This window comes from Anomaloglossus baeobatrachus, chromosome 11 (genome assembly GCF_048569485.1).
Source record: "Anomaloglossus baeobatrachus isolate aAnoBae1 chromosome 11, aAnoBae1.hap1, whole genome shotgun sequence".
Taxonomy (NCBI): domain Eukaryota; kingdom Metazoa; phylum Chordata; class Amphibia; order Anura; family Aromobatidae; genus Anomaloglossus; species Anomaloglossus baeobatrachus.
In genome coordinates, this window is record NC_134363.1 from 78,979,973 (window position 1) to 79,052,061 (window position 72,089).

Here is a 72,089-nt window from a genome sequence, read left to right on the forward strand (position 1 = left end):
CACTCATGTTGGAGAAGGTGATGGTGGAGAGGTGTAAAGAAAGGATGACAGCAACATTTTTCAGTAAATGGAGAAAGTTCATAAGCGTTATATGTTCTAGAGAAGAAATAATACAAATAATGTCCACATTTGTGTCTACGGAATGGTACATTAAGGAAGACCTGTCAGGGTCCCTGTGCGAGCTGAAAGTATAGTTGGCCAAATTCTGGGTTGTGTCGCATGGAGAGGGGAGGGGGGGATGGGAGGGATAGTGTTTATAAGTAATGTTTGTAACAAGTTATCAAGGAATGCTGAAGGGGGGTAGCGGAGCCTGAATAATGGAAATATACATTGATGAAGAAGGGGAAGGAGCAAATTTGATGACCGTGTCAAATATTTTATTGATAAATTGTAGAGACTATGTTATTTGATATTTTGATTTGTTGACTCTTATTTTCTTCATTCTGTACCATATTTTACCATTACAAGAAAAGAAATAAAAATTTGGTTTAAAAAAAAATAAAAAATAAAAAACTAAAAAAAATAAATAAATTAAATTCTTTACTGGGACTGGGACTAGAACTCGTGAAGTTATGCTTCTTAGGTGAGCGCGCTATCCACTGAGCTACTGCCTCTAATGATAAAGATAGGCAGATTTGGTAATCTTGACGTCTATGGTGACAGCGCGATTCACTTCATTGCTACGTGGAGAGGACACAGCACGATCGTGTTCTACGGTGCTGCTGCATATTCATGTAGCAGAGCTGACAGTGTCGTGTGGGTTACGTCGGACCTGGATGTGTATTTGGGGATTAATAAACTGGAAAAGAGGGTGTTTTTTTGTCTTTTATTCCAAATAAAGGATTTTTCGCTGTGTGTATTTCTTTACTTTCACTTTCAGGTTGATCATGGAAGGTGTCTCGGGGAGACGCCTGGCATTATTAACCTCTTATTACCCCGATTGCCACCGCGCCAGGGCAATTCGGGATGAGCTGGGGGAAGTCCTGGGACTGTCGCATCTAATGGATGTGGCAATTCCGGGCAGCTGCTGGGTGATATTGTTAGGGTGGTGGGCTCCCGATAACGTGGTGCTCTCCATCCTAACAATACCAGCCTCCAGCCGTGCGGCTTTATCCTGGCTGGTATCAAATATGGGGGAAACCGCATTTTTTTTTTTATTATTTATTTATTTTACTGCACGATATAGACCAGCCCGCCGGCGGCTGAGATTAGTTGCAGTGAGACAGCTGTCACTCATTGTGGGGGCGTGTCTGACTGCAACCAATCATGGGCGCCGGTGGGCAGGGAAAGCACGGAATACCTGATTGAATAATGAAGCGGCAGCCATTTTCTAAAGAGGAAAAGACGCCGCAGATTTCTGACAGCCGTGCAGCGAGACGCCCGAGATTGGTGAGTAGGAAAGAGAGAGGGATTGTGCTGGGGACGCAGGACGCATGCAGATAGCAACTTGTGCAGATATCCTTACTGTGAAAAGCCACGTTTTTGTTGATCGAACCATTCTCGAATGTAACTTGAACTGTCGAGCTTTTAGCAAAAAGCTTGAGTTCGAGCTCGAGCACCCCCCAAAATCACTCGAACATGAAATTGGCGAACCTTAAACCTCGAACATCGCTCATTTCTACTAAGGACTAGTGATGAGCGAGTACTAAAAAGCTCGGGTGCTCGAGGCTCAGGCCGAGCATCCCAAGATACTCGTGTACTCGGCCCGAGCACCGAGCCCAATGTTATCCTATGGGAGACCCGAGTATTTTTGTGAAATGACCCCCGGCAGCATGTAGAAACCCTAAAAATGGCACAAAAGTCTCAGAAGAGTGCTCAAATGACATGGCAACAGCATGGGGAAGACCCCTTGAAGCATTTATCACTCAAAAGTCACAGCTGTGAACAATTTTGTCCGCGTTTTACGCCATTTTTACGGACTCACCAGAAAACCTTCCAAAATGACACCAAAATGAATTTTCATGGCGGAAATGTTAAGGGCACATACCCAATAGTGAGATAGAGCTAATGTCTGTTACTTTTTGAGATTAATACATGAAAGATTTTACGTAAAACATTGTGTGGCACTCCGATGTCCCTGAGAAGAGACATACATAAAGGCCTCTGAGTCTAATGTGCCCATTTTGAGGAAGTGAGTCTTTGTAGTATTTTCCTTTGCCAGGGCAGTCCAAAATTGTGAGGTTCACCAATGCCCCTGCATACAGACGTGCACGAGGGCCTGTAAACCTGAAGTGCCCATTGTAAGGAAGTGGGTCTATTATAGTATAGCCCTTAGGCAGGGCAGCCAAAAATTGGGAGGCTCCACGTTGTCCCTGGATAGAGACGTGCATGAGGGCCTCAAAACATTAAGTGTCCATTGTCAGGAAGTGGGTGTATTATAGTATAGCCCTTAGGCAGGGCAGCCAAAAATTGTGAGTCTCCACGTTGTCCCTGGATAGAGACGTGCATCAGGGCCTCAAAACATTAAGTGTCCATTGTCAGGAAGTGGGTGTATTATAGTATAGCCCTTAGGCAGGGCAGCCAAAAATTGGGAGGCTCCACGTTGTCCCTGGATAGAGACGTGCATGAGGGCCTCAAAACATTAAGTGTCCATTGTCAGGAAGTGGGTGTATTATAGTATAGCCCTTAGGCAGGGCAGCCAAAAATTGGGAGGCTCCACATTGTCCCTGGATAGAGACGTGCATGAGGGCCTCAAAACATTAAGTGTCCATTGTCAGGAAGTGGGTGTATTATAGTATAGCCCTTAGGCAGGGCAGCCAAAAATTGGGAGGCTCCACGTTGTCCCTGGATAGAGACGTGCATGAGGGCCTCAAAACATTGTTCCCATTGCAAAGGAGCGGGTCTCCTGTCGTTGTAATGTCCATTCTGCAAAGAATGGGCAAAAAAAATTACCACTGGGGGTATACCTGAAACAAAGGCCTAACTATTGTAACGGTCATCATGGTGGCGCATGAGGAGAAGGAGGAGCAGTCCAGCGATTATCCAAAGTCCAGAAGTGTGTACCCATGGGTGAGTGGAGGTACATGGCAAATTCCCGTTACAAACTTTAAATTCCGCTCTCATTTTCTGGTGGTGTGGTAAAGTCTGGCCCAATCCAACCCTTGTTCATCTTGATCAGAGTCAGCCTGTCAGCATTTTCAGTTGACAGACAGGTGCATTTATCTGTAATGATTCCACCTGCGGCACTAAAAACACGCTCTGACAAAACGCTAGCGGCAGGGCAGGCCAGGACTTCCAAGGCGTAGAGAGCCAATTCATGCCACGTGTCCACCTTGGATACCCAATAATTGTAAGGCACAGAGGAATGTCGGAGTACAGTTGTTCGATCTGCAAGGTACTCCTTGAGCATCTGGGCAAACTTAGGATTTCTTGTGGCACTACCCCGCACCTCAGGGGCTGTGGTACGTGAGGGGCTGAGAAAACTGTCCCACATCTTAAAGACTGTTCCCCTACCTCTGGCGGATTGGACTTGTGCCTCTCTCGGCTGTACGCCTTGGTTGTCCACTGATTCCTGACCTATGCCGCTAGCGTTTTGTGAGGGGAATTCTTTGCCTACTTCCGTGACTATGGCCTTCCGGAACTGCTGCATTTTGGTTGACCTCTCCGCCTCGGGAATAAGAGACATAAAGTTCTCCTTGTAGCGTGGGTCTAACAGTGTTACCAACCAGTAATGATTGTCGGCCAAGATGTTCGTAACGCGAGGTTCACGAGACAGGCAGCTTACCATAAAGTCAGCCATGTGCGCCAGACTCTTAACAGCCAGGACTTCAGTAGCCTGACCAACACGATGACTGAACATACTGTCCTCCTCCTCCTCCTCCTCCTCATCTACCCTGTCCTCTGGCCAGCCACGCTGAACCGAGGATATGACTGGTGTGCATGTCATATCCTCAATTTGGCCGGAGAGTTGCTCCATGTCTTCATCCTCCTCCTCGTCATAGTCCTCCACTGCACGTTGTGATGAGACGAGGCTGGGCTGTGTGTTATCACCCACACCCACTACTGTTTCTTGCTGCAACTCATCGCGCTCCTCCTGCAATGCATCATGTTTGTTTTTGAGCAGAGACCGTTTTAGAAGGCAGAGTAGCGGTATGGTGACGCTAATAATGGCGTCATCACCACTCACCATCTTGGTGGAGTCCTCAAAGTTTTGGAGGATGGTACATAGGTCGGACATCCATCTCCACTCCTCAGGTGTTATGTGTGGAGTTTGACCCATTTCCCGACGGCTTAGGTGATGCAGGTACTCAACAACTGCCCTCTTCTGCTCACATATCCTGACCAACATGTGCAGAGTTGAATTCCAACGCGTGGGGACATCACACACCAGTCTGTGAGCCGCAAGATGCAAACGGCGCTGAAAGCCGGCATGGCCGGCTGAAGCAGTAGGTGACTTTCGAAAATGTGCAGACAGGCGGCGAACTTTTACCAGCAGATCAGACAGCTCTGGGTATGACTTTAGAAACCGCTGAACCACGAGGTTGAGCACATGGGCCACGCATGGAACATGTGTCAGCTGGCCTCGCCTCAAAGCCGCCACCAGGTTCTGGCCATTGTCACACACGACCTTTCCTGGCTTTAGGTTCAGAGGTGTGAGCCAGTGATCTGCCTGCTGTTTCAGAGCTGTCCACACCTCTTCTGCATTGTGGGGTTTGTCACCTATGCAGATTAGCTTCAGCACAGCCTGTTGCCGCTTCGCCGAGGCAGTGCTGCAGTGCTTCCAGCTTGGGACTGGTGTGGAGGGTAAAGTGGATGAGGATGCGCAGGAGGAGGAGGTGGCTGAAGAGCATGACATTCCGGAGCTGTAGAGTGTGGGTGAAACCCTGACTGAGGTAGGGCCTGCAAACCTTGGTGTGGGAAGGACGTGTTCCGTCCCTCGCTCAGACTGGGTCCCAGCTTCCACAATATTAACCCAGTGTCCCGTCAACGAGATGTAGCGGCCTTGCCCACAAGCACTTGTCCACGTGTCTGTGGTTAGGTGGACTTTGGGTGAAACAGCGTTGTTCATGGCACGTGTGATGTTTTGTGACACGTGGTTATGCAACGCGGGGACGGCACACCGGGAGAAATAGTGGCGGCTGGGGACCGAGTAACATGGGACAGCTGCCGCCATCAGGTCACGGAATGCTTCTGTCTGCACCAGCCTAAAAGGCAACATTTCCAGCGCAAGCAGTCGGGAAATGTTAGCATTTAGAACTGTGGCATGTGGGGCGTTGGCAGTGTATTTACGCCTGCGTTCAAAGGTTTGCTGAATGGATAACTGAATGCTGCGCTGGGACAAGGACGTGCTTGATGATGGTGTTATTTCTGCGTAGGCAACTGCAGGTGCAGGACCGGAGGAGGCTTGTTCGCAGGCAGCATGGACAGGGGATTGGCTCGCATGCACAACCAGCGAAGACGTAGCAGTGACATCAGCAAGCACTGCTCCTCGACTCTGTTGTATTTCCCACAAAGTCGGGTGCTTGGCTGACATGTGCCTGATCATGCTGGTGGTGGTCAGGCTGCTAGTTTTGGTACCCCTGCTGATGCTGGCACGGCAGGTGTTGCAAATGGCCTTTTTAGAATCATCTGGAGCCAACTTAAAAAACTGCCAGACTTGGGAAGACCTAACATTTGTACAGGCACCTTGTGTCGTGTTGTTGTTCCGGGGAACGGTTGCCTGACTTCTGCCTGGAGCCACCACCCTGCTTCTTACTGCCTGTTGGGATGCTACGCCTCCCTCCCCCTGTGCACTGCTGTCCTCGCTCTGCATATCCTCCTGCAAGGTTGGGTCAGTTACTGGATCATCCACCACGTCGTCTTCCTCTTCCGCACCCTGCTCCTCCTCCTGACTTCCTGACAATTGTGTCTCGTCATCGTCCACCCCTTGTTGAGACACGTTGCCAACTTCGTGAGAACGTGGCTGCTCAAATATTTGGGCATCTGTACATACGATCTCCTCATGACCCACTTCAACATGAGCTGGCGAGAGGCCAGAATGTGCGAATGGAAACGTGAACAGCTCTTCCGAGTGTCCAAGTGTGGGATCAGTAATGTCTGAGGACGTGTACTCAGCCTTGTGGTAGGAAGGAGGATCAGGTTCTGAAATGTGCGGTGCAGTATCACGGCTACTGACACTTGACCGTGTGGAAGACAGAGTGTTTGTGGTGGTGCCAATCTGACTGGAAGCATTATCCGCTATCCAACTAACAACCTGTTGACACTGGTCTTGGTTCAAGAGCGGTGTACTGCTGCGGTCCCCAAGAATTTGGGACAGGACGTGCGAGCGACTAGATGTGGCCCTTTGTTGTGGCGAAATTAGAGCTTGCCCACGACCTCGGCCTCTGCCTGCACCACCATCACGTCCACTTCCTTGTTCCTTGCCAACGCCCTTGCGCATTTTGCAATGCTGTGCTGATGTGTATTCACTAGACTTGTGCGTTATATCCAAGTTTGTGCAAATCGTGCACCTGTACGTTGCCACCGACAGGCACACACGTGCGGTTTTTAAATGCAAGTACGGACGCACTAAGAACCTAACAGGTTTTTAGGAGCGACAATTACTGAGAAGTCTGACACTATCAGCCACTGTTGACTGACGTGTATTATACACTACACTTGTGCGTTATATAATAGATAGTTTGTGAAAAACGCACACAAGTGCACCTGTATGCTGCCACCGACAGGCACACACGTGCGGTTTTTAAATGCAAGCACGGACGCACTAAGAACCTAACAGGTTTTTAGGAGCGACAATTACTGAGAAGTCTGACACTATCAGCCACTGCTGACTGACGTGTATTATACACTACACTTGTGCGTTATATAATAGATAGTTTGTGAAAAACGCACACAAGTGCACCTGTACGCTGCCACCGACAGGCACACACGTGCGGTTTTTAAATGCAAGCACGGACGCACTAAGAACCTAACAGGTTTTTAGGAGCGACAATTACTGAGAAGTCTGACACTATCTGGACTGTTTTAGACTGTGTACACCAGCCCCAGATATGATGAAGGCTGGTATACGGTCACCACTAGGAATGGCTATATACCCTGCCTGCCTGCCTGCCTGTATACTGCTACAATAGTCCTGACAAGGACTCTTCTGGTCACTAGCCTGTATTCTGACCTGGCTATACCCTGCCTGTATATAGCAACAATAGTCCTGAGAAGGACTCTGCTACTGTACTCCGACCTGGCTATTCCCTGCCTGCCTGTATACAACTTATTGTATGTCCTGAGAAGGACTTCTGGTCACACTGTTTGCAGCCCTGCTACGGAACTAACTATAAAGGCCGCAAACCTTTCCCTGAAGCAACAACCCTCTCCCTGCATTGACTGTCTGGATGGCTGTGAGCAGAGCACAGCGCGCCCGCCGGTATAAAGGCTCGGTCACGCTGTGCGGGCCGGCCAATCACTGCATTTCCACAACTAACAGGGCTGTGGCATTGCAGTGGTCTGCCAGCCAATCCCTGCATGAGGGCTGGCTCTCAAAAGAGCGCCAACATGCAGGGATGAAGACCACGAGTACAGCACGAGTATCGCGAGATTACTCGGTCCCTGCCGAGTAGCCCGAGTACAGTGATACTCGTGCGAATATTGAGTAGTAACAAGCATACTCGCTCATCACTACTAAGGACCAAACTTTGGTGTGGAATGTGGCCTTACCCTCTTTCCCATTCACCAACTGGATATATTCACTATGATTAAAGATGTTTACTTATTTTGTTGCAAAACTGATCTTTCAAACCATCTATAGACAACCAAGAATTGTGGACTTGGCATCAGATGTGGATCAACATGTACTACAAGATCTAATGGACTTGCTAAAGGAAGTGGAACCAAGTTCAGGTAGGCAACATTCCCTTTAAAAAGAAAATCTACAGCTGTACTAACCCTCTCCTCCATATATTATCCAACTATATTTTGAGTTAGCTCAAAAAGGATATTCTTCAAATACCCAAGCACTTTGGTTGGAGACAGAATCTCAGTCTCCAAGAAAAAACAGGCTCTCATCGAACTTAAAAATACAAGTCCTTGATTATCAAAGAAGCTGACAACCAAAGGAATGTGGTGTTGTGGCCTTTTGATATGTATATGGAGGAGGCTGGTGGATCCCCATTTTATTTGAAATTGCTCTCAAATCCTACAGAAACCTTTCAGAGGAGATTTGCTATTCTCCTGGATTCTGCCTCCAAATATGAGGTCACACTAGAGATGAGCAAACGTGTTTGAGAAAAGTTCGCCAATCTCAATTCAGCACAAACCTTGTCCATTTGATTTGTGTTCAGAAGACAAAGCAGTTTTCTCGAAAATTGTCAGTGTTCGGCTTTGTTTGGTAACTATGTTGCACTAATGCTTTTCTTCTACTGTATTATGGCTAGGAAAATGGTGCTGTATGATGAGTGGGGGGAAGTGTACCGCCCCGTGCTCGGCGGCAGCCGAGCCGCTCGGATCCGGACCTTCTGTGGGTGGCTCGAGGGTCTCCGGACCCGGGGGTCCTGCGGTCGCTCAAACTGAAAAAAGGAGGATTTGTGGTATGGGATGTAGGTGTATGGCCGGAGACGTGTTTTAAGTTCGTGACGCACCCACGGGATGTGGTGAAGGTGGACAACACCGGCTGCAGTTACGGGGCACCCGGGGAGATGGTATGCAGCAAGTTGTTAACCCTTCCGTGGGCAGAGATGGTGGCCCTGGACCCGTTGGGGGGTGTTTGGTGGTGCAGGAGATGGTCAGCCAGAGAGCACTGGTGTACTCACTATTAAAATGAAACACTCGAGTCTCTGGTAAACGAAGATGATAGTGGTCGGTGGCTGCAGTCTGGTCCCCCACCCGGTTGGTGGTCTCCGCCTCTCTCCTCCACCTGTTTGTGATGTTGGACTACCTGCGCCTGGACTACAGGAGTCCGCTCCCCGGCTTGTGATTGTCGAAGGAGCCCTTTGCCCACAGATGCTGGCCCGTGGGATCTCTGAGCCTTGCGGTGTCTGCTTATCCCCGTCGTTGGGCTGTTGTCTTCTATGAGGGACTTTGGGTGGGAAAGGACCTCAGTCCAGACCGCAATCAGTTAATTAACTTAGTCCAGTAGCTTCTGGACCTCGTTTTAGCGTCTGAGTACCCCCCTTTGTGCTCCGGTTTCCGAGTTGGTTCCCCGGGTCGGTACCGGTCGGCCACTACCCCTGTCCCGGTCACCAGTGTTCCACTGAGCGTCTTCTGCAGACAGAGGCCTCCGTATGCCTCCTAGCCAGAGGTACCTGGGCTCCTACCCTGGCACCTGTCAGACAGTTGCAGACCTGACACACAGGCCCGCTTCCACTCAACTCTACCTCCAGACTGACTGTTTGTCAAACTGCACTCAAACTGAACTGTTTTCCTGCCTCAGGCTCTCTGAACTCTTAGGTGGTAAACCACAGACCGTCCGCGGGCTGTCCGACCACCACCAGTTTATTTTTCTTTGAACTGAAAAAGGAGAAAACAACATATTACAAGTATAATAACATATTTACATTATATGAAAGCTTGGTTTCTTCTCTTACGGGAGGCAGTTTGCTTTAACGTTGCATTAAAACATTTTATTAACTGGGAACGGGACGGGAACGGGTCCTTTCCATTTTGCCCACCCAAGCAAAACTAAACCTTGATGCTGCCTCTAAAAACAGGTCGGCACCCCTTTTCCCCAGTCCAGGAATTGAGTTCGGGTCCGGGTGTTGCCCATACGGGCCGGGTGATAAGTTCCTTATTCGCCAGTCTCTCAGAGGCCCCACGTCCAGGGGATCCCTGACCCAGAGGGTTGTCACCAGTCTGCATAGTGATGGGACCTCGGCCTACAACATCCCACAGGCCCTTCCTCCAACCAGCCTCTCTGGAGACTGCAGGACAATGAAAAGGGGGGTCCAGGGACTATTTACAAGGCCGAATAGTTTTTGGGTGGCCTGCTAGTTCTCGGCCTTGTCTCTATTTTTAACTCTTTGAAACGGGAACTTTAACTTAATCCCAACGGGGACAGCCAGTAAGGTAGCCGGGAACCGCTACCTTTTTTTTTAACATTCTTAATCTGGTGAGAATTCGGTTAATTGGCATACATTCAAACAATCAACATACAACATCCCTAGATTGCGGTCTCCCTGTATCTGAGTGGGGGCTGACCGAAGTTAGGGTGTGTTGACCTTCTGACTCCACTATTCTCATGTGGGGCAGGTGGAGGAAAGGGGACGGCAGGTACCTCTTCTCGAGTGGATGTCGGTACTGCTTCTGTTGTTTGGCATCCCAGTTTGCCATGAGAGGAAGGGTTTCAGGCACCTCTATGTCCAATTCTAGGTCCACTGGCAGCCGTCCTGGGCGAGCTCTCATCAGGTACGCAGGGGTGCACTTGGTGGAGCTCCTAGGGATATTATTGTACATGTCCACCAAGTTGGGCAACTTCTCGGGCCACAAATTCCGCTCTTCCAGGGGCAGTATCTTGAGGAGATTAAGGACCAGATGGTTCATTTTCTCGCACATCCCATTAGTTTGGGCATGGTAAGGCATGGTCCGGATCTTCTTACACCTGTACAAGTGGCAGAACTCCTGGAACACCTCTGCTTCAAAGGCTGGGCCCTGATCCGTGATCACCTTCTTCGGGTAGCCATATGAATGGCAGAAGTAGGCCTGGAAGGCCCTGGCTGCAGTGCGGCCTGTTAAATCTTTAACAGGGATGATCACCATGAACCTTGAGTAGTGGTCTACAATGGTCAAGGCTCCGACTGGGCGTGAGCTTGACATGGTCCAAAGTGACCAACTCCAGCAGCTGGTGGGTGACGATCGGCTGTAGCGTGGCCTTCTGACTGGTTTCGTCCCGTCTCCTCAGCGTAAAGGGACCACACACTCGGCACCAGGCTTCCACGGACTCCCGCATCCCACTCCAGTAGAAGCGTTCCCTCAGCAGCATCTCCAGCTTCTTCCAGCCGAAGTGCCCTGCACCGTCATGGTAGGCCTGCAGGACCTTGGGCACACATGCCTGGGGTACCACCAGTAGGCAAACTTTTTCGTGTGTTTTCGAGTTAATCAACCCCCTATACAGCTTGCCTTGATGCAGGTAGAGGCAGTCCCTCTCTTTCCACAACTGCTGAGCTTCAGAGGGAGCGGTAGGGTCCAGCCTGGAAGCACCTTGGGCAATCATCATTTTGACGAGTTGCACTGCGGGCTCCTGATCCTAGGCTTCCTGCCACCCCTGGCTGGGCATCGGGTCGAGGTTCGCTTGCTGCTGGCCAACACAGGGTTTTTCGTACGTTGGCTGATGAAATGCGGGCAGTTCGATCTCCTCCAGACCATCTTCCTCCATCCCTTCATCGGGCAGGTGTGGCATCCGACATAGGGCGTCTGCGTTTGTGTTCTTACGGCCAGCCCTGTACCTAATGGTGAAGTTGTAGTTGGATAGTCGGGAAACCCCTTGCTGCTCCAAGGTACCCAGTTTGGCCGTGTCTAAATGGGTCAACGGGTTTTTGTCCGTGTAAGCCATAAACTTCGCTGACGCCAGGTAATGTTTAAACCTTTCCGTTATTGCCCAGACGAGGGCCAGGAACTCCAGCCTGAAGGAGCTGTAATTATCGGGATTCCTCTCTGTCAGTCGGAGCTTCCTACTTGCATAGGCGATCACCTTTTCCCTGCCATCTTGCATCTGGGACAGGACCGTGCCTAAGCCCACATTGTTGGCGTCAGTGTAAAGAATGAACGGGAGGCCATAATCGGGATAAGTCAAGATTTATTCCTCTGTCAAGGCTGACTTCAGCTGCTGGAAGGACTCTTCATGCTTCTCACCCCAGACAAATGGGGGTCAGGGAGCTATGCCATTCTTGGTCTGTCCCACGAGGTGGTCCTGCATGGGTGCGGCTATCTTCGTGTATCCCTTGATAAAGCGACGGTAATAGCCTACCAGGCCCAGGATCTGTCTCACCTCTCTTACAGTGGTAGGCTGCGGCCAACTCTGGATAGCGGTGATTTTCTCAGGATCCGGGGCCACGCCCTCCGCGCTCACCACATACCCAAGGTACTGCACTTTGGGTTTTAACAGGTGGCACTTACAGGGCTTCAACTTCATCCCATACTTGGAGAGGGCCGCGAACACTTCTGCCAGGTGCTCCAGGTGGGCTTCATATGTCTTAGAATAAACAATCACATCATCCAAATACAGCAGAACCGTCTCGAAGTTTAGATGCCCCAAGCAACATTCCATGAGCCTCTGGATGGTTCCTGGGGCATTGCACAGCCCAAATGGCATACTGTTTAACTCGCAGCGTCCCATCGGAGTAGCGAAGGCGGTCTTCTCGCGGTCCTCTTTTGCAACCGCCACCTGCCAGTAACCACTAATAAGGTCAAGGGTGGAGAAATAATTAGCAGTCTTCAGCGCAGCCAGCGACTCTTCAATGCGTGGGAGAGGGTATGCATCTTTATGCATTATCTGATTGATATTCCGGTAATCCACACACATTCTCATGGTACCATCTTTCTTCTTCACCAGCACCAACGGAGCTGCCCAGGGACTACAACTATCCCGGATGACCCCGGCCTCTTTCATGTTCCTCAACATATCTTTGGCGCATTGGTAGTGTGCAGGTGGGATCAGTCTATACCTTTCTTTAATGGGTGGATGTGTGCCTGTGGGGATATGGTGCTGAATCCCCTTAATTCTCCCAAAATCTAATGGGTGCTTGCTGAAAACGTGCCTGTAGTCTTGCACTACCCGATATACCCCTTCTTTGTGATGCATGGGGGTGGATTTGGTGCCGACATGTAACTCCTGACACCACTCTTTAAACTGTGTGGGTGGAGGGTCGCTGTCTGAATGTGGTGTGGTGGTTGTGGCTGCTGTTTCATGGATAGCGTGTGCGTCTACAGTGAACAATTTGGCTATAGTGGCGTAGCGGGGTAGCCTGACCTCTTCCTCTCCACAGTTCATCACTCTCACGGGCACTCTCCCCTTCTTGACATCAATCACCCCCCCCTGGCTGCCATCACCATGGGCCAATGCTCCGAAGGCAGCGGTTCCACCACTGCTGGGTAATCCTGTCCCTGGGGGCCTACTGCTGCCCTGCACAAAATCATCATCTCACTCCTCGGCAGCACCACCAAAGGCGCTGCGTCCATCACTTTCACACCATCGACCTCTCCACCTGTCCTATTCACCTGTTGCCGCTGCAAAAGGGCCCGGATTTCACGTTGCAGAGCCCTCTGCTGGCCCCCTCCCACAGTGGCAGACAATTGCTGCAACAGGCTCAACACCTCCCCCATGCAGTTCTCAATTACATTGGTCCCTAGGACCACTTTTGGGTTACGGTCACTGGAATCATTCAGCACCACAATCATCCCCTGACATTTCAGCACTGATCGAACTAAGGTCAGAGTCACTTCCTTGAACCCCACTTGGGTCATAGGGAGCCCATTGGCCGCAATGATGGTTAGACTATCATCCAGTGGGGCAAGTTTGCTATCAGACCAATACCATTGGTACAACGTATAGGGTATAGTCGATATCTGCGATCCGGTGTCGAGGAGAGCCATGGTTGGGACACCGTTCACCGCCAGGGAGATGATGGGGCGACCTCCAAAGTACCGGTCCCGCCAGTCAGCTGGGCCTTGAGGATCTACTCCTGAGGATTGGCCCTTGGCCTCATGAGTTGCTCGTTTAACGGACGTCTGGAGTAGTGCCCGGTCTTGTTACACTTGTAGCAGACAGGTGGTCCATACCGGGTATCGTTGTTCCTCCTCCGCTGCATCCAGGAGATGTCCTCCGGGCTGTCGGCAAGCTGTATCTTCTCCGCTGGCTTGGCTTTCGTCTGCAGCTGCAGGGTGGCGAGGATCCTAGCGACGTCCTCATGCAGGTGCCGAGCTTGCGACAACAGGTCTTCCGAAGCCCCGATGGCTGCAGCAGGGGCCAGTAGGGCAAACATGGGGGCTGCTACTGAGACGGGAGCGGTCCAGCAGCATCCGGCGCCTGGAGTGCTTTGATGGCCCGGTCTTTTAGGACTGTAAAGTTCAGATCGGTGTGCTCCAGAGACCACAGCCGTAGTTGTTTGCGATCTTCAGCGGACCCCAGCCCCTGCAGGAACTTCTCTACCAGCATCTTGTTACTGTCAGCCTCATTGATGGGGTCCACCCACCTCAGCGTACGCAGGGCCATCTGTAGCCGCAAGACATAGTCTCAGATACTGTCCTGTGGCCACTGCCTGCAATGGTAAAACTGCATGCTCAACTCCGCTTCAGTGCGGGTTTCAAAAGAAATCTGGAGTTTGTCAAAAATGGCGGTCACCGAGGCCCGGTCCGCATCTGCCCGTCTCCACCTCCTGCTCAGCGGCGCCGGTCAGCTGCCCCAAGACTACCGCTGAACGCTGTTTGCCAGTCATGGCGTAAAAATCAAGGATCGTGCATATTTTCTTCCGGAATACCTGCAAGGCGTCAGGCTTCCCATCGTACTGGGGTAACCAGGCAGCACCGGGCACGTAGGGCAAGGAGATTGGCATTACCTGGGTGACCGTCGGAGCCGCGGCCTGTGCTGCTCCTGCGACCAGAGCGAACGCCGCCACATACCCGTCATCAGGCGCACCTGCAGGCGCCACCGCTCCAGCGGCTGGCGCCACCCCACCATCAGAGTTCGGTGCGGACATCTTCCCTCTTTTCCCCCTTGGTTTTTTTGCGGCCCTCCTCCTTTCAGCCGGCTAGTTTCGTTTTCCGACTTCCGGCCTTGCTTTACGGCCATGTTCCCAGGGGGCGGGGCTTCAGTTTTCGCACTCTTTTCGCAGGGAAGAAGACTCTGGCGGGAATCTTTGCGCCAAACAATGGCGGCAAGATGGCGGATTTTGAAAATTTTGCAACGGGTCACCGCTGACTTCTCTACAACGCGCACTTCCACAAGGTAAGTGGATGGGTAAGTATCCTGTTCCTGATGCCAGAAATCGGAGGGTGTACCGCCCCGTGCTCGGCGGCAGCCGAGCCACTCGAATCCGGACGTTCTGTGGGTGGCTCGAGGGTCTCTGGACCCGGGGGTCCTGCGGTCGCTGCAACTGGAAAAAAGGGGATTTGTGGTATGGGGACGTAGGTGTTTTAAGTTCATGATGCCACCCACGGGATGTGGTGAAGGTGGATACCACCGCTGCAGTTACGGGGCACACGGGGGAGATGGTATGCAGCAAGTTGTTAACACCTCCGTGGGCAGGGATGTTAGCCGGGACCCGTTGGGGGTGTTTTGGCGGTGCAGGTAGATGGGTGGCTGGAGGGCACTGGTGTACTCACTATTAGAATGAAACACTCGAGTCTCTGGTAAACCAAGATGATGGTGGTCGGTGCCCGCAGCTGGCTGCAGTCTGGTCCCCCACCCGGTTGGTGATCTCTGCCTCTCTCCTGCACCTGTTTGTGATGTTGGACTACCTGCGCCTGCAACTACAGGAGTCTGCTCCCCGGCTTGTGATTGTTGAAGGAGCCCTTTGCCCGCAGACGCTGGCCCGTGGGATCTTTGAGCCTTGGCGGTGGCTGCTTATCCCCCTCGTTGGGCTGTTGTCTTCTATGAGGGACTTTGGGTGGGAAACGACCTCAAGTCAAGACCGCAATCAGTTAACTAACTTAGTCCAGTAGCTTCTGGACCTCGTTTCAGGGTCTGAGTACCCCCCTTTGTGTTCCGGTTTCCGATTTGGTTTGCTGGGTCGGTACCGGCGGGCCTCTACCCTGTCCCGGTCCACCACGGTTCCACCGAGCCATCTTCCCGGCTCCTGCAGACAGAGGCCTCCCTATGCTTCCTAGCCAGAGGTACCAGGGCTCCTACCCTGGCACCTGTCAGACAGTTGCAGACCTGACACCCAGACTTTGGGTGCCATTATTTGAAGTCTTTACCACTGACATTGTCAGAATGGCTTGTACCTCGCCGGCCACCGTCGACTACAGCAGCTGCGCCGGCCGCCGCCGACCACAGCAGCTGTGCCGGTCGCCGACGACCATAGCAGAAGCGCCGGCCGCCAACGACCACAGCAGAAGCGCCAGCCGCCGCCGACCACAGCAGCTGCGCCGGCCGCCGACGACCACAGCAGCTGCGTGGGCCAACGACGACCACAGCAGCTGCGTGAGCCGCCGCCAACCACAGCAGAAGTGCCGGCCGCCGCCAACCACAGCAGAAGCGCCAGCCACCGCCGACCACAGCAGCTGCGCCGACCTCCACCGACTACAGCAGTTGCGCCGGCCGCTGCCGCACACAGCAGCTACGCCGGCCGCCGGCTGCCGCTGCACAAAGCAGCTCCGCCAGCCACCGCACAGAGCCCCTGCTTCCAAAATTTTTGGGAGGAAAAATGCGTTTTATAATCCGAAAAATATGGTACGTATTTCTTGGATTTGCAAATTGGGTCAGATCGGATGCATGATTCCTCATTGATCTCCCAGACTTTATCCTGAAGCACAATTATTTTGTGTTTGATGGTGCCTTCTATTGTCAGATGTTCGGCACGGTGATGGGTGCTTGATGTACACCCTCATTGACCAACCTATTTGTGGGTTGGTGGGAGTCCACCATCGTTTATCCCTTGCCATAGCTTACAAATCATGTCATCTGGTAGCATTGTTTTTCTGATAATGTGGTCTTTGTTGGAATAGAACATGAACGGATTTTAACAACTTTCTTGGTTTTCTAAACAACCACCCTTTTAACATCTTCCTAACATATTCATTTTTTTTTAATATGAAAGGCCGCAATATGGGGCCAGAAAAATGGGGGCAGGATGAAGACACATATGGGGGCGAAATTAAGAAACATGTTAGCAGGATAAAGAAACATGGAGGCAGGATAAAGAAACATATGGGGGCAGAATGAAAAAGCATATGGGGTCTGGATGTAGAAACAAGAAGCATAAGGGCAAGATGAAGAAACATATGGGGACAGAATGAAGAAACATATGGGGCAGGATGAAGAAATATGGGGCAGGATAAAGAAACATATGGAGGCAGGATGGTGAAACACAAGGGGGCAGGATGAAGAAACATATGGGGGCAGGATGAAGAAACATATGGGGGTATGATGACTAAACATATGGGGCAGGATGAAGAAACATGATGGCAGGATGAAGAAGTAAACACGTTTAATTGTATGTATGTTTTTTTATCATAAACAAGGGAATAGTGATGAGCGAACCCTTGAATATTTGTGTTAACTGAACCAGCATTGACAAAAAAAAAAAATCAGGATTGGCAGTCGAACTTAACCCTGAACTTGACCCTGAACATCAAACCCAATACAAGTCAATAGGGAGCTTACGTTTGGGGCTGTAAAATAGTCATAGTAAGGGTTAGGGGTCCGCAAAAAGAACTTAAATGGGGGTAAGAGCATGCCAATTGCCCTTCAAAAAAAATGTGGAGAGGTAAATGACTTAAAGGGCTTTTATCACTATAGTAATTATTGTTACATAACAAGTAAATTAAAAAACTAAAAATGTTAATAATGTCCCCAAAGAGATGAATTTCAGAGATTATCCACAGACCAACAATTTCAAAAAGGATTGCCAGACTCACCCCAAAAAGCAACAAGTTTAACAAATTTCCTCTATGTAGTCTGTATTCTTGATTCCCCCACACAGTCAAGATAGAAAAACTTGCACCACAGAGCAACAATTTTAAAAAGGTCTACACAGTGTCCATCCACGGGTCCAGCTAGGTGGGGAATTTCAACCCAAAACAGCTGAGTCTCAGAACAGTCTGCTGTTGTTTCCCCCTGACTGTGCTGAGCTGAGGTTGGTTGTACAGGTGTTCCAATGAAGAGGAGGTGGATCAAGTGTAGTAGTAGTAGTAGTAGGAAGAAACACGAACAAAAAAAATGGGCAACAATCCTCGGTGATGTTAGGACATGTGCAAAAACGGTTTCTGCCTAAGAAACAGCCCTTATTACATTACACCCTGCCAGCCCCGTTTGCACATTTCAACATCACAGCCAAGATTGGCAGGGTACTCTTACAAAGCAACATTTAAAAAAAAGATGCCCTGAGAATCCTGTTTTCCAGGTTCCCCCACACTAAGTTTCAGCTCCTGTTATGCACAGTATAGCTGTTTCAGTTAAAAATCTTGTAGTTGGGTTTGTGATCAAGCTGGCAGTCTGCCAGCTAGATTTGCTACTGACAGTCCTAGCTGTCATGCTATGCTTGCCACCAGGTGATAGTATTGTGTTGAGCAGAAGTGGACCCACTGGACCAAAGGGAACCACGGACCTACGCTTTTCATGGGAGGGGCTTGACTAAGCACCCACCGCGAGGCAGATGCCAGGTGCTACTCCCAGGGCAGGAACACGAAACTGTGGCAGCTGACCCTCAGGGCAGGGGCGGACACTGGAGTAGACAGGGCTGAGTCTCAAGTGTAGACTGGGACGATGAGGGTAGGAGAGGCAGATGGCATAGTCAGGGCAGACAGAGAAAGTCTCTAGCAAAGCTGGGACCACCGGAGTTGGCAACGCAGAGGGCATGGCCAGGACAAACAGGCAATCTTTGGTGTAGCATGGGCCACTGGGACAGCTGAGGCTGGAGTCACAGCCGTGGAGGATAGGCATGGTCTCTAGCATGGCAAGGTCCGCAGGGATAGCTGAACCTGGAGGCACAGCCGGGGTGGACAGGCAGAGTCTCTAGTGTGGTGAGGGCCCCCATGATAGCTGAGGCAGGAGGCATGGCTGGGACAGACAGGCACAATCTCTAGCGTGGTGAGGGCCACAGGGATAGCTGAGGCCGGAGGCACAGCCTGGGCAAATAGGCAAAGTCTCTAGCATGCCAAGTGCCACAGGAATAGCTGAGACTTGAGGCATGGCTGGGGCAGACAAGCACAGTCTAGTGTGGCAAGGGCGATGGGATAGCTGAGGCTGGTGGCACAACTGGGGTGGACAGGCACAGTCTCTAGTATGGCAAGGACCACGGGGATAGCTGAGGCACAGTCGGGATGGACGGGCATGGAACCAACAGGACGGGACAGACACGGGGACCAGACAACTAGCTACCTGGAGTACTGGACACTGACTAGCTAAACTGGCATGTTGATGAGGCAACTCCCCTAGTGGGACCTTACCCTAATACCCAGTGCCTCTCAGCAATAGGGTGGAGGCCTTTTAAAAGGGGGGAAGTGGCACTCGTGCACGCACTCCTAAGGATTGTTCCAGGAGATGCTGTGGCACATGCACGGACTCCGGGAGGCGGGAGAGGAGAGACCACGTGGAGGAGAGGCAGAGACGCTGGGCATCGTGCAGGGACCCGGCCTCAGCGGTAAGTCAGAGTGTGTCCCATCAGAAAAGCAAGGAGAGCAGGGACACAGCATTACACGAGCCATTTAGACTAGAAGTGGCTCACAAATGCTGCTCAGTATCTATCTCGGGAATCTGAATCATTCACTTTGAAAAAAATATTGTTCAAAACAGAGAGACACAAAACATTGGCATAGTTTACCCACTGGGCAACAAGTTTAACTCCTTTACAACCAAAGATGTACTGGTTTGTCCTTGGTTGCCTCCATCCAGCTACTTCGGGCTCCGGCAGTGAGCCTACAGTATTCCATGCACATGTCTAACAGGCAAGGGTGGATCAGAGATCTATGTGCGCCTGTTAACCACCTTAAATTGCACTGTCAAACACTGACAGTGCAATTTAAAGGGCCGTGGCAGAGATTGCACCATTTCCCGCTGCCATTGGTGCCCTTGTATCACAGTCTTGGGGTACCAATGTGTCGTCATGGTAGCGTGGAATCAGCTGATGACCTCTGATGCTGCCATGACTCACTTCCTGAAGGCAAGGAGGCTGTGGGAAGAAAAGGCGCAAATAGGGTCTTACCCGGTATAACAGTGTGAGGTGAATGTGAGAAGGGACACTCACCTGATAAGGTTGTGACAGTCACAACCCCTTTGTCAGCATAAAAGTAACGTGGAAGGCAGCAGTCCCGCAAAACGGAGTAATTACGGACAGCAGGAGAAAAGCAGGTTAAAGTACCGCGCCAAACCACAGGAGTACAGATGAAATTAATAGATCTCTTTTCTTTATTTTCACAGGTCTACGCGTTTCAAGGACATATCCGTCCTCTTCCTCAGGACAAATGCCTTTGTCCTGAGGAAGAGGACGGATATGTCCTTGAAACGCGTAGACCTGTGAAAATAAAGAAAAGAGATCTATTAATTTCATCTGTACTCCTGTGGTTTGGCGCGGTACTTTAACCTGCTTTTCTCCTGCTGTCCGTAATGACTCACTTCCTGTGAGAGGCGACAGAGCGCTGGCTCTCACAGGTAAAGAGCATTTCTGCTGATCAAAGCAATGCTGCTCTGATCAGCAGAAATGCACAGGCAATCAGACTGTGCAGTGATAAAATCCCCTGGGGGACTGGTCAATAAATAAAAAAATGTAAAAAAGTTTTAAAAAATAAAAAAACCTTAAAAGTTCAAATCACTTCCCTTTTGCCTCATCGAAAATAAAACAGTTAAAAAAATAAAAAAATATATACATATTGGGTATCACCGTGTTCAGAAAAGCCGGATCTATCAAGGCAAAAAAATCAACTAATGTAATCCGTACGTAGCGTGGCAAGAAAAAAAATCCAAACGCCAAAATTTTGGTTTTTGTCGGCACAACATTTCTTAAAAATGCAAACACAGGCGATCAAAACAGTGCATTTACAAAAAAATGATATCATTTAAAACCGAAGCTCAAGACACAAACAATAAGCCATAAATGAGCCCCATATCCCAAATTAGAATTCTAGGGTCCTGAGAAAATGGCAACAAAAGCGTAATTCATTTTTTGGACAAACTTCTGAAACTTTTTTTCCCACTTGGATAAAAGTAAAAGTATACATGTTTGGTATCTACGAACTCATACCAACATGAGCCACCATACAGGTACATCAGTTTTGCTATGCAGTGAATGTGGTAAATAGAAGACCCCAAAAACAATCATGCAATTGCACTTTTAAGCAATTTCACCGCACTTGGAAATTTTCAGTAGACAGTATGGTAAAGCTAATGGTTTCATTCAAAAGTACAACTTGTACCATGAAAAAATAAACCATTAGATATGGCAATATTGAAAGAAAAATAAAAAGTTATTGCTCTTGGAAGAAGGGGAGAAAAAACAAAAATTAAAAACTGAAACTCACCTGGGGTGCAGGGGCTAAATATGAAAGAATAATGACCTTGTCCATTTTTAAACTGACCTAAACCCTATTGTAAACTTGTAGCCTCTTCTTAAATTGGAGATTTATGGTAAAGGAAAACAGTCACTTTTCTGAAAAATGAATGGGGGCTTGTAGTTGGTGCTACCCAAAAAGTTGATTGTCAACAGATTAAACTACTAGCAGACTCCATGGATGAAAGATTTATGACTGTTATTGAAAAGAAGAGCGGCTATGTTATTTACTAATATATATTTATATGCCAGTTGACCCCGCGCTACCATGGAAACACACTGGCACCCTGTGATCGTGTCACGGGGCTGCCGATGGCAGCGAGGAACGGCACGATTTGTGCCACAGCCATTTAAATCATGCTGTCAGTTTGACAGCGTGATCTAAGGGGTTAACAGGCGCAGGTGGCTCTCCAATCCACTTGCGCCTGTTAGCCACACATGTGCAGAGATTATCGCAGGCTGACCGCTGGAGCCCGCGGTAATCATAGGGAGTTGACCAAGGACATACCAGTATGTCCTTGGTCGTAAAGAGGTTAAGGCATTTACTGGCAGCCAAGCAGTGGAGACTTCTGAACTGCAATAGAGAATTGTCCAGCATAAAAAAAAATCATGGTTTTCTTGAAAGATGCAGACTTTTTCCATTACCACTGTCTGAAGAAAGCATCTTCTATAAACTGGTGGTAAATTTAGGAGGTTTTTTGAGTCCATCTTCAACCAAAAAAAGGTCCAAGTATCTTATCTTAAATGATACCTTTGGACTCTAAAAGCCCCGTCACACGCAGCGACGTATCTAACGATATATCGCCGGGGTCACGGATTCTGTGACGCACATCCGGCATCGTTAGTGACGTCGTTGCGTGTGAAAGCAAGGAACGACCATTAACGATGGAAAATACTCACCTTATCGTCAATCGTTGACACATCGTTCCTTTTTAAAAAATCGTTGATTGTTGAGCATGCAGGTTGTTCGTCGTTCCCGAGGCAGCACACATCGCTATGTGTGACACCTTGGGAACGACGAACTGCAGCTTACCTGCAGCCGCCAGCAATGCGGAAGGAAGGAGGTGGGTGGCATGTTACATCCCGCTCATCTCCGCTCCTCCGCTTCTATTGGGCGGCCGCTTAGTGACGTTCCTGTGACGCCGCATGAACCGCCCCCTTAGAAAGGAGGCGGTTCGCGGGCAACAGCGACGTTTCTAAGCAGGTAAGTCCGTGTGACGGCTCCTAACGATATTGTGCGCCACGGGCAGCGATTTGCCCATGACGCAAACGACGGGGACGGGTGCTTTCGCTAGCGATATCGCTGCGTGTAACACCCCCTTTAGCCTACAAGAGCAAGGCCCTCTCCCATCTGTACCAGTCTGTCAATGTTAATTTTGTCCACTGTAATTTCTAATCTTTTATTTAACCTTTTTTTTACAAGTAAAGCAGCATGGAATCAATGGTGCTTTAAACATATGAAAATGATAATAATATTAATGCCAGACCGTTGGAGTACCTCACCTCCACCTTGCTGACATCTGAGTCAAAGTCAAAGTTGCTGATTCAGCCATAGGATCATCCACCTTGTCTTTCAAGAATTATGCTCATCTCAGCAGTCTATAAGTGCTTTGAAAAAATTGTCATCAGATATTTCTTGGCCCAGTTTTGATGTTTCACCTTCTGATTCTTGATCCTTGGTGTTCGATTTCAGCCTTTCTTATCTCTGAGCACTGAACACCTTGTACTTCTGGGCTCTCCAGGGAGGTTGAAATTCTAGAATATGACAGCATTGAAGAATAATGGGTTCCTTTTCACTTCAAGTTTGATTCTTCTCAATTCTTTGGCAGTCAATATGTGCGTTTTTTTGCACAAAATGTTTTTTGCAACTCTTTTGACTCTGCATGAAAATGTTTGATGGTTCTTCTTATTATTATTATTTTACTCACTTATATAGTGCTTTTAATTCTGCAGCACTTTACAGAAATGCTCATGACTGTCCCCATTGGGACTCACAATCAAAATTCCCTATCAGTCTGTCTTTTGTGTTGTGACCATACTCCAAACTCTTAGCAATTTTAGAAATGCTGCATCCCCTCTATAAGGCTTATAACAATGCTTGACTTTTGGAGTCAGTTAAATCTTTTTATATAAATACACATCACCTGATCTGCTTCATCCAATCAGTATTCAAATTTACACAGCTTAACGTTTGAAAATCTGCATAAAGATGATTATTTAGTCAAATTACTCGCTCACCTAATTATTATGCACACAATTTTATTAGGAATTTTTCTATCCCTATGTAGAATAAGCTGTGTAATCTGACCTCTAATCCTAAACTGTAAAAATCCAAAATTACACTGCTTGGCAGGCCCTTTTCTTTTATATTTGCTGTAGTAGCCCCCTTGAAAGGCTTTGCTTTATTTATTCCCTAAATATAAAAATCATGATCTACGTGTTTCGAGCCAAAGTGTTCTTAATCATGACAACACAGTGCATAGCATCCTTTGATATGTCCTCTTACTTTCTGGTGAGCTGAGCTGCTTTTCTTTCCTATGTTGAATGCATCTAATGGATGCACTACTTCAGAGGTGGTTGCACGCTGCCATTGTTAGACTGGAAAGGGCCAAATAACCATTGCCCTTCCCACCGTAATAATATCATCCCACATTTGTCTGCTGTACCTTGGCTGGTTTTAGTAAAATGGAGGCGACCGCACGTCATTTTTTTTTTCAATCACATTTTTTTTTAAATAATCATGAGATCTGCTCTATTTTTAAAAAGCCGTTAAGGACAGCAGACAGATGAGGGTTGCCGTAGCTGCTACTGTTCCTGTGCTGGATATGAAAATTGGGGAGGGGTGCACATCATTTTTTTAAATTAAAAATAAAAATGCTGTAAAACAGCTGGCCAAGCTAACTACCTCCTATATTTATTGAGCTATTCTATTTGTTCTTTCTCTATGTATTTTATCTGTTCTATCTTTCTATATTTATCTATAATTTTTCAGGCTTTGCCCATCTTTTACACATTGAAAACCATTCATTTTAGTATTGTGCATTTTTTACCGGTACCAGTCAAACAGATGTCACATGTATGCAAATAAGGATGTCACACAGACTCCACACGTATGACACACGGATGACCATACCGGTACGTGTGGCTGTACTTGTTTAAAGACGGACGTCTGAAAGGGGCTTAATAGTGGATAAAGGGGGATCCTTAGCATATGACCTGGCTGATACTGAAAATAAATCACCTACAGTGCATGTTTTCAGGATTTCTTTAGTATTGCACAGGTGTTGGAGTTATCACCTGTGTAATACACAGGAAATGCTGAAAACATGCACTGTAGGTGAGCCTTGAGGACTGGCTTTGGGGAGCACTGATCTAAACATTCCATTGTAACTCTGGTAGTATGTTTAAGGCCTATTGGAAGTTAAACTTACAGTGGGGAAAATAAATATTTGACACATTGCCCATTTTGAAAGTTTCCCCACCTACAAAGAATGGAGAGTTCTGTAATTTTTAACATAGGAACACGTCAACTGTGACAGACAAAATTATAAAAAAAAGCCAGAAAAATCACATTTTATACATTTTTAAATACATTTACATTTTATTGCATGAAATAAGTACCGTATTTTTCGGACCATAAGACGCACTTTTTTTCCTCCAAATTTTGGAGGAAAGTGGGGGGTGTGTCTTATGGTCTGAATAGTGTAATTATATGTCGATAATATATGGGGCTTGAGGGGCAAAGGGACGGCGCTGGGAGTGGACATGGGACATGGGGACTAGTGATGAGCGAGCATGCTTGTCACTACTCGGTACTCGCACGAGTATCACTGTACTCGGGCTGCTCGGCGGGGACCGAGTAATCTCGCGATACTCGTGCTTTACTCGTGGTCTTCATTTCTGCATGTTGGCGCTCTTTTGAGAGCCAGCCCTCATGCAGGGATTGGCTGGCAGACCACTGCAATGCCACAGCCCTGTTAGTTGTGGAATTGCAGTGATTGGCCGGCCTGCACAGCGTCACCGAGCCTTTATATAGGCCGGCGCGCTGTGCTCTGCTCACAGCTATTCTGACAGTGAGTGTAGGGAGAGTGTCGCTGATTCAGGGAAAGCTTTGCGGCCCTTTATAGTTAGTTCCGGAGCAGGGCTGCAAACAGTGTGACCAGAAGTCCTTCTCAGGACTATTCTAGTTGTATACAGGCAGGCAGGGTATAGCCAGGTCGGAGTACAGTAGCAGAGTCCTTCTCAGGACTATTGTTGCTATATACAGGCAGGGTATAGCCAGGTCGGAATACAGGCTAGTGACCAGAAGAGTCCTTGTCAGGACTATTGTAGCAGTATACAGGCAGGCAGGCAGGGTATATATAGCCATTCCTAGTGGTGACCGTATACCAGCCTTCATCATATCTGGGGCTGGTGTACACAGTGTAAAACAGTCCAGATAGTGTCAGACTTCTCAGTAATTGTCGCTCCTAAAAACCAGTTAGGTTCTTATTGCGTCCGTGCTTGCATTTAAAAACAGCACGTGTGTGGCAGTCGGTGGCAGGGTACAGGTGCGCGTTTTGCACAAACTATTATATAACGCACAAGTCTAGTGTATAATACACGTCAGTCAGCAGTGTCTGATAGTGTCAGACTTCTCAGTAATTGTCGCTCCTAAAAACCAGTTAGGTTCTTATTGCGTCCGTGCTTGCATTTAAAAACAGCACGTGTGTGGCAGTCGGTGGCAGGGTACAGGTGCGCGTTTTGCACAAACTATTATATAACGCACAAGTCTAGTGTATAATACACGTCAGTCAGCAGTGTCTGATAGTGTCAGACTTCTCAGTAATTGTCGCTCCTAAAAACCAGTTATGTTCTTATTGCGTCCGTGCTTGCATTTAAAAACAGCACGTGTGTGGCAGTCGGTGGCAGGGTACAGGTGCGCGTTTTGCACAAACTATTATATAACGCACAAGTCTAGTGTATAATACACGTCAGTCAGCAGTGTCTGATAGTGTCAGACTTCTCAGTAATTGTCGCTCCTAAAAACCAGTTAGGTTCTTATTGCGTCCGTGCTTGCATTTAAAAACAGCACGTGTGTGGCAGTCGGTGGCAGGGTACAGGTGCGCGTTTTGCACAAACTATTATATAACGCACAAGTCTAGTGTATAATACACGTCAGTCAGCAGTGTCTGATAGTGTCAGACTTCTCAGTAATTGTCGCTCCTAAAAACCAGTTAGGTTCTTATTGCGTCCGTGCTTGCATTTAAAAACAGCACGTGTGTGGCAGTCGGTGGCAGGGTACAGGTGCGCGTTTTGCACAAACTATTATATAACGCACAAGTCTAGTGTATAATACACGTCAGTCAGCAGTGTCTGATAGTGTCAGACTTCTCAGTAATTGTCGCTCCTAAAAACCAGTTAGGTTCTTATTGCGTCCGTGCTTGCATTTAAAAACAGCACGTGTGTGGCAGTCGGTGGCAGGGTACAGGTGCGCGTTTTGCACAAACTATTATATAACGCACAAGTCTAGTGTATAATACACGTCAGTCAGCAGTGTCTGATAGTGTCAGACTTCTCAGTAATTGTCGCTCCTAAAAACCAGTTAGGTTCTTATTGCGTCCGTGCTTGCATTTAAAAACAGCACGTGTGTGGCAGTCGGTGGCAGGGTACAGGTGCGCGTTTTGCACAAACTATTATATAACGCACAAGTCTAGTGTATAATACACGTCAGTCAGCAGTGTCTGATAGTGTCAGACTTCTCAGTAATTGTCGCTCCTAAAAACCAGTTATGTTCTTATTGCGTCCGTGCTTGCATTTAAAAACAGCACGTGTGTGGCAGTCGGTGGCAGGGTACAGGTGCGCGTTTTGCACAAACTATTATATAACGCACAAGTCTAGTGTATAATACACGTCAGTCAGCAGTGTCTGATAGTGTCAGACTTCTCAGTAATTGTCGCTCCTAAAAACCAGTTAGGTTCTTATTGCGTCCGTGCTTGCATTTAAAAACAGCACGTGTGTGGCAGTCGGTGGCAGGGTACAGGTGCGCGTTTTGCACAAACTATTATATAACGCACAAGTCTAGTGTATAATACACGTCAGTCAGCAGTGTCTGATAGTGTCAGACTTCTCAGTAATTGTCGCTCCTAAAAACCAGTTAGGTTCTTATTGCGTCCGTGCTTGCATTTAAAAACAGCACGTGTGTGGCAGTCGGTGGCAGGGTACAGGTGCGCGTTTTGCACAAACTATTATATAACGCACAAGTCTAGTGTATAATACACGTCAGTCAGCAGTGTCTGATAGTGTCAGACTTCTCAGTAATTGTCGCTCCTAAAAACCAGTTAGGTTCTTATTGCGTCCGTGCTTGCATTTAAAAACAGCACGTGTGTGGCAGTCGGTGGCAGGGTACAGGTGCGCGTTTTGCACAAACTATTATATAACGCACAAGTCTAGTGTATAATACACGTCAGTCAGCAGTGTCTGATAGTGTCAGACTTCTCAGTAATTGTCGCTCCTAAAAACCAGTTAGGTTCTTATTGCGTCCGTGCTTGCATTTAAAAACAGCACGTGTGTGGCAGTCGGTGGCAGCGTCAGGCTCCACGTTGTCCCTGGATAGAGACGTGCATGAGGGCCTCAAAACATTGTTCCCATTGCAAAGGAGTGGGTCTCCTGTCGTTGTAATGTCCATTCTGCAAAGAATGGGCGAAAAAATTTACCACTGGGGGTATACCTGAAACAAAGGCCTAAGTATTGCAATTTGTAACGGTCATCATCATGGTGGCGCATGAGGAGAAGGAGGAGCAGTCCAGCGATTAGCCAAACTCCAGAAGTGTGTACCCATGGGTGAGTGGAGGTACATGGCAAACTTTAAATTCCGCTCTCATTTGCTGGTGGTGTGGTGAAGTCTGGCCCAATCCAACCCTTGTTCATCTTGATCAGAGTCAGCTTGTCAGCATTTTCAGTTGACAGGCGGGTGCGTTTATCTGTAATGATTCCACCTGCGGCACTAAAAACACGCTCTGACAAAACGCTAGCAGCAGGGCAGGCCAGGCCTTCCAAGGCGTAGAGAGCCAATTCATGCCACGTGTCCAGCTTGGATACCCAATAATTGTAAGGCACAGAGGAATGTCGGAGTACAGTTGTTCGATCTGCAAGGTACTCCTTCAGCATCTGGGCAAACTTAGGATTTCTTGTGGCACTACCCCGCACCTCAGGGGCTGTGGTACGTGAGGGGCTGAGAAAACTGTCACACATCTTAAAGACTGTTCCCCTACCTCTGGCGGATTGGACTTGTGCCTCTCTCGGCTGTACGCCTCGGTTGTCCACTGATTCATGACCTATGCCGCTAGCGTTTTGTGAGGGGAATGCTTTGCCTACTTCCGTGACTATGGCCTTCTGGAACTGCTGCATTTTGCCTGACCTCTCCGCCTCGGGAATAAGAGACATAAAGTTCTCCTTTTAGCGTGGGTCTAACAGTGTTACCAACCAGTAATGATTGTCGGCCAAGATGTTCTTAACGCGAGGGTCACGAGACAGGCAGCTTACCATAAAGTCAGCCATGTGTGCCAGACTCTTAACAGCCATCACTTCAGTATCCTGACCGACACGATGACTGAACATGCTGTCCTCCTCCTCCTCATCATCTACCCTGTCCTCTGGCCAGCCACGCTGAACCGAGGATATGACTGCATGTCATATCCTCAATTTGGCCAGAGAGTTGCTCCATGTCTTCATCCTCCTCCTCGTCATAGTCCTCCACTGCACGTTGTGATGAGACGAGGCTGGGCTGTGTGTTATCATCACCCACACCCACTACTGTTTCTTGCTGAAACTCATCGCGCTCCGCCTGCAATGCATCATGTTTGTTTTCTGAGCAGAGACCATTTTAGAAGGCAGAGAAGCGGTATGGTGACGCTAATAATGTCGTCATCGCCGCTCACCATCTTGTTGTAGTCCTCAAAGTTTTGGCGGATGGTGCATAGGTCGGACATCCATCTCCACTCCTCAGGTGTTATGTGTGGAGTTTGACCCATTTCCCGACGGCTTAGGTGATGCAGGTACTCAACAACTGCCCTCTTCTGCTCACATATCCTGACCAACATGTGCAGAGTTGAATTCCAACGCGTGGGGACATCACACACCAGTCTGTGTGCCGGAAGATGCAAACGGCGTCTTAAGGCGGCAAGGCCGGCTGAAGCAGTAGGTGACTTTCGAAAATGTGCAGACAGGCGGCGAACTTTTACCAGCAGATCAGACAGCTCTGACTATGACTTTAGAAACCGCTGAACCTCGAGGTTGAGCACATGGGCCAAGCATGGAACATGTGTCAGCTGGCCTCGCCTCAAAGCCGCCACCAGGTTCCGGCCATTGTCACACACCACCTTTCCTGGCTTTAGGTTCAGAGTTGTGAGCCAGTGATCTGCCTGCTGTTTCAGAGCTGTCCACACCTCTTCTGCATTGTGGGGTTTGTCACCTATGCAGATTAGCTTCAGCACTGCCTGTTGCCGCTTCGCCGAGGCAGTGCTGCAGTGCTTCTGTGTCGCCCTGGACAAGCCAGGGGCCACAGAGCACAACACTTAAACACCCCACACTCCCTGCAGGCATATCATAGTCAAAACACAAAATCCTTGTTGCCTTCCCCAGGGGCTGTTGTCCACACCAGGGTGTGGAGCCAGGCGGTTGGTCTCCACCCACCGAGGAGGAGGGAAAACACAGGCAGTGAGAGTTAAGCTAAGGAAGTGGAAGGAGGAAAGTAGTAGAGAGGAGAAAAGTGACAGCAAAGAGCCTGAAGTTGGTCCGGGTGTGTGGCCTGGACAGGACAGCAAGGTTGGCAGGATGTGGTGACCGTCTGCAGTGGAGGCCGATTGGAGTCTGCCGTAAGGACCGTGGACGGGTGGTGACCCGGCCGTACCGGACCGGTATACAAAGCGAAGCCAGCACCATTGGCAGAGGACTTTCGGATCCCGGCAAGGCTTGGTGTCGCCGTGAATTTGCCAAATCCGTTATTGAAGGGGACCTCAGGGTTTCCAAACAGCCAAGTCCAGATAGAAGGCAACCGTACAACCGTGAAGGGGAGACACAGCCACCGGCAAGGGCAACCGTCTCCCAGGGCCAGCGCCTGTGGGCAAAAGGGGCTCCTCCGGCCCATATCCAGGTCAGGGAGCGGGTTACCGTTGGGAAACCATCACTACCAACACTTAACTTCGGTGCAGGGAGAGACAGTCATCACTAACCTGCAGGGAGGAACAACCGCAGCCGTCCGAGTGACCTGTCCATCCAGCCACTTGTTTTACCCTGAACTGTGTCATCATCATTGGGCTGAGTGAGTACCTCCGTGCCGTGCGGCACAGCGCTGCCCCTGCGACCATGCACTTCATCAGGCCCCGCAACCCGCCTGTCATCCATCTCTACCCCATCACCAGGCCCCGGGACAACCAACCCCCCTACCCACGTAGGGGAGAAATAACAACAAAGCTGCTCCCTGTCACAGGCTCCCGGGATCCCCGTCCAGAGCAGCGGTGGTGTCCACACAATCACCACAACCGTGGGTGGCGTCACGGACAATATCCCCAAAACCCAAACCACCCCTTTTCACTCACGGGCGAGTAGCGCCGCTCGAGTCCCCGGGATCCGGCCATCGCTCGAGCCAACGAGCAGCAGCAGCCGTAGAGCTGCGTCAGCCGGAACCGAGCAGTGGGAGAGCGCACCGTCCCCTCCTCCGCCAGCGACACTTACAGCTTGGGACTGGTGTGGAGGGTAAAGTGGATCAGGATGCGCAGGAGGAGGAGGAGGCTGAGGAGCATGACATTCCGGAGCTGTAGAGTGTGTGTGAAACCCTGACTGAGGTAGGGCCTGCAAAACTTGGTGTGTGAAGGACGTATTCCGTCCCTCGCTCAGACTGGGTCCCAGCTTGCACAATATTAACCCAGTGTGACGTCAACGAGATGTAGCGGCCTTGCCCACATGCACTTGTCCACGTGTCTGTGGTTAGGTGGACTTTGGCTGAAACAGCGTTGTTCCGGGCACGTGTGATGTTTTGTGACACGTGGTTAGTTATGCAATGCGGGGACGGCACACAGGGAGAAATAGTGGCGGCTGTGGACCGAGTAACGTGGGACAGCTGCCACCATCAGTTCGCGGAATGCTTCTGTCTCAACCAGCCTAAAAGGCAACATTTCCAGCGCAAGCAGTCGCGAAATGTTAGCATTTAGAACTGTGGCATGTGGGGTGTTGGCAGTGTATTTGCGCCTGCGCTCAAAGGTTTGCTGAATGGATAACTGAACGTTGCGCTGGGACAAGGACGTGCTTGATGATGGTGTTCTTTCTGCGTAGGCAACTGCAGGTGCAGGAGTGGAGGAGGCTTGTTCGCAGGCAGCATGGACAGGGGATTGGCTCGCATGCACAACCAGCGAAGACGTAGCAGTGACATCAGCAAGCACTGCTCCTCGACTCTGTTGTACTTCCCACAAAGTCGGGTGCTTGGCTGACATGTGCCTGATCATGCTGGTGGTGGTCAGGCTGCTAGTTTTGGTACCCCTGCTGATGCTGGCATGGCAGGTGTTGCAAATGGCCTTTTTAGAATCATCTGGAGCCAACTTAAAAAACTGCCAGTGTCAGAGTTCCTGGTTTTCCAGTTTTCTTTTGAAAGAGCTTGCCCTTTGTTAACATGGAGTTTTCTGTTATGTTGCCCTACTTCCTGTCCATCTGTTTAAAAGCCGCCCCTAAAGCTTAGTCCAGTGCCTGAGTATACTGCTTCCTGTGTGCTCCTGCCCTGCTGCTTTTGGTTCCTGATTGTTATTCGGATCCTCTTGGAAAACAACCGACACCGACTCTGGACTTCATCTGGTATCATCTAGCTGTACCTGGACTCCGTTTGCCGTCTTTGGTCGGAACTTCTGCCCGGTTCCTTCCGTTTAATACCACTCTGGACTCACATCACGTACAGACATTTTTCGACTTACCTATTGCCCTTTTGTGTCCCGGCTGCTGCGCATTTAGGGCTTCTGGGGTGATTGCCAGACAGTCCCTGTATAGGGGTTTGCTGTTGGTGGTCTCCCTGGGGGAGTCCGGTGCGCGGTACCGGGAATTCCCTTTCGCTCAGTCCCTGGAAGGTATTTCCTGTATTTATGTTCTACTGTGTTTTTGTTCCGTTTATGTACATATTTGCTGGTTGCATATTATAAATGTCTTGCACCAAGAACTCGTCTCTGGTTGTCATTGCCCTAACGCAATCGAAATCCTCAATACATACAATAGTATTACAGCCAGACTCGGGAAGACCTAACATTTGTACAGGCACCTTGTGTCGTGTTGTTCCGGGGAACAGTTGACTGACGTCTGCCTGGGGCCACCACTCTGCTTCTTACTGCCTGTTGTGATGCTACGCCTCCCTCCCCCTGTGCACTGCTGTCCTCGCTCTGCATATCCTCCTGCCAGGTTGGGTCAGTTACTGGATCATCCACCACGTCGTCTTCCTCTTCCGCACCCTGCTCCTCCTCCTGACTTCCTGACAATTGTGTCTCATCATCGGCCACCCCTTGTTGAGACACGTTGCCAACTTCGTGAGAACGTGGCTGCTCAAATATTTGTGCATCTGTACATACAATCTCGTCATGGCCCACTTCAACAGGAGCTGGCGAGAGGCCAGAATTTGTGAATGGAAACGTGAACGAACAGCTATTCCGAGTGTCCAAGTGTGGGATCAGTAATGTCCGTGGACGTGTACTCGGCCTGGTGGTAGGAAGGAGGATCAGGTTCTGAAATGTGCGGTGCAGTATCACGGCTACTGACACTTGACCGTGTGGAAGACAGAGTGTTTGTGGTGGTGCCAATCTGACTGGAAGCATTATCCGCTATCCAACTAACAACCTGTTGACACTGGTCTTGGTTCAAGAGGGGTGTACTGCTGCGGTCCCCAAGAATTTGGGACAGGACGTGCGAGCGACTAGATGTGGCCCTTTGTTGTGGCGAAATTAGAGCTTGCACACAACCTCGGTGTCTGCCTGCACCACCATCACGTCCACTTCCTTGTTCGTTGACAACGCCCTTGCGCATTTTGCAATGCTGTGCTGATGTGTATTCACTAGACTTGTGTGTTATATCCAAGTTTGTGCAAAACTCACACAAATGCAGCGGAAAGCTGCCACCAACAGGCACACACGTGCGGTTTTTAAATGCAAGCACGGAGGCACTAAGAACCTAACAGGTCTCTATCCAGGGACAACGTAGAGCCTCCCAATGTTTGGCTTCCCTGCCTAAGGGCTATACTATAATACACCCACTTCCTTCCAATGGGCACTTCAGGTTTACAGGCCTTCATGCACGTCTCTATCCAGGGACAACGTGGAGCCTCCCAATGTTTGGCTTCCCTGCCTAAGGGCTATACTATAATACACCCACTTCCTTCCAATGGGCACTTCAGGTTTACAGGCCTTCATGCACGTCTCTATCCAGGGACAACGTGGAGCCTCCCAATGTTTGGCTTCCCTGCCTAAGGGCTATACTATAATACACCCACTTCCTTCCAATGGGCACTTCAGGTTTACAGGCCTTCATGCACGTCTCTATCCAGGGACAACGTGGAGCCTCCCAATGTTTGGCTTCCCTGCCTAAGGGCTATACTATAATACACCCACTTCCTTCCAATGGGCACTTCAGGTTTACAGGCCTTCATGCACGTCTCTATCCAGGGACAACGTGGAGCCTCCCAATGTTTGGCTTCCCTGCCTAAGGGCTATACTATAATACACCCACTTCCTTCCAATGGGCACTTCAGGTTTACAGGCCCTCATGCACGTCTGTATGCAGGGGCATTGGTGAACCTCACAATTTAGGACTGCCCTGGCAAAGGAAAATACTACAAAGACTCACTTCCTCAAAATGGGCACATTAGACTCAAGAGGCCTTCATGTACGTCTCTTCTCAGGGACATCGGAGTGCCACACAATGTTTTCACGTAAAATCTTTCATGTATTGATCTCAAAAAGTAACATACACCAGCTCTATCTCACTATTGGGTATGTGCCCTTAACATTTCCGCCATGAAAAATCATTTTGGGGTCATTTTGGAAGGTTTTCTGGTGAGTCCGTAAAAATGGCGTAAAACGCGGACAAAATTGTTCACAGCTGTGACTTTTGAGTGATAAATGCTTCAAGGGGTCTTCCCCATGCTGTTGCCATGTCATTTGAGCACTCTTCTGAGACTTTTGTGACATTTTTAGGGTTTCTCCATGCTGCCGGGAGGTCATTTCACAAAAATACTCGGGTCTCCCATAGGATAACATTGGGCTCGTTGCTCGGGCCGAGTACACGAGTATCTTGGGAGGCTCGGCCCGAGCTTCGAGCACCCGAGCTTTTTAGTACTCGCTCATCACTAATGGGGACCAGACACTACATTATTTACGGTAGTTCCTGACCTGCAATAGCCGGCACGCATGGTCTCTCCGCAGCCGCCGGCTTCCAGCATCTGCTGGGGAGATGTCTACTTGCTATTACAGAGCAGGAGCAGCACTGGCGGTGGAAGCAGGAGCGGCGCTGGCGGCGGGAAAAGGAACGGTGCTGGCGGTGGGAGCAGGAGCGGCGCTGGCGGCGGCTAGTGTATCATCACCACTCTGGTGCTGAAATGACTGCCGCCGCACATTACAGTAACCTGCGCTCAGAGTCAGTACGGTGGACAGTCTCCCCCCTCCAGGACAGCACAGCCCTCCCTCCTCCCGACTGGCCCTGCGTCCCTCCCCACCGGCCCTGCCTCCCCATCACTAACCGTACTTCCTGGTTTCTGATGCGGCGACAGGGCCAGGCTTAATGTGATTAATCATTATCATAGCTGGAGTCTACTCCGGTAAGACGTTACAGTACAATCAATAAAGTATACCGTAAGTTCCCCCTCCCCCTAATAAAGTACCGTACATTAGAGTAAAAATCACATTACTGTGCTGAACTAGAACTCCAAGCATGCCATACAGGACATGCTTGGAGTTATAGTTCTCCTTAAAGGCAAGAAGATATTGTAATAATAAACCACTTGACATGAATGGAACCTATGGGATTTTAACTCCCATCATTCTTGTACAGGTTGGGACGATGGGAACTGTAGTGTGGCTAGAGCTGCAGAGCCACACAGGTTGTGTAAAATGGCTGACCCTATACAAGAGTCTTTCACAGGCTGTGTGTCCTACAGCAGCAGATCCATAACAATGTCAGCAGCAGATCCCCTCATAACAGTGTCAGCAGCAGATCCCTTATAACAGCGTCAGCAGCAGATCCCCCCCATAGCAGCGTCAGCAGCAGATCCCCCCCCTAACAGTGTCAGCAGCAGATCCCCTCATAACAGCGTCAGCAGCAGATCCCCCATAACAGCGTCAGCAGCAGATCCCCCCCATAACAGTGTCAGCAGCAGATGACGCTCCCCCCATAACAGTGTCAGCAGCAGATCCCCCCATAACAGTGTCAGCAGCAGATGACGCTCCCCGACATAACAGTTTCAGCATCAGATCCCCCATAACAGCGTCCGCAGCAGATCCCCCCATAACAGTGTCAGCAGCAGATCCCCCCATAACAGCGTCAGCAGCAGACCCCCCCATAACAGTGTCAGCAGCAGATCCCCCATAACAGTGTCAGCAACAGATCCCCCCATAACAGTGTCAGCAGCAGATCCCCCCATAACAGCGTCCGCAGCAGATCCCCCCCATAACAGTGTCAGCAGCAGATCCCCCCATAACAGTGTCAGCAGCAGATCCCCCATAACAGCGTCAGCAGCAGATCCCCCCATAACAGTGTCAACAGCAGATGACGCTCCCCCATAACAGTGTCAGCAGCAGATCCCCATAACAGCGTCACCAGCAGATCCCCCCATAACAGTGTCAGCAGCAGATGACGCTCACCCCATAACAGTGTCAGCAGCAGATCCCCCATAACAGTGTCCACAGCAGATGCCCCCATAACAGTGTCAGCAACAGATCCCCCCATAACAGTGTCAGCAGCAGATGACGCTCCCCCATAACAGTGTCAGCAGCAGAGCCCCCATAACAGCGTCCGCAGCAGATCCCCCCATAACAGTGTCAGCAGCAGATCCCCCCATAACAGCGTCAGTAGCAGATCCCCCCATAACAGTGTCAGCAGCAGATGACGCTCCCCCATAACAGTGTCAGCAGCAGATCCCCCATAACAGCGTCCACAGCAGATCCCCCCATAACAGTGTCAGCAGCAGATCCCCCATAACAGCATCAGCAGTAGATCCCCCCCATAACAGCGTCAGCAGCAGATCCCCCCATAACAGTGTCAGCAACAGATCCCCCCATAACAGTGTCAGCAGCAGATCCCCCATAACAGCGTCCGCAGCAGATCCCCCCATAACAGTGTCAGCAGCAGATCCCCCATAACAGCGTCAGCAGCAGATCCCCCATAACAGTGTCAGCAGCAGATGACGCTCCCCCCATAACAGTGTCAGCAGCAGATCCCCCATAACAGCGTCAGCAGCAGATCCCCCCATAACAGTGTCAGCAGCAGATGACGCTCCCCCCATAACAGTGTCAGCATCAGCAGCAGATCCCCCATAACAGCGTCCACAGCAGATCCCCCCATAACAGTGTCAGCAGCAGATCCCCCATAACAGCGTCAGCAGCAGATCCCCCCATAACAGTGTCAGCAGCAGATCCCCCATAACAGCGTTAGCAACAGATCCCCCCCCATAACTAAAGTATGAAGGATACAGTGTTGATAATTGTCATTACTGAATCTTGTTGCAGAACGATATCTTAGCGTACCATAGTCAACTGCTGAAGATACTGTACCGTAATTGTGGGAAGATATCAAAGCAAAAAAGGATGTCATAAAATTCCTTTTAAACTGGAGGTAGTGAAGTACGCCAAAGAACATGGGAACAGAGCAGCGGCGAGACTCTTTGGGCCGCCTCCAACGGAAAAAATGATACGGGAATGGAGGAAACAGGAGGATCAGCTACAAAAAATGGACAAAACTAAACAATGTCTTCGTGGGCATGCTCCAAAATGGCCACTGTTAGAAGTGGATATGAAAGAGTGGATCACACATCACAGGAACAATGGCTTTTCAGTATCCACCAAAATGATAATTTATGAAGCCAAACGTCTTGCTGCAGAGAAAGGGATTACGGACCTCACTGGATCACCATCGTGGTGCTACAGGTTTATGAAGAGATATGGCCTGGCTATGCGCACCAAAACAAGGATTGCACAAAAAATGCCTAGAGAGTATGAGTCCAAGATTGTGTCTTTTCACAAATTTGTACTGGATGCAAGAAAGAAATATGGGTATCAAATAAACCAGATTGGTAACATGGTTGAAGTCCCGTTAACCTTTGATGTTCCATCAAACAGGACGGTTGATGTGAAAGGTGCGAAAACCATAACCGTGAAAACCTCAGGGCATGAGAAAACCCATTATACGGTCGTGTTGTCCTGCTGTGCAGATGGCACCAAACTGCCACCAATGCTGATATTCAAGAGAAAAACCATGCCAACAGAGTCAATCCCTAGAGGAGTTGTTGTTCATGTGCACGACAAAGGATGGATGGACGAAAATGGCATGAAGATATGGATAGAAAAAGTGTGGTCCAAACGTCCTGGAGGACTTCTGAAAAAAACTGCACTATTAGTGCTTGACCAATTTAGGGCACATATCACTGAAGCTACAAAAAAAGACTTAAAGAAGAGAAAACCCATCTAGCCGTGATTCTTGGGGGGTTTACCAGCCAGTTGCAACCTTTGGATGTTTCCATCAACAAGCCATTTAAAGTTTTCATGAGAGAAGAGAGGAGTACATGGATGGCTGCTGGGAATCATGATTTGACACCAACGGGACGAATTAAAAGGCCCACTATCACCCAAGTTTGTCAGTGGGTGAAATCCTCTTGGCAGTCAGTTAAGGATGAAACTGTTGTGAAGTCCTTCAAGAAATGTGGCATCAGCAATGCCTTAGATGGCTCTGAAGATGACATCCTCTTTGAACAGAGTGATTCTAGTGATTCTGAGGAACTGAGCTTAAATTCGGATAGTAGTGATGAGGAGTTCTTGGGATTTCCCTGATAATTAAAGGAATTTCTGGACTTAACCCCTTAGTGACGGAGCTAATTTTCACCTTAATGACCAGACCAAATTTTGCAATTCTGACCAGTGTCACTTCATGAGGTTATAACTCTGGAACGCTTCAACGGATCCCGGTGATTCTGAGATTGTTTTTTCGTCACATATTGGACTTCATGTTAGTACCAAATTTAAGACAATATTTTTTGCGTTTATTTATGAAAAAAATTGAATTTTGGCAAAAATTTTGAAAATTTAGCAATTTTCAACTTTTGAATTTTTATACCGTTAAACCAGAGATTTCTGTGACACAAAATAGTTATTAAGTAACATTTCCCACTTGTCTACTTTACATCAGCACAATTTTGTAAACAAATTTTTTTTTTGTTAGAAAGTTAGAGGGGTTCAAAGTTTATCAGCGATTTCTCATTTTTACATCAAAATTTACAAAACCATTTTTTTAGGGACCACATCATATTTGAAGTGACTTTGAGAGGCCTAGATGACAGAAAATACCCAAAAGTGACACCATTCTAAAAAACTGCACCCCCCAAAGTACTCAAAACCGCATTCAAGAAGTTTATTAACCCTTCAGGTGCTTCACATGAACAAAAGCAATGTGGAATGAAAAAAAGCAAAAATTAAATTTTACCTAAAAATGTTGCTCTAACCCAAATTTATTCACTTTTAGAAGAAATAACACAACAAAATGGACCCCAAAACTTGTTCCCCACTTTCTTATGAGCACGCCGATACCCCACATGTGGTCAGAAACCTCTGTTTGGACAAATGGGAGGGTTCGGAACAGAAGGAGCAATATTTGAATTTTGGAAAGCAAATTTGGCTGAAATAGATTGCGGGCACCATGTTGCATTTACAGGTCCGCTAAGGTACCTAAACAAAAGAAACCCCTCACAAGTGATGCCATTTTGGAAACTAGACCCCTCAAGGCTTCTATCTAGGGGTATAGTGAGCATTTTAGATCCACAGGTACTTCACAGATTTTGTTAACGTTACGTTGTCATATTGAAAATTTTAATAATTTTCTCAAAAATGTTGCTTTAGCATCAATTTTCTCACTTTTTCAAGAGGTAATTCCAAAAATTTGACCTCAAGGTTTGTTAACCACTTTTTTATGAGCGCGGTGATACCTCACATGTGGTCTGAAACCTTTGTTTGGACAAAAGGGAGGGCTTGGAACGAAAGGAGCAATATTTGAATTTTGGAAAGGAAATTTGGCTGAAAAAGATTGCGGGCACCATGTCGCATTTGGAGGTCCCCTAAGGTACCTAAACAGCAGAAACCCCACACAAGTGACCCCATTTTGGAAACTAGGCCCCTCAAGGAATTTATCTAGATGTTTGGTGAGTACCCTGAACCCCCAGGTGCTTCACAGAATTTTATAACGTTGAGCCATGAAAATAAAAAAATAAAATTTTACCACAAAATTGTTATTTCAACCAGGTAGCTTTTTTTTCACAAGGGTAACAGGAAAAAAATCACCATGAAATTTATTGTGCAATTTCTCCTGAGTTTGGCGATACCTTATGTGTGGTGGAAATCAACTGTTTGGGCGCATGACAGGGCTCGGAAGGGAAGGAGCGCCATTTGACTGCAAAATTGGCTGGAATCAATAGCGGACGCTATGTTGCATTAGGAGAGCCCCTGAGGTGTCTATACAGTGAAGCTTCCCAACATGTGGCCCCATTTTGGAAAATAGACCCCTGAAGGAATTTATCTAGATGTTTGGTGAGTACCCTGAACCCTCAGGTGCTTCACAGAAGTTTATAATGTTGAGCCATGAAAATAAAAAAATACATTTTTACCACAAAATTGTTACTTCAACCAGGTAGCTTTTTTTTTTCAAGTGTAAAAGGAAAAAATTCAGCATAAAATTTATTGTGCAATTTCTCCTGAGTATGCTGATACCTTATGTGTGGTGAAAATCAACTGTTTGGGTGCACAGCAGGGCTCGGAAGGGAAGGAGCGCCATTTGACTACACAATTGGCTGGAATCATTAGCGGACGCTATGTTGCATTTGGAAAGCCCCTAAGGTGCCTAAACAGTGAAGGGTTCCCACAAGTGACCCCATTCTGGAAACAAGACACCTCAAGGCTTTTATCTAGGTGTATAGTGAGTAGTTTGAATCCAAGAGTACTTCACAGAATTTGATAAGCTTAGGTTGCCATATTGAAAATTTTCATTTTGTTTCACAAAAATGTTGCTTTAGCATCATATTTCTTACTTTTTCAAGAGGCAACAACAAACCGTGGACCCCACAGGTTGTTATCCAATGTCTTATGAGCACAGGGATACCCCACATGTGGCCAAAAACCTCTGTTTGGATAAATGGGAGGGCTTGGAATGGAAGGAGCACCATTTGAATTCTGGAAAAGTTGAAATAAATTGCGGGCACCATGTCACATTAGCAGGGCCCCTTGGGTACCTATACAGCAGAAACCCCCCACAAGTGACCCCATTTTGGAAACTGGATTTTATTCAGGAGTATAGCAAGCATTTTGAATCCACAGGTACTTCACAAAAATGTTGCTGTAGCAACAAATTTCTCACTTTTAGGCTATGTGGCCATGATCCAGCGACACGGCGTCTTGTACACAGTGCCAGCCTTCCTGCAGAGATGTGAGTGTTGTCCACGGGAGAACGCAGCTGCCCATGCCCACGATTTGGGTTCAGGCTGCTGTGGAGCTCTATGCTACCTGTAGAGAACACTCTTGTCTCCGCAGCATAAATTGACATGCTGAGGCTCGGGAAGCTGCACCACAGGTCGGTTTATGCTGCGGAGAAAAGAAGCACATTGGGCATAGAATTTCTAAAAATCCTTCCACTGTGCTTCTACTGCACAATGCAGCACTATGGATGCAGGGAAAACACTCTGCGCCCAAAACGCTGCAAACCCTGATTGTGGGCACATAGCGTAAATTGCTACAATGGATGAATGGATAATGTCAAACAAATATAACGTCCCACCCCCCTGCATATTCTAAGCTGGCGCCCTTTAGTGCCTTTCATGTGACACTAAAGGGTGCCTAGCCTTGTATTTAGCCCCCTAAAAAATTAATAATTAAAATAAACGACGTGGGGTCCCCCCTATTTTTGATAGCCAGCTAGGGTAAAGCAGACAGCTGTAGCCTGCAAACCACAGCTGACAGCTTCACCTTGGCTGGTGATCAATTTGGAGGGCTCCCCAGGCGTTTTTTAAAAAAACATGGGGTCCCCCCCAAATTAGATCACCAGCCAAGGTGAAGCGGACAGCTGGGGTCTGGTATTCTCAGGGTGGGAAGAGCCATGGTTATTGGACTCTTCCCAGCCTAAAAATAGCAGGCCGCAGCCGCCCCAGAAGTGGCGCATCCATTGGATGCGCCAATCCTGGCGCTTCGCTCCAGCTCATCCCGCGCCCTGGTGCGGTGGCAAACAGGGTAATATACGGGGTTGATACCAGCTGTAATGTCACCTGGCATCAAGCCCTGGGGTTAGTGATGTCACGGCATCTAAACAGATACCCGACATCACTAACCCAGTCAGTAATAGAAAAAAATAAAGACAAAAAAAAAATTTATTTGAAAAAAAAACTCCCCGAAACATTCCTTTTTCACCAATTTATTGAAAATAAAGAAATTTCGGTCACTGTAATCCATTTTGGAGGTCCCTCTGTGACTCTGGACCTTCTAGAATATGGGGGGCACGTTCAGGGAACGTATCCCCCATTTTCTGGAAGAGCAAGCTCTCCATGAGCAGTGTGGGTGCAGTAATCTGAGAATACTGCACTCACACTGCCCCGGTCCAACCTAGGGCAGAGTGACCTGCAGTAACCTCATTCCAGAATATGAGGGGCATGCTCACAGAACGTACCCCCCATATTCTAGAACAGAAGGCTCTCCATGTGAGGAGTGTGGCTATAGATTACTGCACTCACTCTCCCCCGGTCCACAGCGCAGCAGCGAGGTCAGCGTCCCTGCTTGCAAGGATCCAGCTGACAGCCGCTGTCTGCGCATGCGCCGCCAGCTTTCTAGGAGGCGGAGTGATCGCGGGGACGGAGCAGCAGGTAGGTAACGGGGCTGACCGGGGCTGACCGGGGGCTGACCCGAGGGCTGAACGGGGGACCTGGGGATGACTTTTCTGCCACATGTGACTTTTCTGCGCGCTGCAATCTTGCATGCTCCGGAGGGGGGAAGGGGGGCGGCTCTGGAGAACCGGAGGGGCTCCGGTGGACCAGAAGGCTCCGGTGTACCAGAGGAGGGGTCAGGGGGAGGACATTTCCCTCCAATCTGAAATGTTTGATCATTTCAGATCGGAGGGAAATGAATGCAGTTTTCTGTGCGCTTCGGCGCCATTTTGACTGCTCCGGAGGGGGGGTAGGGGTGGGGGGGACTCTCCGGTACCGGGGGCTTTGGGGGCACTAGGGGTTTATATTTCTTTCTCATCTGACATGTTTGATCATGTCAGATGAAAAAGAAATCAGTTTTACTGGCCATTTATTTTTTTTTTCATGTGTTCGTCGGTATACAGTGTATACCGCCGATCACATGATCGGGGTCCAAAAAAAACACCCGGATTCATAATCTGGGGAGTCTCAGCTACCCCCGGTAACTGAAACCCCCGAGATTTTCGGTCGCTGGGGGGCGCTACAGGGTTTTTTTAAAGCAGCGGAACAGAATAAGTACCCTGTTTTGCCGCCGCTTTAAGTCGTACGGCCGTCGTTATGAGGTTAAAGCTCAAAGTCAGAAATAATGGTTGTTAATGCTGCTGTTGAGTTGTTTACAGTTACATTAGTGAAATATTACAGTGTTATTTAGGTTATTAAATATTTTACCACATTTTTTGCTTCAAATTTTTTTTTTCCTATTTTACACTTCTAAAACCTGGGTGCGTCTTATGGTCCAGTGCATCTTATAGTCCGAAAAATACGGGTATTTGATCACCTACCAGTTAGCAAGAATCCTGGCTCTCACAGACCTGGTATTTTTTTCTTTAAGAAGCCCTCCTACTCTGCACACATTTCCTGTATTAATTGTGCCTGTTTGAACTTGTTACTTGTATATAACATACCTGTCCACACACTCATTCAATAACACTACAACCTCTCCACCATGGCTAAGACCAAACAGCTGTCTAAGGACACCATGGAGAAAATTATAGGCCTGCAGAAGGCTGGGATGGGCTAAAGGACAACATTCAAGAAGCTTGGTGAGAAGGCAACAACTCTTGGCTCAATTATTAGAAAATGGAAGAAACACAAGATGACTATCCATCTTACCTGGCTTGGAGTCCATACAAGCTCTCACCTTGTGAGGTAGGGATGTCTTTAGGAAAGGTCAGGAATCAGATGACAACTACATGGGAGGACCTGGTCAATGACCTGAAGAGAGCTGGGACCACAATCTCAAAGATTACCATTAGTAAAATAATGTCATGGATTAAAATCCTGCAGGACATGCAAAGTCCTCTGTTCGTGCCAGCACATGTCCAGGCAAGTTTGAAGTTTACCAGTGAGCATCTGGATGTTCCAGAGGTGGCATGGGAGAAGGTCTTGTGGTCAGGTGAGACCAAAATAGAACTCTTTAGTATCAACTCCACTCGCCATGTTTGGAGGAAGAAGAAGGATGAGTACATCTCTAAGAACACTGTCCCAACTGTGAAGAATGGGGTGGAAACATCTTACTTTGGGGTGCTTTCTTGCAAAGGGGACAAGAAAATTCCACTGTATTGAAGGAAGGATAGACATGGTCATGTATTGTGAGATTTTGGCCAATACCCTCATTTCCTCAGGAAGAGCTTTGAAGACAGGTCATGGCTGGGTCTTTCAGCATAAAAATGACCAAAAACACAAAGGCAGGGCATTAATGGTGTGGCTCTGTAAGAATCATTCCAAAGTCCTGGAGTAGCCTAGACCTCACTCCCCAGTCTCCAGACCTGAAACCAATAGAAAATCTTTGGAGGGAAGTGAATCTCAATGTTTCCCAGCAACAAGCCCGAAATCTGAAAGATATGGAGAAGATCTGTTTGGAAAAGAGGGCCAAAATCCCTGCTGCAGTGTGTGCAAACTTGGTCAGGAACTACATAAAATGTCTGACCTCTGTAATTGCAAACAAAAGCTTTTGTACTAAATATTACATTCTTTTTTTCTATTGCATCAAAAATTTATTTCATGCCATAAAATGCAAATTAATTAAAAATCATACAATGTGATTTTGTGCATTTTTTTATTCAGTTTTTCACAAATGAAGTTTACCTATCATAAAAATTGCAGACCTCTCCATTCTTTGTAGGTGGGAAAACTTGCTAAATCGTCAGTGTTTTAAATAGAATCTACCTTATCTGTATGGTTAAAAAATGAATTTTTATTTATCAAATATCATAACATTTATCAAATGTTGCTTTCTCAAGGCAACAGTATCTACGCGAAACGCGCGTTGGTGGTGATCCTGCATCTTTGTTTTTTTGTACTGATGTAACTGCGCCTTGGTACCCCTGTGACTGCACCTGCACTTTAGGTAATTTTTCCTGACCTTCTTGTCTAACTATGGCTATACTGGGGACCTTGCTCACTTGTGTACACATGCACTTTATTGGATACTGTGGCAGATCTTTATAAACTCTTACCTGTTTTTCTCTTTCCTCTTCATCCTTTAATTTTTATCCCTAATTTTGAGGTTTAATCTGCTTTCCACTTATCAATGGTTTTGGATGATTAGAGGTAAATGGGAACTTTACATTGGCTATTATTCATCTGCCTATTATACATCTTGTACTCCCCTTATATTTCTTGCTAGTTTTTATCTTGTGATATTGTGTTATGTTGTGTGTGATCTTCATGAATAAAAATCATTGTATTTTGCACATTTACTCGTAATCCTCCTTTGTTTGGTTTAACCCTGAGTAGTGCAGACACAGATTCAGTAGACTGCATACTGATAACTTGTCCACCTATATGGCTCATTTATTGGGAATTTTTCTCATAATATGTCTTTTTGTGTTTCTCACAGTGTATTTTCAACTGAGTATGGACTTTCATGCCCACGATCGGTTGTGGCATGCACGCTTTGATGATGTCCTGAATGATCATCGCAACAATACGACTAGTGATGCTGATCTACTTAATTATGAAGCAATTATTTTAAAATATAAGGAACTTCTTAAAAAAAGGTTGAAAATATGCTGGAATCATGCTTTATTAGCTCGATATTTGGACAGGGACATGATCCCCTGTGGGCTGCACGTCCAGATATTCCCTTCTTTTCCGGTGGAGGACACCTGTTTCCGTGAGAAGTGGGAGTCTCTGGTTCATGCCTGATCTAGGGGCTTTTTGTCCTTGCTAAAGGACCACAACAGTGCTTCCTTGACCATGATGGAGACTGATTTGGAGGAATTGGAAAAGTCTATTAAAATCAACTGTTCGGCTGAACGTATTGCCAAGATGGAAGTGGAGATTGAGCAATACCTCTGCAAATTGGAGAAGGAAATTAGTGGCCAGAAATTTAAAAAATTCAACAGGAATCCTGTAGGATTATACTAATACAACAGTATACAGGTGGCATTCTAGATCACGTGTCGGCTATCGTATCAGGACCCTCACTCGTGGGCAATCGGCTTCCCTGTCTTCATTGATCTCAGCTGGAGGTTCATCCTCCGGGGCGTCGGGTGGAGTGTGCGAGATTGAACAGAGTGTGTGGGCTCATGTTAAGTCTGCCGGAAACAAACAAGCATCGGCTAAACAAAATGACAAAAATGGAAAAAATAAACTACAGGTGATTAACCTTTCCTCGCGCACTTTTACTGACGCCCAGTTGGATGTGCTATCTAGGGGCCTAACGTTTTCACCAACCAATCAATTTCACTTTTTTTCAGCGCTAAAAGATATGCACTTGTTTGCACGCAAGATAATTCTGAAAAAACATCATCATAGGCGAGATAACATGGGGATGGATAGCCCAGCTGAGAGGGAAGCATTACAGGCCCTAGAGGATCTTCTACTTGAGCAGTCCAGTGTCTCTACAGCTGTATTTCCCAAGTCGTTACTGCCCAGATCTGCTAGGTTTCCCTTGTCCCTTTGTCTTGCAGTTAAGGTTTTCACCCAATTAGTGATTGATGAGTTCAAACAAATTCCAGCCAAGAGGCAGGGTGACAACCTAACTCACAGACAAAGATCTGCCCTCAATGAATTGAGCAATTATAAGGACATTGTTATCAAACCCGTGGACAAGGGGGGTAACATAGTAATCTGGGCAGTGGATAATTATGAAAAAGAAGAAGCCTTTCGGCAACTCCGTGATAAAAGTACCTACACTAAGTTATCGTACAATCCTTTGCAGCAGTTTTCATGTGATCTCCTGAGGATCTTGGAGGTGGCATGTGAGAGTGACATAATCAACAAAAAAATGGTAGAGGGGCTCTCCACGAAATATCCAAAGGTACCTACCTTCTATTTGTTACCTAAGGTCCATAAAGATGCTCTTAATCCCCCGGGGCGTCCTATCGTGTCCGGCATGGAGGGCTTGCGCGACCCAATTTGCAAATTTATTGACTACCATCTTAAACCCTTAGTGGAAACCCTGCCCTCTTATGTCCGGGACTAGAGTTGAGCGCGGTTCGTGGTTCACCAGTTCGCGGTTCGAGTGATTTTGGGGGGTGTTCTAGATAGAACTAGAACTCGAGCATTTTGCTAAAAGTTCAGCAGCTCGAGTTACGTTCGAGAACGGTTCTATCAGCAAAAAGACTAGCTAATTACTAGCTGGCTTTTCACTGTAATAGTGTGAGTCACTCTGTGATTCACACTATTATCAAATTTCAGCGTATAGTGTGCGGGGGGGACGGGTTTTAGATCTGTGGTGCTGATAAAATGCCGATTGCCATATTTTTTTTTTCTAAGCGCGCATGTAGTGGGGCAAGCCAGCATGTCAGCCAATTTCAGACAAACACACGGCTAAGTGGACTTTTTGGGAGACAAGCAAGGGCATGTGTCATAGGCTGTCCATGTCACATGTCCTTGAATTATAAATACGGGCATTTTCCCTCAGGACGCCATTATCTGCCTTCTGCGTCTGGGTGACAGTCACCGCTCACGCAGCTCCTGTCGCCAGTCCTGCTGTGTATGCTATACACACAGCGCTCTACTAATTAGGGACAGAAGTTTATTTCAGCCCTTTTCAGGGGTAATTTCATCAGGCTCAGAGCCATAGGTAACAGTCAGGTCCGTGGAAACTCTGTATACAGCTTCAGATAACAGCGTCTGTGTACCTAAGCTCAGGGAATTCCATGCTGCATTTCACCATTAGGAGAGATAGAAAGTGAGGCTTCCTTTCCTCTACACTGACCCACAACCCGGCCACTGTACCCTCCACAAGTCCCACCACCTCTGCATTTTCCCCTGCTGCACATTTTTGCAAAGCCATTTTAATTGAAAAGAGTGCTGCCAGTTAGTGCCATCCAAAGAGTGGCTGCTGTACTCCATTATTGTGCCACTTGTGCCAAGCAAGTCCCACCACCTTTGCATTCTCCCCTGCTGTCAGAGAGAACTGTGGAAAAAAGCGCACATAGGGTCTTATCCGATGATAAAATGGATATTTGGCAATAGGACAGGTACTCACCTGCTGTAGTTGTGACAGGCACAACTCCTGGTAAAGCAGAAACAAATGAATGTAAAGAGATGCGGTAAGCTTCAGCCCCGATATAGCCGTAGAGAACACAGGTAAAATAAAAGAATCGGGTTTGATGCTGCGCTAAAAACCACAATTCCACAAGTTGTAATGGATTCTTTTCTTTATTTCCAAAGGTCAAAGGCATATCCGCCTTCTTCATCAGGACAAGTGGCTGTTCTTTTTATTCTTCTTGTCCTGATGAAGAAGGCGGATATGCCTTTGAAAAGCGTTGACCTTTGGAAATAAAGAAAAGAATCCATTACAACTTGTGGAATTGTGGTTTTTAGCGCAGCATCAAACCCGATTCTTTTATTTTACCTGTGTTCTCCCCTGCTGCACATTTTTGCAAAGCCATTTTAATTGAAAAGAGTGCTGCCAGCTAGTGCCATCCAAAGAGTGGCTTCTGTACTCCATTATTGTGCCACTTGTGCCAAGCAAGTCCCACCACCTCTGCATTCTCCCCTCCTGCACATTGTTGCAAAGCCATTTTAATTGAAAAGAGTGCTGCCAGGTAGTGCCATCCAAAGAGTGGCTGCTGTACTCCATTATTGTGCCACTTGTGCCAAGCAAGTCCCACCACCTCTGCATTCTCCCCTCCTGCACATTTTTACAAAGCCATTTTAATTGAAAAGAGTGCTGCCAGTTAGTGCCATCCAAAGAGTAGCTGCTGTACTCCATTATTGTGCCACTTGTGCCAAGCAAGTCCCACCACCTCTGCATTTTCCCCTCCTGCACATTTTTGCAAAGCCATTTTAATTGAAAAGAGTGCTGCCAGTTAGTGCCATCCAAAAAGTGGCTGTTGTACTCCATTAGTGTCCCACTGGTGACAAGAAATTTCCAGCACCTCTGCATTCCACCCTCCTGCTCATTTTTAGTAAGCTATTATAATAGCAAACACTGCTGAAACGTAGTGGCATCCAAAAAGTGGCTGTTGGACTCCACTAGTGTCCCACTGGTGCCAAGCAATTTCCAGCACCTCTGCATTCCACCCTCCTGCTCATTTTTACTAAGCTATTATAATAACAAACACTGATGAAACTTAGTGGCATCCAAAAAGTGGCTGTTATACTCCATTAGTGTCCCACTGGTGCCAAGCAATTTCCAGCACCTCTGCATTCCACGCTCAAGCTCATTTTTACTAAGCTATTATAATAGCAAACACTGCTGAAACTTAGTGGCATCCAAAAAGTGGCTGCTGTACTCCATTAGTGTCCCACTGGTGCCAAGCAATTTCCAGCACCTCTGCATTCCACCCTCCTGCTCATTTTTACTAAGTTATTATAATAGTAAACACTGCTGAAACTTTAAGGGCCATAGTTGCATTGTCAGGGATAGTCATTGTTGTTTCTTCAGCTGTCAATAAAGCTAGACCACCACTGCAATGTACAACACCTCTCAATTTTTACTACCACATTTTAAGTGGCCAATCTTGTCACTATCAAAATGAGTGGCAAAATGACAGATGCTGGTGGAAAGGGGAACAGTCGTGTTGGAAAAGGAAAAAAAAGTTTTTGTCCGTGGGGAAGGTGGCAGAGCTACATTAATATCTGCTGAAGATAGGCCATCTTCCAGAAAAAGTAAGATGTCTACTACTTTCCGTGGACAATCCGATGTGCTCTCATTTTTACGGACCCGAACAACTGTAACAAAGGTAGATGATGCACAAAAAAAGCACATGCTTGAATGGATCTCAAGTGCTCCAACAAGTGCCCTCTCCACCTCAACTACCGCATCCAAAAAAAAAAGTCCTCTGAGTTGTCATCCCAATCACACTTACTTTCTCCCAGCTCTCAAGTCTCCATCCATGGAAGACCACCAGAAATCATTGGCAAAAGGTGACAAGAGCATTGGCAACTAATCTGGCTGCCATCCCCTTACTAACCATCACAACTAGAAGTAGCCGAGAGGTGAACTAACATCCTGTGCACCGCGAACCCAGCCGGAGAACTAACTATCCTAAAGGTAGGAAAGATGAATAACTCTCTGCCTCAGAAAATAGACAAGAATAGCTAGCCCCCCACATTCAAAGACTGCGGTGATATAGGAAAAACACAATACACAGGTAAATGACAGGATTAGCAAAAGGTGAGGCCCCTGCTGACTAAAATAGGAAAGGACAGGAAAGGGACTGATGGTGGCCAGAGAAAAACCCTGCAAAATACCAACTTCCTGATAGTACACAAAGGCCCTCAGATCGCACGATCTGAACTCCGTCCTATACCAGGTGCCCTTGTCATACCAATGAACAGAAAACAAGAATCACAACAAATTCAACAAGCAACAAACACATGGACCCAAAAGGAGCTATACTCCACACAGAACTGCAGGGAGTTCCCCAACAAACCACTGAGGGGGAAAATCCCTGCAGGCAAATAAACTGAAAACAACCACAGAAAATGACAAACCCAGATAAGCAAAAGAACAAGACAATAAATAAAGAGCAAGCACTTATCTGGAGTAGATGTGGTGTAGAGCAGGATGAAGCAGGCTGGAGATACAAAGAACAACTGACATCCGGCAACAACCTGCAATCAGACCAGGATTTAAATAAGCAAAGAGTTAGCAAAGGAAACACCCATTGCACAACACACCTGGTCCAAGTCCAAACCATTCCTGGCCACCAGAGGGAGCCTCCCAGCAGCCAAAACATAACTAACATTCACAACAGTACCCCCCCCTTGAGGAGGGGTCACCGAACGCTCACCCATGCCACCGGGTCGCTCGGGATGAGCATGATGGAAGGCGGGAACCAACCTGTCATAAATGTCAGAAGCCACAACCCAAGAGTTATCCTCCAGCCCATAACCCTTCTATTTCACAAGGTACTGAAGCTGACGCCTACTGCGACGGGAATCCAGATTTTTTTCAACCTCATACTCCAGATCCCCTTGTACCAAAACAGGGTCAGGATGCGCTGCTGCAGGAACTGCTGGCTCCACATGTTTCTTCAACAAGGACTTATGGAAGATATTGTGAATCTTAAATGACGCAGGCAGAGTCAAACGGAAAGATACAGGGTTAATAATCTCCGAAATCTTATAAGGTCCAATAAATCTGGGCTTAAATTAAGGAGATGGAACTCTCATAGGAATATTTTTAGAGGACAACCACACCATGTTCCCTACTTTAAACCGGGGACCAACAGTCCGATGCCGGTTGGCAAACTTTTGGGCAGTTTCTTGGGACTGAAACAATTTATCCACTACCTGCCCCCAAATCTGCTGCATTCTGTTGACCACCGAATCCACCCCTGGACAGTCAGACGTCTCAAGCTGCCCTGAGAGGAACCTAGGGTGATACCCAAAATTACAAAAAAAGGGGGACACCAATGTGGTAGAGCTAGCTCTATTGTTAAGGGCAAATTCAGCCAAAAGCAAAAACGAAACCCAGTCATCCTGATCTGCAGAAACAAAACACCGTAAATAGGTCTCCAGGGTATGGTTAGCCCTTTCAGTCTGACCGTTGGTCTGAGGATGAAACGCCGAGGAGAAAGACAGCTGAACACCCAATTTGGAGCAAAAAATCCTCCAAAACCTGGATACAAACTGCACCCCTCTGTCAGAAACAATGTTTTCGGGAATACCATGCAAACGAACAACATGTTGGAAAAACAAAGGCACCAACTCTGATGAAGACGGCAACTTAGATAGGGGAACCAAGTGGACCATCTTGGAGAATCTGTCACAGATCACCCAAATCACAGTCATTTTCTGAGAGACGGGAAGCTCTTAAATAAAATCCATAGAGATGTGAGTCCAAGGTTTCTTAGGTACCGGCAAAGGCAATAATAGCCCACTAGAACATGAACAACAGGGCTTGGACCTAGAACAAACTCCACACGACTGCACAAAACGACGGACATCTCGGGACAGGGAAGGCCACCAAAAAGAGCGTCTCACAAGATCCCAAGTACCAAAAATGCCAGGATGACCGGCCAAAACAGAGCAATGAACCTCAGAGACAACTCGGTCTCTCCATTGGTCTGGGACAAACAGTTTCCCTGTAAGACATCTCTCAGGTTTATCCCCCTGAAATTCCGCCAGTGCCAACCGCAGATCAGGCGAAATAGCCGAGAAAACGACACCATCATTCTGGATAGTAGACGGTTCGACAACCTCCAAAGAGTCAGCGCAGAAACTCCTGGAAAGGGCATCGGCCTTAACATTCTTGGTGCCCGGCAAAAAAGAGACCACAAAATTAAACTGGGTAAAAAACAAAGCCCACCTGGCCTGCTGAGGATTCAACCTCTTGGCCGATTCCAGATAGATGAGATTCTTGTGGTCCGTAAGCACCACAACTTGATGCCTAGCCCCCTCCAACCAATGCCTCCACTCATCAAATGCCCACTTCATAACCAATAATTCCTGGTTCCCCACATCATAATTCCGTTCAGAAGGAGCAAACTTCCGAGAGAAAAAGGCACAGGGCTTAAGTTTACCCGAAGTAGCGTCTCGTTGAGACAGAACAGCACCTGCTCCGATCTCTGAGGCATCGATCTCAACTTGAAATGGGCGAGACACATCAGGTTGCTGCAGAACTGGGGCAGAAGTGAATCGCCTTTTAAGCTCCTGGAAGGCCACAATTGCCTCAGGGGTCCAATGCTCAGCATCAGCTCCCTTCTTTGTCAAATCTGTCAGAGGTTTGACAATGGCAGAAAAATTGGCTATAAATTTACGGTACAAATTAGCAAACCCCAAAAACCGCTGCAGGGATTTTAGAGAAGTCGGTCGCACCCAGTCGTAAATAGCCTGAACCTTAACCGGGTCCATTTCCATAGCGGAGGGAGACAGGATGAAGCCCAAAAAGGAAATCCTTTGCACCCCAAAGAGGCACTTTGACCCCTTAACGTACAGTGCATTATCCTTAAGTATCTGAAAAACATCCCGTACTTGCCCAACATGAGAGTCCCAATCATCAGAAAAAATCAAGATGTCATCCAAATACACAATCAAAAATTTACCAATAAGGTCCCGAAAAATATCATTCATGAAGGCCTGGAAGATGGAGGATGCATTAGTGAGCCCAAAAGGCATCACTAGGTACTCAAAATGCCCCTCAGGAGTATTAAAAGCCATCTTCCATTCATCACCCTCCTTAATACGGATGAGATTATACGCACCCTTGAGATCCAGTTTCGTAAACCATTTGTCACTCTTCACTCTAGAGAACAGATCAAACATCAGAGGCAAAGGGTACTGATATTTGACCGTAATTTTATTAAGAAGACGGTAATCAATACAAGGCCTCAACGAGCCATCTTTCATAACAACAAAGAAGAAGCCGGCACCCAAAGGAGAAGATGAGGGCCGAATGTGCCCCTTCTCCAATGATTCCTTGAAGTATGACCACATGGCATCATGTTCGGGCACAGACAAGTTGAAAATCCGCCCCTTGGGAAATTTACAACCGGGCACCAACTCAATGGCACAGTCACAGTCCGGGTGTGGGGGCAGAGAATCAGATTCCTGGTCATTAAATTCATCACGGAAATCAGACAAGAAGGCCGGAACATCAACTGCCTGAGCAGACGTGGATGACACGGAAAGGTCCTGATGCACACCTTGACAACCCCAACTAGCTACCGACAAGGATCTCCAGTCAAGAATCGGATTATGGGTCTGCAACCACGGAAATCCCAGTACCAAGGTATCCTGTAGATTATGCAATTCTAAAAATGTACAAGTTTCCTGATGCGCTGGTGCAACTCTCATAGGCACCTGGGTCCAAAATTGGGGTTTATGTTCTGCCAAAGGGGTAGCATCAATGCCCCTTAAAGGAATAGGAGTTTGCAAAGGAACCATGGGGAAACCACAATCCCTAGCAAACCCAAAATCCATCAAATTGAGCGCTGCCCCTGAGTCCACAAAGGCAAATGCAGAAAAGGAAGACAATGAGCAAATCAATGTGACAGACAAAAGAAACTTTGGTTGCAAAGAGCCCACAGTAACAGAAGTAGCCAATCTCCTTTCATGTTTAGGGCAGACAGAGATGTTATGAGAAGCATCTCCACAATAGAAGCACAGTCTATTCTTCCATCTGAACCCCTGCCGACTAGCATTAGAAAGGACCCTATCACACTCCATAGGCTCCAAAGGCTGTGCCACAGGCACAAAACCAGCGGGTATCTTCCTGCGCTCACGTAAACGCCTATCAATCTGAATGGCCAAGGTCATAGAGGCATCAAGACTAGAAGGGACGTGAAATCCTACCATTACATCCTTCACAGCATCAGCAATACCCTTCCGAAAAAGAGCCGCAAGCGCATCATCATTCCATTTGGTAAGGACCGCCCACTTCTGACAAAACGTTTCTGCAGAATCCAAACCCTGAGTTAAGGACAACAAGACCTTTTCTGCTTGGTCCACAATATTGGGTTCGTCATATAATAAACCTAAGGCCTGAAAAAAGGAGTCCACATCACTGAGAATCGGATCATCAGACGCTAAAGAGAAGGCCCAGTCCTGAGGGTCACCACGCAGCAAGGAGATGACAATCTTAACCTGCTGTATGGGATTCCCTGAGGACTTAGAACGCAGGTCAAAAAATAATTTACAATTATTTTTGAAGCTCAAAAATCTCGACCTATCTCCCGAAAAAAATTCAGGAACAGGAATCTTAGGCTCTGCAAGGGCAGTCTGTGCAAGATAAGACTCTATACGACGAACCTTAGCATCAAGATGAGCAACATGCTCATCTAATTCATCCATGCTAGACAAAAGAAATCTTCCACAGAACCCAAAGAAGAAGAGGAAAAACACCAAAAAAAAAAAAAAATTTCTCAGCAGATTTTTTTTTTTAATTTCCTTCTTAAGAGTACCCTTTAAATTTGTTGGCCGGATGTACTGTTATGATCCGGAACCATGGAAGACCACCACAAATTATTGGCAAAAGGTGACAAGAGCATTGGCAACTAATATGGCCGCCATCCCCTTACTAACCGTCACAACTAGAAGTAGCCGCGGGGTGAACTAACATCCTGTGCACCGCGAACCCAGCCGGAGAACTAACTATCCTAAAGGTAGGAAAGATGAATAACTCTCTGCCTCAGAAAATAGACAAGAATAGCTAGCCCCCCACATTCAAAGACTGCGGTGATATAGATAAAACACAATACACAGGTAGATGACAGGATTAGCAAAAGGTGAGGCCCCCGCTGACTAAAATAGGAAAGGACAGGAAAGGGACTGATGGTGCCAGACAAAAATTTTGCAAAATACCAACTTCCTGATAGTACAAAAAGGCCCACAGATCGCATGATCTGAACTCCGTCCTATACCAGGTGCTCTTGTCATACCAATGAACAGAAAACAAGAATCACAACAAATTCAACAATCCACAAACACATGGACCCAAAAGGAGCTATACTCCACACAGAACTGCAGGGAGTTCCCCAACAAACCACTGAGGGGGAAAATCCCTGCAAGCAAATAAACTGAAAACAACCACAGAAAATGACAAACCCAGATAAGCAAAAGAACAAGACAATAAATAAAGAGCAAGCATTTATCTGGAGTAGATGTGGTGTAGAGCAGGATGAAGCAGGCTGGAGATACAAAGAACAACTGACATCCGGCAACAGCCTGCAATCAGACCAGGATTTAAATAAGCAGAGAGTTAGCAAAGGAACCACCCATTGCACAACACACCTGGTCCAAGTCCAAACCATTCCTGGCCACCAGAGGGAGCCTCCCAGCAGCCAAAACATAACTAACATTCACAACAGAGATGGCTGAGTCTGCAGAGCTGTTCATTCACACTATAGTCTGGGAATCAGAGGTCTGCTCCCAAGCTACAGTGAGTACAGACCAGGAAAGGGTCTGCAGTCATGCCCAGAACCTTTGTGACTCAGATTCAGGCCGTGATGACAAAGTTTCTGAGCATAATGTTGACCCTTATTCACAAACTGTAACACCTGTTCGTAGAGACAATGAGGAACATACTGATGACGATGAGACGCAGATACCAGATTGCGATGACAACTTAAATATTCGGTCAGGGCAGGAAGAGGCTAGGTCTGAGGGTGAGGGAAGTGCAAACACAACGCTTCATGAGGAAGTTCTAGATCCCACCTACTGTCAACCCACAGTCAGGCACTCGAAGAGGTCAACAGAGGTGGTGGAGGAAGATGCAAGTGACGACGAAGTTACCTTGCTCCTTCCTGGACAGAGGAGGAGTACTGGTAGCACGTCTACAACTGCATCCTCAGCCACCACTCTGCCTCTGCGCACTAGTCGGGTGGTTCAGCAGGTCGCATGTCCTCTAAGCCTTGCCTAGCCTGGTCCTTTTTTGACCTTGCAAAGGATCGCCCAAATCATGTAATCTGTAACATTTGTCGGGAATCTGTAAGTAGAGGCAAAAACCTCAGCAGTTTGACAACTTCTTCCATGAATCGTCACATGAATAAATATCATATGTCCCAGTGGGAAGCTCACTGTGCTGCAATGTGGCCTAGTGGAGCAGACCATCCACTGCCTGCCCCTTCCAGTGCATCCGCGCGCTCTTCATCTTCTAGGACTGTGAAGACAGCTGTCACACCTGGTTTTCCACACATACCTTCCACCACTGTAACCACAACAGGCAGTTTGCTTGGTAGGTCGTCAGTTGGTTTGGAAGAGGAATCAACTGCGTGTGTACAGCTCTCTCAGACATCGATAGCACCAACGTTGGATGAAGGCAACATCATGTCTACGCCTGCACTTTCCTCACAAACCTGCATTTTTCCAGGGACACCCTACTCACCACCGTCTACACACAGTAGCCAGATCTCTGTCCCTCAGATGTGGACAAATAAAAGGCCATTTCCTGCGACCCATGACAAAGCTAAGAGGTTGACTTTATCCCTCTGTAAGCTCTTGGCTACTGAAATGCTGCCTTTCCACCTGGTGGACACACAGAATTTTCGACACCTTATGTCCGTCGCTGTGCCCCAGTACCAGATGCCCAGTTGCCACTACTTCTCTAAGAAAGTTGTGCCTTCGCTACACCAGCATGTCGCACACAACATCACCGCTTCCTTGAGAAACTCTGTGTGTGAACGGGTGCATTTCACCACCGATACTTGGACCAGTAAGCATGGACAGGGACGTTACATGTCGCTGACTGGGCACTGGGTAACTATGGTGATAGATGGTGAAGGGTCTGCTGCACAAGTCTTGCCATCCCCACAACTTGGGCATCAATCCTCTGTCTGTCCAAGTTCCTCCACTGCTTTTGCCTCCTCAACCTCGTCTGGGTCCTCCAACTCCGCCCCAAGCCTGCCTGGTCAGGCCACCAGCGTTGTAACTGCGCACAAGGAATCACGCACACCTCATTACTATGCTGGCAGCAGAGCCCAATGGCATCAGGCGGTCTTTATCTTGAAATGTCTTGGAAATAAGAGTCACACAGCGGCTGAGTTGTGGTCAGCACTGGAGACTGAGTTTGGTAGATGGTTGTCTCCACTCAACCTGCAGCCTGGTAATGCCGTGTGCGACAATGCTGCAAACCTAGGTGCGGCCCTTCGCCTGGGCAAGGTGACACACGTGCCTTGTATGGCTCACGTGTTAAACCTTGTTGTCCAGCAATTTTTAACACACTATCCCGGCCTAGATGGCCTTCTCAACAGGGCACGAAAACTGTCTGCTCACTTCCGCCGTTAAACCGCCGCAGCTGAGTGACTTGCATCGTTCCAGAAGTCTTTCGGCCTGCTGGTTCATCGCCTGAAATGCGATGTGCCGACACGATGGAATTGAACTCTCCACATGTTACAGTGACTGTGGCAGCACCGCCGAGCACTGGTGCAAGACGTCATGACGTATAGTCTGGGCCAACGAGATGCTGAGGTGGGGCAGATCACCCTCATGGAGTGGTCTCAGATCAAGGACCTATGCACCCTTCTGCACAGTTTCGACATGGCGACGAATATGTTTAGCGCTGACAATTCCATTATCAGCATGACAATTCCAGTCATTTACATGCTGGAACACACGCTAAACACTATTCGGAGTCAGGGGGTGGGACAAAAGGAAGGGGAGGAAGTACAGGAGGATTCATATGCGCAAGGGACAACAACATCACCAATGTCCAGACGTTCATCATCACCAAGGCGGCAGGCATGGGACCATGGGGGACAGGGATCAACAAGGGCACATGGTAGAAGGCAAAATGTTGAGGAAGGTGCAGGAGAACATAAAGAAATGGAGGACGAACTGTCCATGGACAAGGAAGACTCAGCGGATGAGGGAGACCTTGGTAAAATTTCAGTTGAAAGAGGTTGGGGGGAGATGTCAGAGGAAGAAAGAACGGTTAGCACCTCTATGCCACAAACACAGTGTGGACTTGGTTCGCATGGCTGCGCAAGACACATGAGCGCCTTCTTGCTGCACTACCTCCAACATGACCCTCGTATTGTCAAAATTAGAAGTGATTATGACTACTGGCTTGCCACACTATTATATCCCCGGTACAAGTCCAAATTTTGTGACATAATTCCAGCCATAGAACGGGACGCACGTATGCAGGAGTATCAGCAGAAGCTGTTACTCGATCTTAGCCCGGCTTTTCCACCAAGCAACCATGGTGCACAGAGTGAATCTCCCAGGAGTAACCCTTGCTTGCAGTGTTTCTAAAAATGATCCAAGATGAACAGATCTGGGATCAGCAAAGACTTTGCTACCTACCCTGGTGCCATCCTGGGGACAGTTAAGGATGGCGTATTTTTGAATGTGCCTGATGCAAATGTACCTGTGAAGTGTACAACTGGGGCACAAGTGCTGCCACTGAAGGGGTGTCTGTGTGGCCCAATTTTTAGAAAAAAGTGAGACTCTGCTTGGAGTAACCCTTGCTTGCTGTGTTTTTAAAAAGGAGCCAAAATGAACAAGTCATGGTTCAGCAAAGACTTTGCTACCTACCCCGGTGTCATCCTGGGGACGGTTAAGGATGGCGTATTTTTGAATGTGCTTGATGCAAATCTACCTGTGAAGTGTACAACTGGGGCACAAGTGCTGCCACTGAAGGGGTGTCTGTGTGGCCCAATTTTTGGAAAAAAAGGGAGACTCCGCTTGAAGTAACCCTTGCGGTGTTTTGCATGATTTTAGAAGGGCATGCTATGCCTATATCTGTGTGTCTTCCTCTTTTTCCTCGTAATGCTGTTTTGTTTTCGCATGAGAATTTGTTCTTGTCACTTTCCCATGTGTTTGTGTTGTGTTGTGAGTTGTTTGTCACCTTTTGAACACCTTTGAGAGTGTTTTCTAGGGGTTTTTATGTGTTTGTGATTGCCTCCCATTGTTTCCTATGGGGTTCGAGTGGTTCGCCCATCCAGTTTGCCGAACCGAACTCGAACGCAACCTCTGTTCGGCGAACCAAGCTCGAGCCGAACCGCGACCGGTTCGCTCATCTCTATCCGGGACACGATGGACGTCCTCAGGAGGATTGATGGCATCATTATGGATCAAGACATGCTGATTGTGAGAGCAGACGTGGAGAGCCTCTACACATGCATTTCACATTCTGACGGGTCGGAGGCGGTTTGCCTTTTTCTTGATATGGGCGGTCGTGATGGCGAGCTGAATCTTTTTATCCTTGAGCTGCTCCATTTTGCCCTCATGCACAATTTTTTTATTTTTAAAGATCTTTTTTATCTGCAGCAGCGTGGCACTGCCATGGAGGCGGCCTGTGCCCCTTCATATGCCAACCACTTCCTCGATATGTGGGAGAGGTTGGTGTTCGGAGATGGGGGGCATCGGTGCCAGCTCCTATGTGCAATGCTGGCTCAGATATATAGATGATGTTTTATTTTTTTGGCAGGGCACAGTGGAGCATCTTAGTGCATTCATGGGTCAACTTAACACTAATGATGTCAATATTAAGTTGACCTATAAGCACAGCAGCAGGTGCATTGACTTATTAGATATTAACATCAAAGTGGATCCTCTATCATTCATATAGACTAGTATGCACCGCAAATCCACTTCAGTCAGTGTCCTGCTGCATGCGTCATCAGCCCATACTCCAGCTATTATACACGCTATCCCGACCGGTCAATTTTTAAGGATTAGGCGGATCTGTTCCTCTGACCAGTCATTTGAAAAACAAGCTGCAGACCTCAGATGCCACTTCCAGGACCATGGGTATAGTAACCGCTGCATTGAGAGGTTACTTGCGTGCAAAAATAACTCCACGTGTACAACTGCTTGAGTACAATTTTAAACAGCAACAAGTTGACCTTCCCATTCCTTTTATGCCCGTTTCACACGTCAGTGAAAAACAGTGACGTTTTTCACTGGCGTGTAAAACATGCACATGTCCCTGCGTGTGCCGTGAATCACGGCACACGTGGGTTGTCTAAGTGCAATCCGGGCTCCGTTATCCGTGGCCCGTGATTGCACTTAGAAATCAACTCACCTGCGCCCGCTCCCGCTGTCCATGGTGCTGATCGCTCCCACGATGCAGTATCCGGCCGGCGGTGACCCCCGCAGCAGCTGCTTCCGGGTCGGCTGTGTCGCGCATAATGAATATGCGCGACAGTAATCAGCCGGCTTAGAAGCAGCAGGGAGGACGGGCTGCAGAGGACATCGCTGGAAGCCGGGTGAGTTAAAATGTTTATTATTTTAAATGCACGTTTTTTTCTGGCACGTGTTTCACGGACCACACCACTGCGTGGTCCGTGGAACATCAGTGATGCCAGAAAAAAATGGACATGTCTCCTTGCGGCAATCATGCACACGCGGGTACGCTGCACGGAGACACGTGCAGTGAAAAATCACTGACGTGTGAGCAGACCCATTCATTATAATGGGTCTGCGTATGTCAGTGATTCTGGTACGTTTAAAAAAAAAGCACAAACGTACCAGAATCACTGACGTGTGAAAGGGGCCTTATATGTATATTTAACAATCATTGGCAGATGATGCGGAGGATCCTGGACAGACACTGGCCTGTTCTACGCACAGACCCTATTCTGATATAACCACACATTCCACATATTTTGTTTTACTATAATCAGGATAGCATGTATCCAGCACAGAAACCACTTATATCCTTAACCAAGAATATACATGATGCTAGTGTTCCTTAAAAAAGTACATTTTATTAATGAGAATTTAAGCATAAAATTACACATACAAACATAGAAGGCACAACAGGGTAAGAAGACATGCAACTGCGACTCCCATTCATTGGGGAGAAGGCGGGTTTAGAACCAGCAAAAATCCCTCATAAAAATAACAAATAAATAGGGATTGTTAGTCTGTATATGAATTGTGCTGCACTATAGGTTACTATATCGATAGAAGAACTGCTCAGAATTAATGTGTAAGGTATCAGAGAGGAGGACTACAGATCATGCCTGATTTCATACATTCATTATCCAAGTGGAGTAACTTAATTACAGCAGATAGATAGCAGCATATTGATCATAGAGTCTCTCTGCCATCATGCGGCTCACAGAGATATCCTCCCATCCAGAGGGAATTCAATTGCATGGATATTGTGCTATTGTCTCCCACAACCATGGATCACAACGGAGGATATATGGGGGTATGGTTTAAACACATATCCTAAATAATAAATGGCAATAGAGTACCTCGGTTTTAATAATATTTATGCCAAAAGGGTATGTGTATCTCCCCCAAATATTCTATCAGTCGGACACTACGGCTTAATGGACACCACACATCCTCACCCTTAATAGGGGCATAGAGGTGTGCATACCCCAGTTACTAGTCCATATGTTACACAGACAGAGCACAACATCCGCTACAACATATGCATTGTTAATCACAAAATACACTTACACCGTGACAACAATACATAATCCAAAGTTGGTAATACAGACCTGAATAGTAGTTGCGGATCGCACCCACCACGCCCTATTCTGGCTGACATACTTCCTACAGGTCCTCTTATGACAGTCCGCTGCACCATGAATCTCCGTGACATCTTGGTAAGGAGCCACTATATACCTCCTCCTTCTAACCCCTTTTATACTCGTGGCCCGACACTGGGATGTTTTCCCTGTGGACGTTGTGTCGCGTGCCCGAACATTCTCAGTACTACCACTTTTTCATCGTCTGACGGTACACGGATTATGAATACATTACATCACATGTGCCACCACATACGTGATCTATTATGCCATGTGTCCATGCTCTCCGGTATATGTGGGCCTTACAGCACGTGAGTTGCGGGTACGTACCAGAGAGCATGTACATCATATATCAATTGACAATGCTGATATCAGTCTCTTGAAAACACATCCTCGACACGTCAAGAGATTCCATGGATGCGATCCTTCTAGTCTCAAGATACGAGGAATAGACATCGTTCGAGGTGGATCCAGAGGTGGTGATCTGAAGAAACATGTGGCCCAGGTTGAGGCCCGCTGGATCACCACCCTTGGCACTCTAGCACCTAGAGGCCTGAACGAAAGCATTAGTTTTGTGTCCTTTTTGTGAGCGCTATATTATTTCCATTTATATTTTCTCTTCCTGTTCTACATCACTGGGTCGTCCCAATATCCCTTTTAATTTGTTTGTAATCTTCTTTTAAATGTACTACCTTGGATTTAATTGTATTTTCTGGTGAATATATTTTTCCCCAGTAGTACTTTATGTTCACTTACATCTTTCTTCGACATCCCTTCATTAGATCCGTTTTGGTGAATTCCTGGCTAGCCTTGATTGGAAGCGCGCTGTGACATATCAGGATTTTTTATGATACCGTGACTGAATATGATGGAGACTTCTGGATTTGACATCCCTTTCATCTGTTCACACTCCATGGCTTGATATACTTACGGTTGTCAATTGTTAATGGATGCTAAGTTATTACACGCATCTCCATTCACTTGAATGATATGTTAGTCATACTGTATGTATAGATTATATATATCCTTTTATAGGCTGTTTGTATGTCCATCTGACGATCATTAGAATTATGGGATTGACATTTTATATATGAGTATTGATATGTAATTATAACTGATACTCTTTTGATCTTTTACCTTTATGTGTCCTTGTCTCCATAATGTTTTTCATCCCTTAACATTATGCCATATATCTTGATGTCCTTATAACTTTGGAGATTCTTACCTACTGTATGTACCTAATCTTACATCTGCGGCTTTCCCGATATTCTCTCCCTGCAGTGGCCTGCTGCAGATGTGCGCGTGCGGCTCCCTGGATGACGCGTCCCTGGGAGCGTGCGCGCGCCCGGCGGTGTGGTCTACCGGCGGTGGGGCTGATGTGCTTAGGCTTCAGCCATGGCGCATTTCCCCTACCTGGTCGGACGCTGGGATTGGGGAGCGTGGTTGCTGGGGTGACGCGTCTCTGTCACCATGTGTGCCTGTTCCAGACTGGCCATAGGGCGGGACTTCCGGGAATGTCAGGACACCTCCTGCTCTGTGTGTTATTGTATACTTTTTGCCCCCTCCATCTCCTGCACCGCTGCAATAATGGGTAGTATATCGCTAATCATATACCGTTCCCCTTCTAGCGTTTGGGCTAGCATATTTATATTTTAGACACTATGCGTCCTCTTCATCTGTTATTATCTTACATATGAGTCTTTAACTGCTATAGCAACACTTCCTTTTGCATCATATGGTTACACCTTGGCCTGCCCATTTGGGTGGCTACTCTGGGACTATTGTACTTTCCATCTGCCCTTCACACCATGAGCACCCTATCATTAGGGGAATGGGCGTTACTACTGCTTGCACTTTGTCCCTCCCGGCAGTGGAATTTCACATCTGACGGCAATTCTAATTAATGGAGAGGCTTCTTATACTTACTGGTATTATATCGCCATTAGAGTCCTCCTCCTTGAGAAAGCAACAGTATGTTACGGGGGCTGTCTGATTATAAAAAGCAAAGGGATATCAGACAGTCAGGGTCCACCGTGCAAAGTCTCTGCTGCAGACTATGGCAGAGGATAAGGGGTATCTTGTACTACAGAAGCAGTACTGACACTGATATGTCTCAGTTACACTAGAGCTAATCAGGGTGTGTATTGTTAAAGTCACAGCGACTACCGTATTTAGCATTAACATAAAAGGGATAGGTTAATGAGTGAGGAAGAGTATATAAGTGTGCCGCTGTAAATAGTAGTAGCACAAGTGCAGAGTGCAATACCTCTGTTAAAGTCACAGAGGCAGATAGTTAGGAAATAAAGCAATTCCTCCCTTACTCGGAGGGTGTGTGGTATGGTCTCTGTTAACGATCACAGAGACAAAAGCAGTGAGTGTGAAATGGCACCTACCTAGGTCCGTTCCTCTAGTGGTGCCAGGAGACGGACAGCAGCGTAAGCCGCACAAAGCTCCTACCTGCGTTCGCTCCGCTAGTGTGCAAGGACACAAACCCCTAGATATGGCACCTGCCTAGGTCCGCTCCACTAGTGGTACAAAAGAGACGGACAGCAGCACAAGCAGCACAACGCTCCTACCTATGTTCACTCCCCTAGTGTGCGAGGATACGAACAACTGCCAGACGCAGTATAAGGAACGTTACCCTAGCGGCAATGTCCACCTACGAGTAGAATCACAAGGCCCAGCCGGACCATATGCCTCAGGCACCTGCCTATGTCCCCTCCACTAAGATGTAAGGATACAGACTGCAACCGAAGCTGTAAGGTACAAGAACGCTACCCTACCGGTAGCGCTCACCTAACATAGACAGAGAGATGCCTAGAGGGACGTGCACAGAGCGTCTACTCTCATGCATGAACCAAGAGGACTGAGCGCCGGGCGGCGTGTGTCAGGGTCTTATATAGACTCTGTGCCTCATCCAAGATGGAGGACACCAGAGCCAATCCGCTGCCAGAACGACAGCAATGACGTCACGCTGGCCTATCACCGAGCAAAGCGTCACAAGCACATGACCAGCGACCAATCGGCATATAAGGTGTCAGAGACATGTGACCATGTGTCACAAGCACATGACCAGCGGCCAATCAGCTTAGATGTGAGAGACATGTGGCCTTGTGTCAGCGATGATGTCACTCGCACATGTGCAATGGATCCAAGATAGGACTTAGTCTCCAGCGCTTGCACATGTGCAGTAGCAAGAAATCCGAACATAGTCTCCAGTGCCACAGCAACCGTAACACAGTACATCCCCCTCAAGGGCCCCCCTCCCGACGACGCAGGTAATCGGCAACTAAGTCGGAAGCATGGACAGCCTCCTCAGGCTCCCAAGAGCGATGTTCCGGTCCATAGCCCTCCCAATCTATCAAGAAGAACCTGCGCCCTCGAACCATCTTAGAACCAACTATGGCTCATACCTCATAGCTAGAGCGAGAGGAATCAGAGGCAGGAGAGTGCACTTCACGAGCGTGTGGTAAAATAGCTGGCTTTAGCAGTGAAACATAGAACTTGTCATGGATCCTAAGATGGACGGGTAACTTCAGTTGGTAGACTACAGGATTTACCTGTCGAAGAACCTCATAAGGACCCAGGAAGCGAGGAGCAAATTTGACAGAGCTCACTCTAAGTTTCACGTGTTTTGCAGAGAGCCACACAAAGTTCCCGGAGAAAAGACAGGAGCCGGATGACGAAACCGATCGGACACCGTCTTCATACGGTCCTTAGCTGCTTGGATCGACTCTTGAGTCCGATCCCAAACCTCTCTGGCATTAGTTGCCCAGTCGGCCACAAAAGGAGGAGGTGCAGCAGCGGGAAACGGTATCGGTACCCTAGGGTGTTGCCCATTATTGAGTACGAACGGTGTCTTCCCAGTGGCCTCAGCCAGTGAATTGTTAAGGGCAAATTCTGCCCAGGGTAGGAGGGAGGACCAGTTATCGTGGTTCTCAGCAACAAAGTGTCGAAGGTATATAATCATGGATTGATTGGTACGCTCAACCAAACCATTGGTCTCCGGATGGAATGCCGAAGAGAGATTCAACTCAATTTGCAGAAGGCTACAAAGATCTCGCCAGAAACGGGAAGCAAATTGCGGGCCTCTATCACAAATGATACGATCTGGCATCCCGTGAAGCCTAAAGACATGCTTGAGGAATAGTCTGGCTAGTACCCTGGAAGATGGGATTCTCGATAACGGTACAAGATGAACCATCCGTGAGAAATGGTCCGTAATGACCCACACAAATCTATGTCCCTGTGAACACGGAAGATCACCCACAAAGTCCATGCCTACCACCTCCCATAGTCTATCTGGCACTGGTAAAGGATGCAAGAGCACAGCTGGTCTCTGCCATAACGGACGGTTGCGAGCACACGAGTAGCAGGAACCAACATATCTCTTGACGTGGCTGGTTAAGTGTGGCCACCAATACCACCTCTCGAGTAACTCTCGTGTCCGTCTAATACCAAAATGCCCACCCATCTTTGAGGTGTGGGTCCACGACAGTATATCATTCTGTCGATCAGGCGGAACAAAGGTCTTGCCCGGTGGGATTTGGTCTAACGTCACAGGGGAGAGCGTATGAAAAACCCTGGAGGGAAGGATAAGATGAGGTTCGTCAATCTCTTCCTGGGTAGAAACCATAAAGCGAGACAGGGCGTCTGCCTTGTTATTCTTACTCCCAGACAGATAGTTGATGGAGAAGTGAAAGCGGGAGAAAAACAAGGACCATCGGGGTCGGCAAGGATTCAGACGCTGAGCGGTTTGTAAGTACGTCAGATTCTTATGGTCTGTATAGACCTGGAAAGGATGTTTCGCTCCTTCTAGCAAGTGACGCCACTCCTCCAAGGCTAATCTCAGGGCGAGCAGTTCCCTATCCGTAATGGTATAGTTTCTCTCTGCCGGTGAAAAGTTTTTAGCAAAGAAGAAACACGGCCTTTTTCTACCTACACCGTTCTTTTGATACAAGACCACACCAGCACCCACTGAAGAGGCACCAACCTACAAGAGGAAGGGCTCATTCTCATTGGGTCTTTGAAGAACGGGAGCAGTTGAAAAGTGTCTTTTTACTGCCTCAAAAGCCTAGGATGTCTCAGTAGACCAGACTTTTGGATTAGCATCTTTCTTAGTCAAGGCCACCAAAGGGGACACCAAAGTGGAGAAATGGGGTATGAACTGCCGGTAATAATTTATGAATCCTAAGAAGCATTGCACCACCTTCAATGAATGAGGTTCGGACCATTCCAGGACAGCAGAGAGCTTCGCAGGATCCATAGCCAGACCCCCTTGTGAGATAATGTAACCCAAAAAAGGCAAGGATGACTGCTCAAATACACACTTTTCGAGTTTAGCAAACAATGAGTGCTCCCTTAAACGGGATAGGACACGAACAACATCCTGACGATGAGTCTCCAGATCAGGAGAAAAAAATCAGGATGTCATCCAGATACACCACGACGGAGGATAACAGTAAATCCCTGAACACATCGTTTACGAAGTCCTGAAAAACTGTGGGTGCATTACATAAACCAAAAGGCATGATGAGGTATTCATAGTGACCGTCTCAGGTGTTAAAAGCGGTCTTCCATTCGGCACCCTCTCGAATTCGTACCAAGTTATACGCACCCCGCAGATCCAACTTCGTAAAAACCTGAGCTCCCCTCAGTCTGTCAAAGAGCTCCGAAATTAAAGGTAACGGGTATTTGTTCTTTATTGTGATTGCACTGAGACCCCTGTAATCTATGCAGGAATGCAAATCATCCTCTTTCTTCCGAACAAAGAAAAACCCAGCTCTCGCGGGAGAGACAGACTTATGAATGAACCCCTTCTCTAAACTCTCTCCTATATAGGTCGACATGGCCTCCAACTCAGGTATTGACAGAGGGTAAACCCTACCCTTAGGTGGAACCGAACCTTGGATAAGGTCTATGGCGCAGTCATATGGGGTGGAAGTGTCGCGGGCGGGGAGGAGGGTGTCAGCACACCGCGCTCACCCCTTCTGCTCGGGTCCGGCAGCTGCTCCTGGTGGCTCGAGCCGTGGGCCGGATCCCGGGGTGTCTCGAGCGACACTCCTCGCCCGTGAGTGAAAGGGGGGATGTTTGTTGGATGTGGGGATTGTTATAGTTCGTGACGCCACCCACGGTTGTGGTGATTGCACCACCGCTGCTCAGTATGGGGGTCCCGGGGATGGTGATGCGGAGCAGCCAGGTGTTGTGTTGCCCCTCCGTGGGTAGGGGTTGGTGATCCCGGGGCCCAGTGAAGAGATGTAAAGTGTAGGGCCCGGTGGGCGCAGGGATGCGGGGGCAGCGCTGTGCCTTGCGGCACTGTGGTACTCACTCAGCCTGACACACGGACACAGTCTGTACGGTAAACCAACGGCTGGTAGGACGGTCCCACAGACGGCTGCACCTGCACTCCCGGTAGGTGACGGTGACGTTTCTCTTCCTTGCACCTATGTTGTCTGATGGTAGCGGTGGATTCCCTCCGGTTACCCGCTCCCCGACTGCAATCTGGGCCGGAGGAGCTCTACACTTTGCCCGCAGGCGCTGGCCCTGGGGAAACTTGTGCCTTGGCGGTGGCGGTGTCTCCCCGGTAATGGTCGGGCTGTTGCAGTCAATCGGGACTTGGTTGCTGGGGGATCTGCGTCCCCGTCACTGACGGATTTGGCAAATTTGGCGACTCCTAGCCTTGCCGGGGTCCGAGAGGCCCCTGCCCTGGTGCTGACTGTCCTTCGGAACACTGCTCCAGACCACCGGGCACACAGCCAACGGGGTCCTTCCAGGAACTTCCAAACTGTCCCCCTCCAAACAGTCACCGCCGTCGCTGACCTTGCTGTTCTGGCCCTACACACGGCTGGGCTCTCAGGCTTTCTTTCCTTCTGTCACTTTGCTTGCTTTCCTCCTTTTCTCCCTTCCACTTCCTCCTCCCTCACTCGACTCTCACTCGACTCTATCTCGACTCTATCTCTACTCTATCTGCCTGGTTACTTCCTGCCTCCAGTGTTGTGAGCTCCTTGGTGGGCGGAGCCAACCGCCTGGCCCACCCCCTGGTGTGCATCATCAACCTCTGGAGGAAGGCAACAAGGATTTCTGGTTAGCAGGTGTGCCTACCTGGAGTGTGGGGTGTGGTGGTGTTGTGACCTGTGTCCCCTGGCTTGCCCAGGGCGACACATTCCCCCTTAGCAAAATGCAGACCGTCCGCGGGCTGCCGTCCTACACCGGTTTTATTTTTCTGTAAAAAGGGGATAACAGGGTTAAGCAAAACATAAATACATTTTTAATCAAAACTCTTCCCAAGACGGGAGGCACATTTACTTAAACGTTGCAACGGTGTACGGTCACGGTTTCCGCTCTCTCCCACCCAAGCAACCTGGCCCTGATGCTGCCCCTAAAACCCAGGCAGCACCCCTTGACCCACAGTCCAGCACAAGTCACCCGAGCGGGATCTGTCCTTCCCTCCAGAGGGTGGCCACCGGTTCCTTTGGTGGCTGGGCCCTAGCCTGCTCTGCTGAGGGCCCTCCCTCCAACCTGCCTCTCCGGAGGCGGCATTGCGGAAACGGTAACGGTACCCAACATATTTACAAGCCACTTAACGTTTGTGGTGCCCTGCAAGTTCACGGGCTTGTCCATGGATAGTTCCCATGCATATAAACTTAAACGGTCCCCACGGGGACAACGGTGCCGGCTCCTGCCGGTTCAATCACAAAGCAAATCTGGTGAAGTACTCGGTATCATTTCACTTATCATTCTTTCAACAACTTTTTCAAAACTTTTTCAAACAAACAACTTCAGTGATGGTCCCAACGGGGACGGTGCAACGGGCATCCGCTGCCCTACTCCGGTCCTTTTGCTGCTTCATCCGAGGGAGGGGATGCAGAGCTCACCTTGCTCTCCGGGCTGCCCTTCAGCTTTACATCCAGGGCAAACCACCCCCTCTCTCCGCAGTGCCGGGTGTAACGCACCATGTCCCCCGGTATAAGATTGCGGCCAGGATGCTCCTCGGGCAGATGGGCATTCACGTCCCGCCGGGCCACAAACACCTCGGCCTCCAGGCCCGGTTCGTATATGAATCCGTAGCCCCGGCGGATATCAAATCGCCTCACCTGCCCCTCGTAGAACGGGCCCCGGACACGGAAGGTCGCTTGCCGCAGGTTTTCTTTTTCCCGAATGGCTCGGGCCACCAGCTCGGCTTTCCTTCTCTCCCTCTCCGCGATCTCCAGGCCCAGCTTTGTCGGCTCCCTGTCCCAGTATGGCGCTGCTACCTGCTCTGGCGCACGGGTTGAGCCCCGCGGGACATCCAGCACGTTACCCACTGTCAGGAAGGTGGGTAGCGTATCCCGCGGTGTCATGGCCTTGGGCGCTGCCTTGCAGCAACAACCCGGCGCAACCTCAGCCGAGGTGCGGGGGATGAGCACAGGGGCTTTCCGCAGTTGGGCCTTCGGCTCGGAGCGGGTCATCGGCTCCGGCTCGGGAAGCTGCTCGGGGACTGTCTCTGGCACAATCTTCGGGGCCTTCCAAGGTAACGCCTCCGGTTTGTTACGGGCTCCGGCTAGAGGTCGGTCCGCTGGGGCGGACGGGCTGGGTATCGCTACCGGTTGCGGTGGTAGCGGGCCTAGTGGCGGGGTCACGGCCTCCGGGACGGGTGGCGAGGGAGGCAACGGGGGGAGAGGGCTTGGACCGGGCCCCACAGCCGCGATGACCGGCCCTGCAAGGGCATCGGGTCGTGGGTCACTCACCCTCCCTTTCTCCGCCTCCTCCTCGTGTCTCCGCACGGTGGCTACAACGTCCGCCATGTCGGCCTCCCACTCCTCCATGAGGAGCTGCATCTTCACCTGCAGCCGTTGGGAGAGCTGCGCGGTCCGGATCTCCACCCACGCCGCTTTTCCAGGCGCGGGGGGTACGGTGTCGCGGGACGGCATCCACATGGTGTCTTCACTGTTTGCTTCCAGGAACGGTATTCTCGCAAGGTCCTGGCGTCCCTGCTTTTATAGCCGCAGCTACATGCGGCCAGCCGCCATCGCGTCCCCCTTAGCTCTTTCCGGCCCCTCCTCTCTCGGGGCGGGGTTTTGGCCTTCGCGCTTCTACTGCTCGAGAAGACGCTCGAGCGGGAACTTTTCGCGCCAAAGATGGCGGCTTCTGAAATTTTTCTGCCGGATGTCTCCGGCGGTAACAAGGCGCACCTCTACCTGACGGCAGAGCGGTAAGATCCTGTTCGTGACGCCAAGTTGTCGCGGGCGGGGAGGAGGGTGTCAGCACACCGCGCTCACCCCTTCTGCTCGGGTCCGGCAGCTGCTCCTGGTGGCTCGAGCCGTGGGCCGGATCCCGGGGTGTCTCGAGCGACACTCCTCGCCCGTGAGTGAAAGGGGGGATGTTTGTTGGATGTGGGGATTGTTATAGTTCGTGACGCCACCCACGGTTGTGGTGATTGCACCACCGCTGCTCAGTATGGGGGTCCCGGGGATGGTGATGCGGAGCAGCCAGGTGTTGTGTTGCCCCTCCGTGGGTAGGGGTTGGTGATCCCGGGGCCCAGTGAAGAGATGTAAAGTGTAGGGCCCGGTGGGCGCAGGGACGCGGGGGCAGCGCTGTGCCTTGCGGCACTGTGGTACTCACTCAGCCTGACACACGGACACAGTCTGTACGGTAAACCAACGGCTGGTAGGACGGTCCCACAGACGGCTGCACCTGCACTCCCGGTAGGTGACGGTGACGTTTCTCTTCCTTGCACCTATGTTGTCTGATGGTAGCGGTGGATTCCCTCCGGTTACTCGCTCCCCGACTGCAATCTGGGCTGGAGGAGCTCTACACTTTGCCCGCAGGCGCTGGCCCTGGGGAAACTTGTGCCTTGGCGGTGGCGGTGTCTCCCCGGTAATGGTCGGGCTGTTGCCGTCAATCGGGACTTGGTTGCTGGGGGATCTGCGTCCCCGTCACTGACGGATTTGGCAAATTTGGCGACTCCTAGCCTTGCCGGGGTCCGAGAGGCCCCTGCCCTGGTGCTGACTGTCCTTCGGAACACTGCTCCAGACCACCGGGCACACAGCCAACGGGGTCCTTCCAGGAACTTCCAAACTGTCCCCCTCCAAACAGTCACCGCCGTCGCTGACCTTGCTGTTCTGGCCCTACACACGGCTGGGCTCTCAGGCTTTCTTTCCTTCTGTCACTTTGCTTGCTTTCCTCCTTTTCTCCCTTCCACTTCCTCCTCCCTCACTCGACTCTCACTCGACTCTATCTCGACTCTATCTCTACTCTATCTGCCTGGTTACTTCCTGCCTCCAGTGTTGTGAGCTCCTTGGTGGGCGGAGCCAACCGCCTGGCCCACCCCCTGGTGTGCATCATCAACCTCTGGAGGAAGGCAACAAGGATTTCTGGTTAGCAGGTGTGCCTACCTGGAGTGTGGGGTGTGGTGGTGTTGTGACCTGTGTCCCCTGGCTTGCCCAG